The sequence below is a fragment of the Lolium rigidum genome, chromosome 6 (genome assembly GCF_022539505.1).
Source record: "Lolium rigidum isolate FL_2022 chromosome 6, APGP_CSIRO_Lrig_0.1, whole genome shotgun sequence".
In the NCBI taxonomy this organism is placed as follows: domain Eukaryota; kingdom Viridiplantae; phylum Streptophyta; class Magnoliopsida; order Poales; family Poaceae; genus Lolium; species Lolium rigidum.
This window is the reverse complement of record NC_061513.1, coordinates 105,973,488-106,034,435: the sequence shown is the minus strand read 5'-3', so window position 1 is coordinate 106,034,435 and position 60,948 is coordinate 105,973,488. Positions and strand designations below refer to the sequence as shown.

At 45.6% G+C, this 60,948-nt stretch overlaps 3 protein-coding genes, 1 long non-coding RNA gene and 1 pseudogene across 7 annotated transcripts; 3 read left to right on the top strand and 2 right to left on the bottom strand.

Annotated features, from left to right (window-relative positions):
• Positions 1-2,250: 2,250 nt before the first annotated feature.
• LOC124668220 lies at positions 2,251-4,473 on the top strand. Its single transcript, XR_006991602.1, has 3 exons — positions 2,251-2,313; positions 3,993-4,198; positions 4,298-4,473. It is a non-coding gene; the product is annotated as an uncharacterized LOC124668220 (long non-coding RNA).
• A 1,067-nt stretch (positions 4,474-5,540) lies between these two features.
• LOC124660271 (phosphatidylglycerophosphate phosphatase PTPMT1-like) lies at positions 5,541-10,126 on the bottom strand. Of its 4 annotated transcripts, none has more exons than XM_047198087.1 (7): positions 9,673-10,126; positions 8,849-8,971; positions 8,656-8,749; positions 7,634-7,716; positions 7,452-7,541; positions 6,515-6,653; positions 5,541-6,085 (listed from the first exon to the last, which is right to left on the bottom strand). In XM_047198087.1, the coding sequence occupies exons 1-7, from the start codon at positions 9,886-9,888 to the stop codon at positions 5,859-5,861; spliced, it is 972 nt and encodes a 323-aa protein (XP_047054043.1). In that variant the 5' UTR covers positions 9,889-10,126; the 3' UTR covers positions 5,541-5,858. The 4 variants fall into 4 exon arrangements, with proteins under 4 accessions (XP_047054043.1, XP_047054041.1, XP_047054042.1 ...); XM_047198085.1 differs by lacking the exon at positions 5,541-6,085 and adding an exon at positions 6,093-6,230 and having other exon boundaries at positions 6,269-6,653; positions 9,673-10,125; XM_047198086.1 differs by lacking the exon at positions 5,541-6,085 and having other exon boundaries at positions 6,118-6,653; positions 9,673-10,124.
• Positions 10,127-14,230: 4,104 nt separating this feature from the next.
• Positions 14,231-20,958, top strand: LOC124662100 (mitochondrial-processing peptidase subunit alpha-like). The gene is made up of 13 exons (XM_047199989.1): positions 14,231-14,345; positions 16,011-16,232; positions 16,319-16,615; positions 16,685-16,852; positions 16,936-17,103; positions 17,203-17,283; positions 17,482-17,548; positions 17,630-17,727; positions 18,456-18,528; positions 18,630-18,700; positions 19,011-19,060; positions 20,558-20,670; positions 20,779-20,958. The coding sequence occupies exons 1-13, from the start codon at positions 14,304-14,306 to the stop codon at positions 20,829-20,831; spliced, it is 1,503 nt and encodes a 500-aa protein (XP_047055945.1). The 5' UTR covers positions 14,231-14,303; the 3' UTR covers positions 20,832-20,958.
• Positions 20,959-26,082: 5,124 nt separating this feature from the next.
• LOC124665871 (ATP-dependent 6-phosphofructokinase 6-like) lies at positions 26,083-31,620 on the top strand. Its single transcript, XM_047203233.1, has 14 exons — positions 26,083-26,500; positions 27,120-27,166; positions 27,278-27,317; positions 27,405-27,467; positions 27,554-27,691; positions 28,191-28,349; positions 28,439-28,492; positions 28,717-28,785; positions 28,889-29,018; positions 29,383-29,423; positions 29,618-29,842; positions 30,362-30,407; positions 30,501-30,652; positions 31,282-31,620. The coding sequence occupies exons 1-14, from the start codon at positions 26,180-26,182 to the stop codon at positions 31,492-31,494; spliced, it is 1,698 nt and encodes a 565-aa protein (XP_047059189.1). The 5' UTR covers positions 26,083-26,179; the 3' UTR covers positions 31,495-31,620.
• Positions 31,621-33,331: 1,711 nt separating this feature from the next.
• Positions 33,332-42,110, bottom strand: LOC124663078 (annotated as a pseudogene).
• Positions 42,111-60,948: the final 18,838 nt, after the last annotated feature.

Below are 60,948 nucleotides of genomic sequence, written 5' to 3'. Positions count from 1 at the left end.
CGCCCGGCGCAGATTCGCTCGCCTGGCCCCGGCCCCCTCTCCCTCGCGCGCCCCTGCCACCAGCTGCCTCGCGCGGCCCCCGCCCCAGCTTCGCTCGCGCATCCCCGCCCCCGGCTCCCTCGCACGGCCGCCGGCTCCCTCGCGACGGACCGGTCCTCCCCTGCGCCTGCAGGGATGAGCCAGGGTTCACCGCTGGCGCGGTGCCGTTGAAGATCCCAGGGTTCCGAAAGGATTTGAGGGAGCGCGGGTGGTGTTGTTTGGCCTCAATTCATACCTGGTTGTCGATAATGATTCGTGATATCGTGGTGATGTTGGATTGATGCCGCTCGGGAAGATTGATCAGCGTGGAGAATAATAGGTAATGCCTATTTATATTGGTACATGATTGGTATTTGGTAGGCGATCGCAAATATTTCCTGTTTATATTGCCACATGATTGGTATTTGGTAGGCGATCGCAAATATTTCCCGCACATATACTTTTTGTCAGGAAATTTTGAGACTTTATTGTGAACTTTTTTGTTAAGGAAATAAGGAAATTCGCATGCCAAGTTTAAGCATTCCCCAATGTATCTCTGCCCCCATCTTCAAATTGGGGGAATATGCTCCATTTTGTAAGAAATCTCCTTATTCGTCTACTGGCTATGTCGTTTCTATCTAGCATAAGTTCAATACCAATCACATAGCTATAAGGCATAAATTCTAGCATTTTTAATCATAGATGTATTTTCTGCATTGGTTCAATGGCACCCAAAGAAGACATTATTACAAGACCAAGTACTCACATGCTTAGGACAGACATTAAAAATGATGGTAATAAACGCGCAACAGTTAGAAACCACATTAGTTACAAGATAGGAAATATACCTTCATAAGACACAACCAGAGATCAGTTGGGCAAACTCCCTCACCAATGCACACCATAGCAAATTGTGAATAGTGACAAAGAACATCTATAGCGGCTTGCTTCTTATGTGGAGTCTGCAAAACATAGGAACATAGCTGATAACAAGAGAAAACTTTCGAACATTTATAGGGATTTTAAATCGTTATGGACAATTTGATTTAAAAATACCAATTCTCATCGAATTCTGGTTTGTGAGCATAAATCAAGATGAATTGGTCCAACAATTAGAACACACTCGAATCACTGAAACAAATGAAAGATTATAGTTCTTGAAGATGGGATATGTACTTGTAACAATGGTAAACAACACAGCCACTCTCGCATGTGCTTAAGATGGTATGCAACTACATGTATCTAGATTTGGAAAGAAATAAAGCGGTGGTGTATGTATATCATTAGGCTATTATTTCATAATTGCAGCTGGTCGTCGGCGCGACTGAGGCGGTCAATGGCGTCATCGCGCTAGGCAAGCTGAGAGCGCATCCCGTGGCCTCAGGTCTCCAGCCACCCGATGTGGGATGCGCAACGTGGGAAGCTAGCGTGTAGGAGGTGATCTTCCGCGCCACGTCGAGCTGCTCAAACCGGTCCACCGGAAGCATCGCCGCCAGCTTTTATGAAGGTATTAATGAAATCACAGCCAGGTGTGGGTCAAAACTGATACATGCAATTTTAATTTTCAGCAGAGATTCATATCGCAGTACAGATATGAAACTAAAACTGATTTGCAACCACTTCTTGCTACAGGTGCGACCTGATGTTAATAGTTCATCTTAAAACTGATTTGTAGTCACTCTAAAAAAGGGAAGTCAAAATTAATTTCAAGCATTGCTCATCACCTACTTAATATTGATTTGTAGCTACTGTACTAACCTACTGAGACATGTAAACTTGTAAAGCATGCATACCTGAAAGTAGACATCACCTACTTCCTACTGCTGTCATGAGTCCTTAATACATCCTGAATGGAGGCCGCTTTGCAGATCCACAGTATCCAAATTATTGCGAAATCTCAAGAAAAAGTATCTCGAGGAGTTTTTATTTAGTATTGTTATCACTGGACAGTAAACTGTAGCTCCAGGAGTTCTTATTTACATACCAAAGATGACACAACTCACATATATTATTGTTTTTCATACCAAAGATGCAATTGCTCAATAAAAGTGAATTATTTTCAAATGTCAAAATTGACCATAAGTTGACAAGTATTCTGCAGCTGTGTTGCTCAAGAGACTCAGCCTCGGTGTTTTGTATAGGACATGACTAACATTGCTTTTATCATGGTGCAGGTTAATACTTCGTCGAGACGTGCCAGAAGTTTGTCGTCGGGACTGCCTCCTAATTCCCGCCGTTGAAAGCCAATGACAGTGGCTGGAGCAATGACAAAAGCTACTCAAGTTCTGTAACAAGGTATAGCCAATCTTGTTTATCTTCTGGGCTCTGATGCCATAGTTTGTATGAATAGACTGAAGTTGTGAACTCTAGGTACTTGTTCCTATTTGAAATAATCTCGTGAGTCTTGCATCTGTGCAGTGGGGGAGCTTCAAATAAATACTTGGGCGGGCCAAATTAAAGAAGAGCAAAAAAGAATCACATCTTAGCTAGTACACCCTTCGTTTCAAAGTAAGTGTTGCGGTATTGTATAGATTTGCATGTATCTAGATGTATTTTAGTGTGTAGAACTGTAGATACAAGCGAATTATACAAATCTGCCAGGATTATTTCAGAACCGGGGACAGTATGTTGCTGGTGCGTAGGGTAATTCAGAGTTAGGGATTTTCTTTTCAGATAATCCATGAGTAGCTAAGAATTTGGGAAAGAAATAAAATACAGGTGTTGGTTCTTTGTCTTGACGCAATTAAAGGAAAATTTTAAGTGAACTGCTCGATTAATTCTGCACCTGACGCTGCCTGGCACCTAGACCTTGGGCTAGTGCTTACATCACAACCCTTGAACAGTTGGGCATACGATGTGAGATTACGGCGACCGGCAGCCGCTGGTCCAATCCTTTCCCTGAATCCATGTCTGCTTGGGTCTCTGTATTTCCAAACCTTGTGGCTCAATGGCTAGCGCAACACAACCATGATATATGGAGAATGGCTGAATCGATGATGGTCCTAGTCTCGTGGATGCAGTACTACCGACCTGGGCGTGTGCAGCTGATTAACTGGGTTTTAACTGTTAGGCTACCAATGGATTGGTATAGTATTTTTTTTTTTTTGAAAAATCCAGGGCGGGCCATGGCCTGGTTTAGCCCCTACAAAGATCCGCCAGTGCATCTGTGTGCAATACCGCAAATTTAGGGCTTCAGGTAATTCTTGGTTGGCCCCAGGTAATTCTTGTTCCCTCCATCCTTAATTATACTGTCTTTTATACACGGGCAGTAGATGTTAATAAGCATTGTTGGACATTAGCTAGAAATCAGAAGCTACAATGATAGTTTTTTATATATTGTTCAGTCTGCGGAAATCTGAAACGCAACATAAATAGTTCATACACTTGATAGAAAACTGTAATCACACCTAAGAATGGAAAAAATGTAAGTGGTAAGACGAAAATTCTGTCACTTCACACGACCTCAAACAAAAAGGACAATGAGAATGGATAAATAGTGTGTTGCTTCTCCCCTCATGGCATTATATATCCTTTTCTTGCCCCCACATCAATATTGCTACGACAATCCACCTGGGGGAGTTTGCTTTTCGCCTACAAGAAGTTTGTTGATGTGGTTTTGGCAGTGAAATACCCAACATTCAGTATTTTTATCCTTCACTGGTCCTTGGAACCAGTTTATTTGGATCTATTTTTTGGCACTTGGGTACTATTATTCACCTACACCACATCGTCAATAGTTTTTATCGCAGATAAATATATCATTAATGATTTTTGATCACATTCCTCAGTTGATGCCGGTTATTCGGAGCAGCAACATGATTAGCCTGTGGCAGCACCATCATGAGCGGGATTTGTGATTTATGTTTCCTAACTTATATGGAAGGCATGAGCGGGATCTGGGGATGATGCCGTGTTCACCGGTTGTTGGCCTATAGTAGCTCTCTTTCCCAATTTAATCATATTACAATTTCCAGGTGGTGAATCCCAAACTGAATACCGCTCTGTACATGAAGAAGGGCCTCATGATGAGCTTTAGGAAGATGGAGCAATAACACATGCTGAGTTGGAAAAATAAGGGTAACAATGCAGTCCATTTGAAGTTGGAAAAAGATCATCCATAGTTGAAGAACATGACAAAGAACATAGGAGTTTCATTCTCTGAATAAGGGAAATCAAAATGGTAGGATATCGTTCTACTGATACTTTTACCATTGCAAAATCTATGTATCTCTGATACTCGTGGTAATGCTAAGGCAGTTTAATTTTTATTGTAATCCAGAAAAAAGCATGCCTGATTCGAGAGGGGGAGAGGGTGTTACATACCTGAACTCTCTAAACTTCTCTGATGATCCGCCTTGTGACTCAATGAAATTCGGGAGGGACAGGTTGAACTCCAGATACACGAGATCTCTAGCCCGAGCCATGGTTCAGTGTACCTTTTATATGACTGCTTCCTTCTCGCAATTACGGGGCATTTATGGGAAATGTTTTAATTACCATAGCGTAATATATGGGTTGAGTTAATTTGTGGGAAGGTGATATTACATACCTGAGGAAGGTAATTTCTGAGATTACCATAGCGTGATTCCTGGGCTGATGATTCCTGAAGTGGCCCGGGCTGATGAAAGTGATGGATTGCAGCATGAGTTATATTCTGGGAAGGTTAGGACGACCAAAAGGACGACGAAATAGGAGGAGAAGGGGGAACACGTTCGTTCTTTTAAGTAGTAGAGATAGAGATAGAGACTAAAAAGATTATGAGTGAGGGCGCTGGAAACCGAGATGATGCTCGAAGATGTGGATGGCGGGACAAATTACTGAACAAGGTGGATTCAGACTGTTTGGACTTCAAGTGGAATGAATGCCGGTGCATCCTAAAAGATGACATACCTTTTACCAAGATTAATACATAGAGGTATAGCTTGTTTGGAAATCCTCTTCGTGGGACTAAAGCCTCATTAGGTATTTAGGTCTTGACCGGGGGTTCATTGTTTTGTTCTACTTATTTGTCGTCCAACGAGTGAAAGACTCGGTGGGGACTGGCCGATCTTTTTTGGGGTAGGTGACTGAAGACATTAAGCTCTTCGCTTCCACATTTTCTTCTTGTAGTTTCCAACATGTTTTTAGAGGTGCAAATGTTGTTGCACACTCTCTAGCTAGGTTTTGCAAGAACTCTAGTTTGGTGACTGAGTTGTGAAAGTAACTACAACAAGTCGAGAATTAGTTGCTTGTGAAAGTAACACACCTAACTGGGGATTGGTATTACATCTTTCTCATCGTTCATATAGATATTAAATCATTTGATTTGATATAAACAAAAATTCTTGAAGACAAATAGCACAACTAATTAGTGTAACATCTTCAGGGCCCATTAAGTAAGAAACATGAGTATGAGAACAGATTCCATGTTCTCAAAGAGATTAGTAAGTTCTAGTGTACTAGTAGAGTACTACTTTTAACAAAGAGTCGCATGGTAAATGAAGATCTTTTTATCCCAAAGAAATAAATTATAGTAGAAATACTGACCCAAACATGAACAGCCTTTTATTCCAAAGAAATAATGGTGAAACGAAACCACGCATCCTCAAGTAAAACAACTAACAATTGGCACATTTCACATCTCTCTACACTCAGCTATACACACAAAGCTTCTTCCCGAGGGGGGCATTTGCCATGGCTACAGAAAAATCCTTGTTTGATGTTTCTATGGTGCCAGATTTGGCTGACTGCCCATCTACTACTGTATCATGTACCTTGGCTCACAACATGGGATAAAATTGCAGAAATAGATCAGGCCTACCTAGCAAGCCCAAACCTCAGTAAACCAGCTTGGTGCTTGTTCACAGTTGCTGGTAAGTTGCAAAGACCCAACGAGACAGGATAGTCTCCTCATGATGGGCTTTCGGCTGGCTACTACTCCCACGAGACAACATCCTTGGCAGTATCAATGTGCATATCATAGATTCATAGTCCCCCAGATCTTCTTCTGTTATGAAGACTGCATCAATACACCCAGTCGGACTGCTTGGCATGGGTAGCATAACTTGACAAAGGGGTAAACCGCCATCTTCATAATCAAACTCGTAGAATAATCATCTATTTCATTTCCCATGGCTATAGAAACATCCTTGTTTGATGTTTCTATGGTGCCAGATTTGGCTGACTGCCCATCTACTACTGTATCATGTATCTTGGCTCACAACATGGAGAAAATTGCGGAAAGATAGCAGGCCTATCTAGCAAGCCCGAACCTCAGTAAACCGGCTTGGTGCTGGTTCACAGTTGCTGGTAAGTTTCAAAGACCCAAAGAGACAGGATAGTCTCCTCATGATGGGCTTTCGGCTGGCTACTACTTCCCACGAGACAACATCCTTCGCAGTATCAATGTGCATATCATAGCCCTCCAGATCTTCTTCTGTTATGAAGACTGCATCAATACACCCAGTCGGACTGCTTGGCATGGGTAGCATAACTTGACAAAGGGGTAAACCGCCATCTTCATAATCAAACTCGATAGAATAATCATCTATTTCTCTATCAGGGATGGAGGCTTTGCTGTCTTCTATATAATAGGACAGGTTTGTACTCTGTACAGGAAGACGTCCAGTGGAGAGAGTGCTAAATACGATAACAGCCTGCAAAATCATGTTATTGGCATTAAGCAACTTAGCAGATGTATAGTCGAACAACAATAGTGTTCAATTGTAGAGAACTCATGGTTCAAAAAAGCGTTCCTGAGCGTACGCTTAAGCGTAGATTAGAGCTAAGCGGAGCCCTTCCGCTCAGCTTTCGGCCTGAGCGAGAGGAAAAGCGAGGAGGACCTGTGGAGGCGGGCTCTCAGGCAGAAGCAAGAGGGTTAGGGTTAGGAATCCCATACTCATCCCAATTCCACTCCCCTGTCGAGGCAGAAGCAAGAGGCGACACCATTGGAGCTCCTTTGCTCCGCTGGTTAAGCTCTTACGCGCGGCCCTCTAGATCCTCCTGAAGACCACCTAGATAGGGCCCCCTTCCTCCAGCAGCTCGTTCCCCTCGTCCCCTTTCAATCCAGATCGAGGGGATCAAAGTTAGAGAGGTGGGCGTGCGTGTGTGGCGGCTACGGCCTAGGACCTAGAGGCTGGGATGCAGGAGGGGATCGATTTTTGTGCAGTGCCTGAAGTTTTGGGCTTTTGGAGGGGATCAATGTGTTTGGCTACGACCTGAGAAGCAAGAGGCATTTTGTTGGGCCTTTTGTTGGACCAAAAACAACACATAACTACCTGAGGTTATTCAAATATTTCCTATTTTAGGCTTACATATGCCTGTTTTACCCTGCACGCTTAAGCGGCGCTTAAGCTCGCTTAAGCAGTAGTTCCTCTAGGCAGAGCCTCACCGCTCGCTTAGCGCTCAGCGCTTTTTTGAACCTTGAGAGAACTCAATGACAACAGTCCTTATACCTGCCACTGTGATGGTGCCAAAAGCACCCGGGGCCTAATGGATCGGACATGATCCAAAGCTGCTTCAGGAGTCATGTTCCTATATTTAATCTGAAGATGAAGAAGATAATAATCTGTCATCAGCAACTAATGGGGATATACAACGTTCAGTTTGAAATCTAATTATGTAGCATATATATTACCAAATAGCACAAAACAACAGTGGTGCTTCGTCCTCTTCCAGCTTTACAGTGAACATAAGTAGTTCCACCCTGTGATGCATTATCTGAAAAAGAAGGAAATTATGTATTTAATTCCACCCATTTGCGGCCTATTTTAAATTCTGAAAACCAAAAACAGATCTTTATTTGTTTGGTTGTTTCACATTAAGAACAAACCCATTGGATATTTTCTTGTCACTAATAGCAAGCCATGGGTGGGCCAAATCCTTGAGTTCCGTTAAAACTTCGAAAATGTGTAGTTTTCAAATTATGATACAGATATGCGGTTTGTGAAAGTACTTGTTAAATGTAGTAAATAGCTGCCAGATTCGCAATTCGATTGATTCACGATACCTTCTACAAATTAACTTGGATAGGGAGGGGTTATAAATCTCCGGTTTGCAAATCGAGAAAGTGCCACTAAATATTTGTGTGGAGACCCGCATGTGGGTAGAGCACAGCAGGTCAGACAGCAATCCTCCAATCCAATCAACACAACCATCGTCTGTCCAAAGAAGCCCAACAACAAGTCTCCTCCGAAACTCATCACAGCTCATGCTCTTCCAAATCCAAATCCCACAGATTCATAACAGTAGCCATGATTTTGGTAGGGCACTGTCCCCATCTACATAAATATAGGTCTCGTTTTCTTTTCCAATGACATTTATATTGCCATTTTCACTTATTATATCATGCATGATGTCATATATACAACGACATCAAGCAAATTCTTCATCATGCTGTTGGCAAGGGGGGGTTTGCATTAAAAGATAGTGTTGCAACTTGCATGAAGTTATACCTATACCTATTCCATCAAATACTACCGACCTAACAGAATACTTAATTCCGTATACAGTTGAGCGCGAGGTATCATCTGCGTCGCTTGTGATGCTGACTGCTACATGCTTTGCTTCCCTAAATATGAGCCAACAACTACTAGCTTTGCATCCTAAGAAAACTGATGTAGATTTATCACTTGTATCCAGGAAGTAACATGGACTTACGGTGAATAAATTCAATGGCTCGACAGATATCCTCAAGAGAAGGCGCAAAACAGTAGTCTCTTGTGGCAATCACAAGGTGATCAATCCCATGGGCCTAGAAAAAGGAAGGCACTCTACTCGTTAGCAATTGGAAATGTATAGTTAGCAGAATAATGGAGCATGGCTCTGAACCAGGAAATCAGACCAAATTTACCTGGTACAAGGACATTGGGACCAGAGTCTCATACGGCTCATTCAATGTCACAACTCCCTGGACTCCAAGCTGCTTCAAACGTGGAACGTCGCTTGGGAAAGGAACCGCCCCTAGCAAAATACACTGCAGATGGAGGTAGGACAAGTTAGACGGTGGGATCTCAGTAGCATTGGTCACTTCATGATATACACATCGAAATACTAAAACGTGCAAGGCAACACTGCAACAACCAACAACTGCAAACGAAGGCGCGCTATTCAGGAACACAATCGTCCTTTCAATCAATACCAGAATGCTTCTGTGGTCCTAAGCATGTACACACATTCACCCACGAGAGGAAAGACCACGAAACAGTCGTACAGAAGAACAAGCAAAGGAGACACAGATGATAGATATACCGACGAAAAGGTGTTCAAATTTTTAGCCTGAAATGAGCAGACACAGCAACAAATCGCTGGCCATCAGGGTCATAGCTCTCCCGACAGGTGAACAGCGCTTAAAAGGGGAAGAAAAACATGATGAGATCAAAGGTAATTCTGAACAAAACTAGCAGTACGGTGTCACTGATGTAACCCTTATACAGATGTTCCCAAACTAGATGGCACAGCAAAATCCCAGAGGTAAAACTGGTGCTCAAATCACACCCTACACCAGCAAAAAAATGGTACTAACCCTATTATCCAAGCTCATCAACGCCAGGTGAACTAATCGAACCCAAAAAAAGTCAATACTGTGGGAACAGGCAAACTACAAGCAAGCACATAGTCCTAGCTAGACAAACTAATCACGGAAGGAATCCGCGTGAGGGCAGGGTGAGCAACAACCTGGTCGACGCGATCCCACCACCGGAACTCGGCCTCGAACTGGTTGCGCAGCACGTTGTAGAGGAGCGTGGGGTAGAAGAGCACCCTGGCGCCGGCGCCGACGAGCGCGCGCTTGGCCCTCACCCGCGCGACCTCGCCGCTCACCGGGGCCTCCTCCTGCTGCTCCTCCGCATCTGCCGGCCTCCCGTCACCGTCTCCCAGCTCGCAGATCCTCATCCCCGCCTCCCGGCACCAACCCTAGACGACGGGACGCACCCTCGCAGATCGGCGGGGGCGCGGGGAGGGGAGAATCGCAGATCGAGAGGCGCGCGGCTTCGCTCGACCGTGGCGGCCGGGGTGGGGTGGGAGGGACGCGAGAAATGGGGACAGTGTGGGTTGGGCAAAACCTCAGGAGAAGAATGCGGTGGGGAAAACAGGTGGCGGAGTTTGCTGAATCAGATGGATCGAGAGGGCTGGCCGGTTTTTGGGTGGGTTGTTTGTTGGTTGGTGCGATTTATTATTGGTGGAGTCGTTTTTCTCCTGGGGTCCTTTGACAGTTGAGTAATTAGGCGATTTCGTGATCTTTATTTCCTTTTTGTGTCAGCTCCCTTTCATGGCTTTGGTAGTAGGTGCAACAAATCTTCAACGTTTAACACGACTTCATGCACTCTCAGAAACTAGCTAAAAGGTACTACAAAAAGAAAAGGAAAAGGGAATTTTCAAAAAAATGTTTCTTGCAAGGCTAATTAATGTACCACATATGAATGTTATCCAAAATGAGATCGTGCTTTGTAGTGATATGTAGGACTCCTTTGATTCATAGGATTTGCATAGGAACAGTGTAGGATTTTGATCTTATGGAAAATTTTCCTATGCTAGTTGTTTGATTCATAGGAACAAATCCATTGTGAACTAACCTTAATAGAAATCTGCTTGTAGTGCAAATTCTATGGAAAAAGCATTAGGTCATACATCATGAAAAATTCATTTGGTACAATCAAAGAAAACTTCTCTTTCCATAGGATACAACTAGGTATGACATCCCTAACCTATGCTTTTCCTGTCCTATGAATTAAAGGAGCATGTAGTATCAAACTCTACCTTAAGGTCGTACCCTAGCTCAAGTTGTCAAGATGGATCATGTTTGCCTCGGAAAAATAATATCATACAAGCACTAGCATGATGAACATATCAAGGTGAAATCATCCTGGATAATTATTGAGTCGGTAGCGAACTGAGCCACGGTCTCTTTACATAAGTCGATGTCACTAGCGAAAAATCTAGAAATGAAAATTTTAGTAAAGATAATCCAATGAAGTCGTATGTATGGACCAAGTGTTACGAAGAATGGTGCATTTAGAAGAGTGTTAGTATTTTCTACAGACACCAGGTATTCATGACACAATCTACTACTAGTAGTAGTATTTCCTAACATTGTTGCCTTAGCGCTGGCCGTGGATGCAATGCATCTTTCCGCAGAGTTATGTTATTCATCATATGCACGAAATTTAATAGAGATCGAAGGATCATATCGCGGATAGAATGATTATAAGCTAGCACGTCAACGAGACATTTAATGGCCACATCGGGTGGGCTGATACCGTCGTGGCATGTGCTTATTCTGCTTGGGAAAAGCACAAAGATAGAGTTGTTGGTGACAAAGACATGCATTTGACCTAGCTAGTGTCCATTCCTCATTAATCTAAACTATGTAGAACAACCTGGCAAGAGAAAAAGGAAAATATGAGAGCATCAAACCGACGCAGTAATTAAGCACCTAAAGAACTGCTAATTCTAAAACCTACTGATATTGGCGTGAACCGGTCATAGATGCACTAAAAACTTTTTTTGCATGGTCGTGTTATTTTAATTTTGAGCGGTTGATTAATTAAGCTAACATGTAAATTAGAAATTTCATGGCCACATCAGGTGGGCCAGTCCGTGGTGTCATGGCGGTATGCTAATTCTGCTTGGGCAAAGCACGAGGCAAAGTTGTTGACGAGAGAGACTTGTATATATTTGACCTAGTGTTTATTCCCCCAGTAGTCTAAACTATGTAAAACAACCTGGCAAGAGAAAAGGAACACTCCAAACTATGTAAAACAACCTGGAGTATATGAGAACATTCAAGAAGTTGTAAAGTTGACACCAAACAATACTTGTACCTGTTGAACAAATCGGTGACGCTGCCTCGCAACCAACCAACCCAGAGTGGGATTGTGCTTCAGTGACTTTGTCAGCCCACAAAGTCACTGACTTTGTGTCACTTACAAGTGGGGCCATGTGTAGTCCACATAATGAAGGGTTCCACTTGACCCCACTCGTAAGTGACACGAAGTCGATAGCATCTCGTGCTGACAAAGTCATCAAGACAATCCCCAGAGTGCCCATGAAGACTGCACCTGCTTCTAGCACGAACGGGCAGTAGCAAGAAAACCAAAGTTGGGTTTCGAAAGCTACCTTACCAGAAGAAAAGAAAACGGAGTAGGAGCACGTGGACAGCATTACGGGTAACCGAAAGGGTGCGGATGGAAAGGTGCCTAATCGCGCACCAGTTCCAGGCGAGCAGTCCCGAAGCGCCTGGATCGGCCTCTGTTCTGGGCCGCTCGCCAGATTTTCCCGCGTCCGGCGAGCGAAAGCTGCCGAGGAGTTCTCGAGCCCGCCCGCGTGGAACGTGTGGATGGCAGCGGTGGACCGCGGCGAGCTGGCGTCGTCAGCGGTGGCACGCCGCCCGTACGAACGCAGGCGACTGACCTGACCTGCCCCCTCGTCGCGGCGTCGGCCAGGCGGGCGGCTCTGTCGCGGGTGGACGCATCCGGCTGCTGGATGGTGTTTGTGGGGCCGTGGCGGCTGAGGTCCTCGGGAGAGATGATGCGGTATGTGGGCCCGGTGACTGTGCTGGGCCCGCTGCACTAGCGCACGCTCTTTGACTCGATCGGGCGGCAAAGGTGCTAGTAGTTGGATCGGGCGGCAAAGCTGTGACCTGTGAGCGATGGAGCATGGTATCTTTCTCCTGAGTATATTTCGACTCTTTGTGCCATCTAGTATTCAACTACGAAGCCACGTATTATTTCTCCTTACAAGAATCGGATCGGATTAGAATATTCGTGAACATTACCGCATAGCGTGGCACGTACAAGATGAATAAGATGAGCGCCCTTCAAACGCACGCCTCGCCATAGACTGGTTGGTTATAGTGGGGAGTAATTTAGACTTAGAGCATCTCTAGCAGAGTCCATAAACACGTGAACTGAAAAATGCGACTTTAGTCCACCGAACTCGTATTTATGGGCCAAAAAACCGTTTGTCACGGATTAGAAACCGTAAAAGTGAAACTGAAAAACGGAATTTGAAATGGCGCTGGTAAATTAGGCGATGATCATAGTTCGACATTAAATAGATGCTCCGATTGAGCATGAAACGTACATACTTCCACAAATTGAACTTCTTTTACGAGCCGGCCCATGTTTTCGCTCTGTTATGCGACTAATTCGGCCCGAACCCGTAAATCCACCGGAAAAGTTCTGTTTCAGCGGGATTTACGGGCTCTGTTATAGATGCTCTTACTAGTACAGATTACTACTTTCATAGTGAGTAGTAACTTATACGTGGTGTCATGCATTGTATCATTTATTATGTTGTAGACTCATCTTGCCTTGGGGTGTGTGATGTTATGGTAACATAGCTAGTTACCACCTCACTCTTTTTTTTTCATTTATTAATATGTCATGTCATCAAAATGCCTTCATATGTGTGATGTTACTATTTATGTTACTCCCACTATGAGCAGTCTAACTAGTTATCACATCACTTTCTTTCTTTATTTATTAACATGCCATGTCATCAAAACATATTAAGATGTGTGATGTTACTAGCTATGTTACTTCCACTATGACTAGTCTTATGTGATCGTAATCATATCTCTCGACACAAATCTGTTGTTTCAATGTCGTGCGTGTTCTCTCTTCACGAAATTTTGTTTTCACTCAGTCCACGTGTTCCTCTCCCTTCGTAAAATTCTATTTTGGTCCCCATTCGGTCCGCGTGTTCCCCGTGCATCACCACTGACCTTGGATACATGACAACCGCATAACCTGCCTTTCAAGAAAAATCACAGCTGAAACGGAAACTCCAGAGTCACTACGGCGTCTAGTTCTAGTAGCACAATGTTAACAACCGTGCCGTTAATCCTGAAATTATTTTGCTTGCATGAATGCCAATAGCCAAGTGCTTATCACGCTAAGACTGGCGGCGACATAGCCAAGTGCAGCCAGCAAAGGAGTTACTGTAGAAAATGTCAATTTAATTAATCTTCAGGCAGAAGCCAGAACATTGCAGATTGCAAATTTTGGCAGATAATTGCGGATCAACAGGCCCATATAACTGGCATAGCAGAATGGGCCGACCACACGCAGGCCTAAGATAGCCTGCCCATCCTCGTCTTATACAGCTTACGAAAAGTTTCATCAGAGAGCACAGAGCACTCGACCAATCCTGTAAAAAAAAAAGAAGCAACGCTTCTGGTCGGGCTCAACCCGCCGCCCAGCACACCGCACGGCGTCGTGAACAGCCTCCCACCTCCTCGGCGGCTCCCCCTGATCTCCCTCCCGATCGCCACTCCCCGCCCTCCGAGCTCGCGGGCCGCGGCAGCTATGCAACGCATCGCCGGCAGCCACCTCCGCCGCGCTCTCAAGGTACCCCGCGGCTAACCCTCAGCGTTCGCCAGACCAACAAGCTGGTTCGTCTAGATACCGAGTGTGCTTGTGGAGTCGCTGCCGATCCCTGTGTCGTTGCTTCTGTGTTCGATTGGTCTAGCTTTCGTCATTTAAAAACGGGCCCTAGAGTGTACGCATGGCGTGTTTCTTTTTTTGCGATGCACGCATGGTGTTTGATGTGGGTGTTCTACTGGTTGTTCCTCCATTAGATAAGAAAAGGATATTGGAGTAACTTCTACTATCAGCCTATCAGTTGATTTCAACATGGATTTAGACAACTTCGTGAGGTGATGTAAATACCCAGCTTATTTAATTCACAGCCGAATCAGAACAACAACCTTAAGGATGTGCTTTCTGGTGTTGGAGCTACGATTTGGTGTAGGGCTAGGTTGCCCTGGTACGTGCTATTGGTCCAGTCAAAATGCAAAAAAACGTGATTTTGTCTGTATGCTGTGAATATGTGATACACAAACACAAAAATAAAAATGGTGCATTCAATTTCACGAATCTGTGATACTATATAAAATGCCTAAAACACTCTCAATGATAAAACCACATATTATTTATTTGTATACAGCTGGGCTATTTTTTGGTAATTATATTTACTTCGTCATTGATAACCTAAGGTTAGTATGGTCAAGATATCTGACCATGAGCCGGCCATCGATCTATGGCTTGGTAGATGACTTCCTGGAGGAGGCAGCGCAGTGTGCTAGGGCTGGTGCTAAGGGTCTAAGGGTAGTGCTACCGACGACTTGGGATGTGCACTGATGTATCTTCTTTTGTTTCTCCTCCTAGGAGGATTGTAAAACTCTCTATCTTTTCAATGCAATGAAACGCAAAAGTCTTTTGTGTTTTCTCGAAAAAAGATATCTGACCAGTCCTCCCTCTTACATGAACCTCTGACTAATTTGGTGCGCGTCGCAGTTAATTGAGTCCAACAGATTAGCATAATTGACGCCTCCATCTGCCTCTCATAGAATCGCACATGTGCTTAACCATCTCACACAACCAAGTGTCAGAACTCAGAAGTCCTAACCATACATGAATGTGCGTAGACACTGACAAAGAATTTGCCACTCAGAGACATCATGATGGAATGGAATGACTGACAAGAAGGCAGTTGCTACCTGTGATTCAGCATGCATCTCTTCATGCAAGAAACTACACCCTCTTCAATGACTATATAATTAGTACCAGGAGATGAAAGACAATTCCCATCTCATCTCATTTCATATTCCATTCTGACATTACACAGCCGTCACATTGTTCGCTCCAGTTGGTGAACATCACCGTTTTGTAACACATCCAATATAAGAACACATGAGTAGGTTTATTCCTTTCTTAACAGGGCCCAACCCTGTCTAAACAACGTGGTCCTGTGTCTCTTCTTCTTTAGTGTACTTCCTCACACATCACAATTCACACTGTAAGGTCGATATTTAGAACATCGACGACTATACTTTAGTTGAGACTCAAGGGAAATATAGATGTTACTGGGCACATTTTGTTCTTGTAAATTTACATCTGGTGGATTTTGGTTTGCAATTTGGTCGTCTTCAGTTTCTAATGTATTTCGCACACAAGTTTGTTTCATGTTACCTGATGTTCATGTCACCACACATTTATTTTTTGTGTTTGCAGCAACATGGTTCTAGCAGGTTTGCTAGTACAAGTGTTGTGAAGCAGTCTTCTGGTGGTTTATTTGGTTGGCTTCTTGGGGGGAAGCCAACCCAGCTTCCAACTCTTGATGTCCCTCTCCCAGGCATCACCCTTCCTCCAGCACTTCCAGACTTTGTAGAGCCAGCTAAGACAAAAGTTACCACTCTCCCTAATGGCATCAAAATTGCTTCACAAACATCAATGGTATTACTATCTGCCTGCAGATGTTTCACCGTGTTCGCATTGTTTTTGCATTTGCATGGAAGTAACCTGTATGGACTTAAGTGCAGAGTCCAGCTGCAACAGTGGGATTGTATATTGATTGTGGTTCTATGTATGAAACACCTGAGTCATCTGGAGCATCACATTTACTTGAGAGGATGGCATTCAAGAGCACCACGAATAGGAGTCATTTGCGGCTAGTACGTGAGGTAGAATCCATTGGAGGGAATGTCTCCGCGTCAGCTTGTCGCGAACAAATGTCCTATACCTATGATGCATTCAAGGCCTATGTACCCGAAATGGTTGAAGTGCTTATCGATAGTGTGAGGAATCCAGTATTTTTTGATTGGGAGATTAAAGAGCAGGTATGCTGTCAGCTAAAGCTAGCGCTCCAGGTTTACCTTTCATTGTATTAATGTCTTGTTCTCTTACAGCTGCAGAAGATCAAAGCTGAAATAGCCGAAGTTTCTAATAATCCTCAAGGTTTACTTATAGAGGCACTCCATTCTGCTGCCTATTCTGGGGCACTGGCAAAGCCTCTGATGGCACCAGAATCTGCTATACATAGATTGGACAGTAGCATTCTTAAGGAATTCATTTTTGTAAGAATTATCAACCTGTCGTCTTATACTGTTATTTAGTTCAAAAGGCAATCCTTGACATTTGCATGCATTGAGTCATTTAGGAAAACTACACAGCGCCCAGGATGATCCTTGCGGCATCAGGAGTTGAACATGACGTGTTAGTATCAGTTGCTGAGCCACTTTTGTCCGACCTTCCTGGTGTGAAGCGTCCAGAAGAGCCAAAATCAGTTTATGTGGGAGGAGACTATCGATGTCAAGCGGACTCTCAAGTGAGCTATTGCTGTTTTTCTTCATTCCGTGCCATTTCTTAACGAGGATGTATATATGATTTACTTCAATAGTTCTAACTTCTTTTCTCTCGTGGATAGGACACACATGTTGCTCTTGCCTTTGAAGTGCCAGGTGGATGGTATGAAGAGAAAACAGCTGTAGTTGTTACTGTCCTTCAGGTATTGTTGCCGTTGGCAAACATTTAAGCGTTTTGTAATTTACGAACAAAACTCTAGAGTGGAGCAGTTTCCTTTCTTTATGGTTCTCTGGTTTACTGATTATTAGGATTGCATATTAGTTGCGAACTATGTCCAATTTCCATTGTAATAACAAGTTAATAACTACTGCACTATATGAACAATTTGATGCTTATCCAGATGCTCATGGGGGGAGGTGGTTCTTTCTCTGCTGGTGGTCCTGGGAAGGGCATGCATTCTCGACTATGTATGTTCTCCCTTCCAATTATGCATCCCTGCCAATGATTCGAAATTGAAATTGATTGTACTCATGCTGCTTTACCAACAGATCTCAGGATATTGAACCACTACCATCAGATTGAATCATTCTCTGCCTTCAACAGTATATACAACCATTCTGGTCTTTTTGGAATTCTTGCGACAACTGTAAGCATCTTCAGCCATAAAATCCTTTTAATTTTTATTTATGAAATTAAAGATGTTAAAAAAAACTCCATGCTGTCTTGTATCCTTTGGAAATAGTTATTTTTTGTGCATAGCTAAGTTGGTCTCTTTTACTGGGCTAACTGATATATCGGTAATTAGTCTTACGTGAAACAACACAAGGCAAAGAAACTTATTACTCATATCTCATATAGGAAAAATTGGTTCCAAGCAGCTAAAGCCCTTTCTAGCCAACATAGAGACAAAAGTAGCTTGAGTAGGGAAAGAGTGAAAACTCTTGATGCTTTTGTAGCAATAACCAAAGCAAACTCTTGATGGTTTGTAATATATTCTCTGCATAGCAAAGAGGCATGTAACCTGCCCTAATTTCAGCCGTTTGGCATGTCTGTGTCCATCTTACCTTCATTCCACCATATCACTATTTCATCTACCATTTTATACCGCTATTTTCACTTTCTACTTTCCCTAGGACACAAACCATGTAAAAAATGTGTAAATGTTCAGTAAAGACTTGCCTAGACTCCATTTTATATCTCTTCTTTAGTTTCTGTTCGCTGTTTGCTTGTCCTCACAGTGCTGCGAAATGGACAAATGGTTGGATGAATGCGATCTAGTTTCACACTTACGCACGGATTCCAGCATTTCATTACTTACATTTGCTGTTATATAGTTGTATCTAATATGCTTTTATGTCCTGCGATCATTGTCAGAGCCCAGATTTTGCCTCAAAGGCTGTGGATTTGGCAGTAGGAGAACTTCTTGAAATTGCTACTCCTGGAAACGGTTTGCATCTTATTTTGCATCATGAGCCGTAAGAAATCATCCATCTAGAACTATGAATTGTCCACTCATTGATCTTTCCACTTGGCTTTGTTTTTACTTAGTTACACAAGAAGAGCTTGATCGAGCTAAACAGGCGACGAAGTCTGCAGTTTTGATGAACTTGGAATCAAGAGTATGCATTCCTAACTCTTAACTGAATCTTTCAGGCATACTTTTAGTTCTGTATCCATCTTAGTCCCAAAAGAGGCCTTCAACTCTAGTACACCATTACTTTTTCTCTTCTTCTAATTATATATGTTTGGAAATTATATAAAATGTCATGTTAAGGTAATTCTGTTGTGATCTGCTAATATCATTTTCAGGTGACAAGTCTTAAAAGTTTTGTGTTTATTAAGTCTAAAATTTTGACTGCACATCTAAAATATGTCTAGTAGGGTTGGAAGAAGTATTATATTTTTGATAAGTAGTCTTATTCATCTCAGGCTGTAGCATGTGAAGACATCGGGAGACAGATTTTGACTTATGGTGAAAGGTATGGCTACACAAGCATTGGCAACTTCGCTATAGCTGTCATTCCCCACTGTTGATCTTCCTCATGCACTAGCCATGTATTCAGTATTGCTTCTGTTCTAAAATTTAAGACGATTTGGTAGCCTATTTTAGCCTACCAAAACATCTTATATTAAGGAACGGAGGTAGTTCATTTTTATCATATGGGTATAGTTTCTCTTGACCAAACTAGGTAACTACTACTTATTACTGTGACTTACCATTGCTTATGTGTGTTACCTTGTCTTCTGTTTTAGCCTTTAATACTCCCTCCGTCCCATAGTATTTCAGAACATCTTTGTGCTTGTGTAAAAATTGCAGTCTCATTTCGGGGGAATTTGTTTTCTAAATTATATGTTTTTTTCATGGGAAGAGTGAACATGCTTATAATTTTTGGAACTTGGATATATGTGCTTACTTTGGTACATGAAATATATGTGAATTTTGAAAGTTGAATTTATATTTTAATATATATAGGCTCAATAGTTGATTGATTAGGCTCTCGGCTGAAATGAAACAAAAAATTCATGTACTGCAGAATTGAGTTTGAATTAGTCTACAATAACCATGAATTGACACCAAAAATTTATTGCCAATTTGTTTGAATTAGTCCGGAATTGGGTGAATTGGCTTTGGTGTACCAAGTTTGAGGTGACCGTAGAGGCTGAATGAGCTGAAACAGTATGCAGTTTCCTTTGGCAGAGTTGGGATAAGTCTTATTGGACCATCTGGAACATTTTTAGATTTTCCATATTGTTAGTACCTTCATATCTTATCTTGTGAAGTTGCCCTGTAGTGTATACTGATCTAAATGAACCGCACATCACAATATTGAAATCATAATATCAGTCCTCGGGTTGTTGGTAAGTTAGTCTAGCTAAAAATCAAAATACATTAATGCAAGCTATAGATCATTTTTTTTTACAAATAAACATGTACCATATTCTAGTTGCTACATGCATGGTTTTGGGGTCGCTGTATAGTCGTCGAGTTGTTTTCCAAAAATCACGGCGACTCGTGACTCGGCGACTTATGGCGGCTATACAGTGACTCTCGTCGATTATACACTGAGGCGCAGTGTTAGCGACTCACTTTTGAGTCGTGACTCAGAAACCTTGGTTACATGTCAACTTTATTTGAGATATTTTTTTATTTGTTAACAATTTGAGACTTCCCATTTCACTAAGGAGAACATGGAGGCAGCAAATAAAATTAATAATTCTGATTAGAAAAAAATGAATATCAAGCGTTATAGTACGACTTTCAATACTAAGAAAGCAAGTCTGCGTTTACATATATGATTTAAATATCACCATCTTGCTATGGTAATCTTGATGCAAAAAACATTGCATGCGAGCATTGCCTGCAATTTTCTATTATCTAGCCAGCACTTGATCACTACTAGTGTGGCACTAAATTACAGTTTCAGCCTTTTCCCCTTGGTTTTGAATCCGGTGATTCTGCTTTCATGACATTACAGGAAACCCATCGAGCACTTCTTGAAGGATCTTGAAGCAATCACTTTGAATGACATTTCTTCAACCGCTAAGAACATTATTTCTTCACCCCTGACAATGGCATCGTGGGGCGATGGTATGTTGTGTTACTAAGCATACTGTTTTTTGAATTGTTTTTCCTATAAGTTTGTGCAATATTGTTTCAACTGTAATCCTGTGGCTTACTAAAATGTTTGTTTTGCAGTTATTCATGTCCCAAGCTACGAGTCTGTTAGTCGGAAATTTCACTCAAAGTGAGCAAAATTATATCGCGTAGTTTCCGCATGACATGTTCCGGCTGTATTAGATGTGTAGAAATGTACATGTGTAACTATTCTGGCAATAGCCCTAACTACAGAATCGACCGAATAAATTCTTTCACTTATTTTTTATTGGATATTTATTACGTGGATAGCATTTTCACCGCTTCAAGTTTTAGTACATGACAAATGACCCACACCATTCACCCAAGACAATATTCAGCACCCACCCGTTACTGGATTTATCTGGTTGGATGCACATGAAGCTGAAAGTACATACATCTACTAAAAGTTGGTACATCAGCTCTTTATCCTAGTTTTTTTGGTTGCCTTGAACAATATGTAACACCTTATATCAAATAGATAACAAGTTTTAGAATATATATAGACATGTGCGTCTATTTACTAAAATCCTATATTTGAAGACAATGTATTATTTCTTAAAGAAATCCTTATAAAATGGCTCGTCCGCTCATCTCAGTCTGGACGAGAAGAATATATCCCCCGCTTTCAGTACCCTGTACCAACGTCTAGAAGGATGATTCCGTGTCGTATCTGACTCTGTTCTCGACTTCTTCACACAGTAACTTCCTGATTCCAGAAGATGGACCCTCGTCCATACTTCTTTCCGTTTCTGCCCCATGAATTAGACTCTGCGGTGTGAGCTGTACCACCAGGTACAACGAATGGAGCCACACGACCGAATCTAGTCAAGCAATTTGCCATCGTCTGGCCACCTGTGCAACCTAAAGTCCAAATTACAAAATTTATGATCTGCTTGTTTCAGTCTACGGTCAGTTGGTCGCATAAAAGCATGCGTCATGAATCGTCTGTTTTTGAGAAAATAGAACCTTTTTTCTTCCATTTCAAAATATAAGCAATTTTGGAAACCTGGTACTCCCTTCGCCCACAAATAAGCAGACGTTTGAACGTGACTTAAATCAAATTGTATTAAGTTTGACCAACTCCTTAGAAAAACTAACCTTCCCGGTTCAACATAGTTGCACAAAAGAAAGATGTGGTACGCGAGCGTATATTTGTTTGTTTAGGTTGCTCACCACATACACCATGTGGTACGCGAGCGTATATTTGACGCTTGCCCTTGATCTGTCTAATTAAGTGTCGTGCAGGATCACATCAAGGGAAAAAGAAAGATGTGCAGCAGCATCACTTCAATGCTTGAACAACAACAACAACAACAAATTATCCAACTGATCATTTATCGAAAGAATCGATTGAAAATGCTCAACTAGGAATAAAAGAGGTGGGCGGTGCTCGCTTTATTCCAGGAGCAAACGGAAAGGAACTTCTTTACAGATGCCAGATATTATTGGGTTAAGTTAAACCCACTGTCAACCAGTGGTTGAACACAACCCTCAACTTGTAAAATAAAAAAGGAAAAGGAAATGATTCATTGACCGAAAATATATACATCTATGTATACAGCTATATACATAGACTACACATTTATAGGGATATAAAACCCAACATAAATCTAACGAGTTTAGCTACACTCCCTCCGTCTCGGTTTAACGGGCGCACGTAGTTTAAGAAATTAGTTTGACCATTATTTTGGTCAAAAAGTATGAAATATATGTCACAAAAATTATATCATTGAAAATGTTTTTTTATACGTATCTAATGATATAGATTTTGTAGACAAAAAATTTATATTTTTTTGACCAAATCAATGGTCAAAGTTTATCTTAAACTGCGTGCATGCCTATTAAACTGATAGGGAGAGAGTACAAAACTTTGCAACAATGTAATACACACCTTGGAGATCATGGATCTCTTATCACTCCCCATACCCATTTAGCTAAGGCCCTCAAAGTTCCTACTTAGGAAAGATTATTTTCAAAAATCTAGACACTCAAGAGCCATCACACAATGCAAGGTCAAAAGTGGACACAACACCTTCTTCTCGACAGATGGATCCTACCTGAACCACTAGCTAAGACACACCCTGCCTTATTATCTCACTACACCACTCCAAATGCCCTAGTCTGTGATGTTTTTCAAGTTGGGGTCCAAAACAGACTGAGGAATCGACTAACCGGGGCGGCTACTGTCGAGCTTGCCTCTCTGTTGTCCCTCTTGAAGGTCATTCAACTATCCCAGGAAAATGACGATAGAACCATGATCAATGGGAAGAAGTTCACAACAAAAGCAACATATCTAGCGCTTCAAGACAATCATAGTGAGGACACCACCGCAACAATATGGAACTCCAGGGTACAGGGGCGTGTCAAGATCTTCGGCTGGCTTGTTCAGCTGGACAAAATCAATACCCGGAAGAATCTACACCGCAAGAGCATCCTGGACACACCATTCTGCCCTAGATGCTCACGGATTATTGAGGATAGACATCATCTCTTCTTTGGCTGTCCAGCAGCACTGACAATCTAGCACATAATTGGGATTCCACCCATCAGCAAGTTTGGCAAGACATATGGCGATCACCACACACGCCGAATCTACCACACTCTGACATGACCAACAGTCGTCCTCACCATTCTCTGGAAAACTTGGATGCAAGGAACGATCCCATCTTTCGAGACCAAGTAATTCCGGCGCAAACCGCAATCTCCAATGTAATATCTGACCTATCTCTGGCTATACCATTTCAAAAAACCCTCCCTCAAAGAGGACGCCATGTCATGGCGAGACCACCTCTCCGCATGTAATTTATGTGACCTAAAACATATTTGAGTGCAATGAAATTCAGGTAGGGATCCTCTCTCCCCGGTGATTTTTTTTAAAAGGCCATCCCGGTTAAACATAGGGACTATTTCCTAAAGGATGTGTCCACACTTGACGCATGACACCCCATCACTCGGGCGGGGCCCAACCACATGCTTCCCCATTATACCATCGTTCCCATCATCTCTCTCATTCTCCTCTCCACCTGTCTAGAGGCTACCATTAGAGAGATGGTGCATAGCCCCGCCCCACCTGATGCAACCACTTACAACAACAAAAAATGGTGCTAGGGAGACACGGTGGAAAAGACACCGCCTCAGATGGAGCGATATAGTCAAATAAAAATGGCTACTCTAGGGATTAAAATCATTAAATTCAACATGCAATGCATTAATAGTTATCTCTCACTATTTTAATATCTCGTATTAAACATGCTAATAAACTACCCTTCTGTTAGAGATATATTTGGTATACGTACGGTTAGAGATAGATTTGTTTCTTGTCCTCTACTCCAAGTCGGTCCCTTGTATTCCTATATATACTCGCCCATGAGGCTCAATAATGCATCCATCATATTCCACATATCCCTCTCTATTCTTCTACATGGTATCAGAGCAGCACGCTCTTTGACCTAGCTGCCGCCCGCGCTTCCGCCCGCGCCGCCCCCGGGGAGGTCAATCTCCATGGCCTACTCCGGGGGCCGCGCAACCCGTATGAGGGTTCGTCCGCCGATCCGTTGATCCGCTGCCCTCGAGTCCTTTTTTTTTTCCAATCCGTAGATTGGTTTTCTTTTTGCTCCGCCGGTCGCTCGACCGGCGTTTTCTTTTTGGTTTTACCGATCATAGATCGGATTGAGTCGCCCATCGCCGTCGTCCTCTTGCGCCTCTACTCCGACAACGGTATCGATCTGCACCGGTCATCAACCGCACGGTACAGCCGCACGCGCCGCACACGGGGCGCCCCTACGTGCAACGCCGCAGGCTGTCTCGCCCGCGCGGTCTCCATCGCTGGTCCGTCTTCGCCGTCATCGCCCGGGACTACATCGACAACGCCGCCATCGACTCCGATCTGCGCGTCGTCCACGCCATGGCACATGTAGCGCCGCCGTCGGTCTGATCAACTGACCCCGCGCACATCTACGCCAAGCAAGTCCCCGAGCACGCGCCTACCACCGATCGAGCAAAGGGTTGCCGCTGCGTAGCCCCTTCGGGCCGCAGCGTCGCTGCCTTTGGTCCACGCCCCTAGCCGCTACCGCGCCGGCCGCCTCGGTCACTAGGCCGGCTGCACCGACTGCCGCGCCGGCTGCCCCGGTCGCTCGGCCGGCTGCACCGGCTGCCGCGCCGGCCGCCCCGGTCGCTAGGCCGGCTGCACCGGCTGTCGCGCCGGCTGCCCCGGTCGCTAGGCCGGCTGCCACCTCGCCTGCGCCTCACCAGCTTCCTCTACAGTCCAAGCATCCGCGACGCAACTCCGTCCACGACGCTCCCGCTGTGACTGCGGGGGAGTGTCAGCCTTCTGGGGTCCACTTCGGTTTATCTCCAGTCTGACCGTCCGCGACGCTACTGTTGTTCACGTCACTACCGCTACGACTGCGGGGGAGTGTTAGAGATATATTTGGTATACGTACGGTTAGGGATAGATTTGTTTCTTGTCCTCTACTCCAAGTCGGTCCCTTGTATTCCTATATATACTCGCCCATGAGGCTCAATAATGCATCCATCATATTCCACATATCCCTCTATCCTTCTACACCTTCCGTTCCATAATTCTTGTCTTAGAGTTAGATGTATCTATTCATAAAATACGTCTAGATACATACAACTTTGCGATATACTGACATACAAGAATTATGAAACAAAAGGAGTACCGTCAAAGTTAAATTTCTTAATGTTTGACAAACTATATAGTAAAAAATATCAACACTTATGATCTCAAACCAATATTGTTAGAATGATCGTGAAACATACTTTTAAATTGTGTGCATTTGGTATCCTAGATGTTTACTTTCTCCATTTTAATGAATAAGGTTTATATTTTTTGAAAAAAGTCAAGACAAATAAAGTTTGACCAAACTTTTAAAAAGATATGTCGACAGATATGATATTCTATAGATATCATATGAAAAAACACATTTTATAATGTATCTAATGTTATTGATTTTGCATTTTGCATGTTAATGTTTTTTTGTAAAAACTTAGTCAAACTTTACATATTTTGACTTTTTGAAAATAATCTAAGCCTTATTTATTGAAGTAGAGGTAGTTTATTTTTTCTATATAATTAGCCAAATTTTAAATACTTAACTTTGATCAAAAACTATATGCATCATAAAGGAGGGAGTAATAAATTGTGAAAAAATAAATTTCGACCGTCCCCACAGATAGTAGCTGCAAAATAGCACCACCGACATAAATAATTGCCGCATAAGCTAAAAACAAAACAATTTTTATTTTACCTTCTCGGAGTTCACAGCCTCCGTAGCCGGAGCCTTCTTCTTTTCCTTGCCAGCCCAGTCTCTTTCCCCTTCTCCACGCTTCGCTTCCCTTCGCTCCTCTCCTCGCCCAATTTTTTTTAAACCCCCATCCGACCACCTCCCTCGTCGGCTTCCGACTTCCGATCAGAGACCCACACCTGGGAGTTTCTGTAATGGCGTCTCACATCATTCTGCCCAAGGAGGAGGAGGAGGAGCAGCGGGAGGCGGGGCGGGGCGCGGCGGCGGAGGCGGACCACGGCCCGCCGGAGACGCGCGGGTACCGGCACATGGAGACGGCCCCGAAGCCGCTCCCGTTCTCGGCCACGTGCGTGCGGATCTCCCGCGACTCCTACCCCAACCTCCGCGCGCTCCGCAACGCCTCCGCCATGAACCTCCCCGACGACGACGCCGCCTACATCAAGCTCGACGAGGGCGACTACGGCTACGTCCTCGACGACGTCCAGCACCTCACCGACTACCTCCCCGAACTCCCCGTGAGCGCCCACACCCACTCACTAGTCCCTCCCCCTGCTCTCTCGTTTGCTCCGGTGCCGGATTCCGCCGAAATTTCTAGAAAATGCGTTGTTGCTTGTGCTGGGTAGGGGGTGATTTTCGTTTTGGATGCGCGAATCTCGAATCTCGGTTGCCCTTTTTCTTTGGTTCTGCCATTTACGCTGAGTTTTTTTTTTATTGATTATGCTGAGCTTCACATTGACTAGTTACGGATTTAGGTGCTTCCTTTGATTTTTTCGAGTTTTTGGGTAATATTTTGTCGATTGCTTATGCTGTCAGCTGTGACTGCGTGAGATCCATTTTGTCGATTGCGTATGCGTGAGTTGTTGCTGCGTGAGATCCATTCCCGGACACTTGCAAATTGGAGTATAGCTTTATTTTTTTTAGGGGCAAATGGGGTAAATCTTCACTTCAGAAATATTCGATTGCCCTTTCCCCTCCTCCTGTACCTGTAGAACAGCTGCATATGCAAATTTTGGGCATCCAGCAATTTATTCATCTATTATTGGCTTCAATGGCGTGTTGAAATGAAGTCTCTGGTTTTTCAAGGTGAGATCATGAGGATCATCCTGACGGTTTCCTTGTTTAATCTTCCTGCAGACTTTTCCTAACCCATTGCAAGATCACCCTGCCTATTCAACCGTCAAGTAAGGATTTCCCATCAGTTTTCCGTTGTTATCATGTATGCTGAACCTCTTTGTCATGCTCATTGAAAACTCTGTTAACCTGAATAAATGCTCCGTTCACCTATTTCCCAGGCAGTATTTCGTCAATGCGGATGATACTGTACCTGAAAAGGTAAGAAAAGTCAGAATTGCTGGTTCGGTACATTTATGTATTTACGGTGGCAATTGGTGAAATGACATGTTATTTGTGCCGCACCAGGTGGTTATTCAGAAGAACAGCCAACGTGGGGTTCATTTCCGTCGTGCTGGGCCTCGTCAGAGGGTATGATGCCTTAGATATGCGCCTATATCATTTGCTTGCAATTCATAATCTACATATGTCTTGACATACATTCCGTACCTTTTCAGGTCTACTTCGAGCCAGAAGATGTGAAAGCATGCATTGTAACGTGTGGAGGCCTTTGCCCTGGGCTTAATACTGTCATTAGAGAGTTGGTTTGTGGCTTATCACATATGTACAATGTCAGTGATATCTTCGCAATTCAGGTTTGTGCTGTTCTATGTGATGTAAAGTTGTAAACTGCAAATGTATGTTGACTTCTTTTCACTTCATCTGGTCCATGTCGTATTTTGTGTGTTCAAATTGTCACTTGCTCTTGATCCTTGACCTTTTAAACTCTTCCTGGAACTTAATAGACATTTTTATTTGAATTTCATGCCACTGTAGAAGCAAAGAAATCCCTGTAATTTTACTTTGCATTTGCTAAGAAATCATTTCTACTGTATTACACGTATAATAACTGCATGTTTTGCGATTTGTGAATTTCATCATATGATACGAGTACAGATTTTGTACGATTGCACTCGTAACTAGTGGGAACTTTGTGAGTAGTTTTCTCATGAAGATAAGTAAAGCATTATAGTGCATTGGTAAAACCAAATTTTGAATTGTAACTATCAAACCTATGCATGCTTCTTTAAATTCAAAACAATTCTATGCATGGTTCATTTCTATTATTTATAACATGTTTAACCGATCTCTTAGAATGGATACAAAGGCTTCTATTCGAGCAATTATCTTCCCATGACACCAAAAAGTGTTAATGATATCCACAAAAGGGGTGGTACAGTTCTTGGAAGTTCACGTGGTGGTCATGATACCAACAAGATTGTAGACAACATTCAAGATCGTGGAATTAATCAGGTATTTAATTGGTGTAAACTGTAAAGTGTTTTTATGTGACCCCCTTATTTTTCGAAGTTAAGAAAAATACCCGTGTTTAACTTATCTAGGTTTACATTATTGGAGGAGATGGAACTCAGAAGGGAGCATATGAGATATTCAAGGTAATCACTATCATGAGAATGTCCGCTACAATACTCTGCATCGGCACATACTACTTCAGCACCCTCTGTTCAAGTGTATTCTACAGGGACTCAGCAATACTGCTTCTTTTTATTTAATGACCAAATATATATAATTATAATTTTTTTGGGAAAATATCGTCAGATTTGTTGCTGGGATGTTTAAAATTTTGATTCAGTTTTGTAACTTCTGGAATTGTTGACAGGAAATTCGGAGACGTGGTCTAAAAGTTGCTGTTGCTGGTATCCCCAAGACAATTGATAATGATATAGCGGTAATATATGATTACTTGCTTTTCTACAGCAAAGATGCTTTTACTGTATATTGTTTATTTGGGAGATGAATTGATACTGATTATTGCCATACATTAATTTTAGGTTATAGACAAGTCCTTCGGTTTTGATACCGCTGTGGAAGAGGCCCAACGCGCCATTGATGCCGCTCATGTGGAAGCATCAAGTGCTGAGAACGGCATAGGCTTGGTGAAGCTGATGGGTCGCTATAGTGGTAAGTTCCTAGCTCATCCAATATGGATAGTTGCTGCTACTGACTACTGAGTTCTTGAATGATTTGCCCCCTTGTCCTTGGTGCTTATTCTTTGGGGGGTAAAATGCACGCCAAAAAGGAGTCACCTTATCTTTCACTTATCTGCTCTGATTAATTGAAATAACTTCTACAAATTGTTCATTTCTTGTGTACTGACTGAAAATCACTTATCCTTTCTTTCAAATCATAATGAATTTGTCCTATCGCAAAGAAAAAGCATAATGAATTTTTCCTGTTTTTTTTTGCGGGAGATTTTTATTTTTATTTTTTAGCTATTGCCTTGTGCAGTCCTTAGTCCTCACTGTGGTGATTCCTTGCTATGCAGGGTTTATTGCAATGTATGCTACTCTGGCAAGCAGAGATGTGGTAAGTTACTGCCTTCTATGCGTGTCTGAACTATTTGAATCAGCATTCAGTAGTTTCTTTTCTTTAATCTTTATATTCTTCATTATTTCCTACTTCTTAGTTACATGCATCACCAATGTTCGGATTTTTCACTCTTGTCCATAATTATTGTGATTATTTGTTGGATAATGATGATTTCTTTATATGTTCTGCAGGACTGCTGCTTAATTCCAGAATCCCCATTTTATTTGGAAGGCAAGGGTGGACTTTTCGAGTATATAGAGAAGAGGCTGAAGGAGAACAACCACATGGTCATTGTTGTGGCTGAGGGAGCAGGACAGGATCTCATTGCCAAAAGTATACCTGTAGCAGATCAGCTAGATGCATCTGGAAATAAGCTGCTTCTTGATGTTGGTCTTTGGTTAACTCACAAGATTAAGGTGCCCATCAATTCTTTGCTAACACGAGTTTACATGAGATCGTTATTAATCTTCGGTTTCACCTTTCGTTGATATGCTACTTTGCCTGTACTCTTTGCATTCATATTTTCGAATGACACTGGAACTGCTAGAATGTGCACTAATGGATGTGTCGTTCAAAGATGGCTATGTGAAATATGAAGTATTTTTTGAGGTTACGCAACACCCGCACTTTCTAAAAGCAGTGTTGTATGTTTGTACTTCACTACTAGTTAAGTAACATAAATTAGTGCATCTAAATATATACGTCTAATTTCAATTTAATATGGTCTTAATATCTCGGCGAACCTTCATGTTTACCATTGTTGTTCCCATTCATATGATTACTAGGATGCTGATAGCAAAGTATCTCGGTGAACTTTTATATTTGTCATTGTTGGTCTCAGTCTATAGATTACTAGGATAGTGATATCAATATAGTCATTTTTTTCAGGATCTCACTTGGTAATTCTGTAATACATCATTCATTATTTTGTGTAGGATTATTGCAAGAGCAAAAAGATGGAGATGACTATTAAATACATAGGTAACAATCTTATGTCCTTCTCTTCATGGAATTGTACTCTGGTATATTGTTTTGTGCAATGTGACAACGGCAGCCTGTTATTTCTACTGACAGATCCAACCTACATGATCCGTGCCATTCCAAGCAATGCTTCCGACAATGTCTACTGCACTCTGCTGGCACACAGTGCTATTCATGGTGCAATGGCAGGATATAGCTTCACAGTGGGAATGGTCAACGGCAGGCATGCCTACATACCATTTCATGTAAGTGTAACTTTTGTATGCCTTTTTTTTAGAGCAATCAGCAGGAGCACTGCCTTCTCGGGGGATATGCCCTTACACCCTTACTTTGAGAATGGGAGTAGTATGAGACTTCCGCTTCGCGGTGGAAAATTGGGGTATTTGCTTTCAGGCCACCAGCATTTGCCATGGAAGTCGTATTTTGCGTCACGTTTTTCTTTTGACATACCCAGATTGTCAACTTGAGCGAGAGCTAGGCAGCAGAAGTGACCTTGAACCATGCAATTGTCATAGTTGGTAGCGTAGTCCAAACGAATAGTATAATTTAGTCGCAGTGCCTTCCATTTAGCTGAGATCTGCAACTCAAAAAGGACTAGTCAAAACTCACAATGCCTTGCCATTGTTTCAACTTTGCTTGCACGTAGCTGCATTAAGTTGGCAGACCTTGGATTGAAGCTCACTTCAGAATTCCTCATCTTTGTTCTCTCTAAGAGCGTCAGGGTGGATGATACAAGTGGAAAGAATTTTTTGGGAGATTCTCAATTTAAGATTATTTTGCCAGGAACATAATGTTCAGATGATTCTTCACCTCTGATGCACACTGAATATTTCCTTTTAACATTAGAGTGACTTTGAGTTTCTTTGGACAACAGAGGGTAACATCAACGCGGAACAAGGTTAAGATAACCGACAGGATGTGGGCAAGGCTGCTGTCTTCAACAAACCAGCCAAGCTTCCTGAGCGAGGAGGATATCGAGGAGGCCAGAGAGGCCGATAGGCTGGCCAACAGGCCACCTTTGCCGGCGGGCACCAGCGAGCATACGAAGAAGCACTCCACGTCACTATTGGCAAATGGTGAGAAATAGTACGATCATAATTTGGGCATTTTTCCGATGATTCTTGTTGTGTACAGTGGTAACTGTGGTCTGAGCCCGTCATTTACTGAGTTTTGTTCTCCTTAGCATCTCCATGTTGACACGAATATTGTTGATGTAGAAGTAATAAACATACGGTACTATGGTATTTGCATCAGACGTGTGTAGGGTGAAGTTGCTTGTGGTGGACATCAATCTGCCACAGTTGTCACTTTCTTAAAGCAACGTTTTTCCCAATTCTTCAAATACAGTCGTTTTGAGAGATGGTGCCGCGGAAACGCCTGCATGTTGTGCGGCAGCTACAAGTCTTTGCATATATATTCCTGCTTCTATGATTTAATAAAGCTGGCTGTTTCCCTCAAAAAAAGAAAAGAAAAAGAGAAGCAACCATCGACGTACATTACGTTTATGCATCTCTGACCTGTGATGGCGATGTCACGGGACGTAGCTCGATCGTGTGGACATGCTATTTTTTCTCTTTCAAACTCAGGCGCGGGAGTGTGAGATCAGCCTCGAGTTTGAGACACCAAACTGCAATCTCCTAGTAGTATCTTTTTTATTCTGTTGAAGATCGGGCGCTTCGCGAGTTCACTGTCATTGTTGGCTGCCAACTGTTTCTACAATCTCATACCTGTACGTTTTCATGCAAGAAGGCTCCGGCGACGCCCGTCACGCCCCCGCGTTTCTGCTGCTACACCAGCCTGTCACCGTCTTCACCGCCGTTACGCTTCCTGCACCACCGTCATCCTTGACAAATGGCATGGAGAGCGTGATAACACTCGACTCCGACGACGATAGTGACGCAACTGGACCTCCGGAAGAAACGCCGGAACGGGAGACCGAATCACGGCAGGAGGCCGACGAAACCGAGCTAACACGGCAGGAGGCCGACAGGGCTGACCTAACGCGGCAGGAGGAGAAGCCTGAGCAGCCGGAGACGCCAGAGCACGGCGCACATGCAGACGAGACGGCGACACAGGCGGCGCAGGATGTCGACGCGTTCAAGCCTGACGACGGCTGCGCTACGCCGCCGCCGCCGCCGGCGCACGACTCAGAGGTCTCCGACGATAACAGGAGCAGCCCACACAGGGAGAAACCGAAGCCGCCGGCGGGCGCGAGCGACAAGCGGCCGGACGTGGCAGCTGCCAAGTCGATGCTGCTCGCGTTCCGGTCGTTCTCTCGGGACAAGAAGGGCAAGAGGTCTGGGGACGCCGGCGCGCCGTCGCCAGGCGAGCACCGGCCGGCGGACGGCAAGACGTGGGAGGAGGCTGCCGCGGAGCACAAGGACAAGGGCAAGGCGAGGTGGAAAAGTTTATGGAAGTGATCAAGTGAACGTGCCGTGCTGTCCGCCGTTGTGCCGTGCGACTGGCGCGGTTCCATTGATTTTTCTCCCATGCAAATAATGGTTTGTGGCACGTATTCTTGGTTCATTCTTTCATGAACCACATACACCTTGCAAACCTTTTCAGTTGGCGACGTGGTTCGTGTAATAAACAAATGCCACTATTTTGCTTTGGCCCTTCGGGCTCAATGGGTGTCTTAAGGGTCATGAATGACGTTTTTGAGGTTAGTTATCTCCGACATTGCATACGTCCATCCGATTTGTTACAGACGCAGAAACGATATGCTGTGAAAGTAGACACAAGATGTTGCAAGATTTATGGACATTTGCTACAAGTTTATGTTTTCCCCGGTGTTTTCGATATTGTATACATGTTCCCAAATTGTAACAAACACTATATGAGGCTATGAAGGGAACATTCCTCCAGCAACCCCACGCAACATATTAGTTTCTAACAATCAGGCCTTGCACGGTTCTGATTATCACGTCAGTTTATTCACTCACTCACACAATATATACTTAATAATATACACAAAACTGCAGCACGTTGTTGTGACATCATCGCATAGGACCAAGTGTTCACATGTTAGGGCAGGTGCTACCAGCATCGCAGGAACCATGGATCACAAGACATGCCCACTCAAGGTAAGGTAGGGGATAATGTATCCTGAACAAGGATCACCTGAAGTTTCCGAGATCCTGCTGCTGCTGCTGCTGCCAGAAAAAGCTGGTTCCACCAGCTGTTCCTATCGATGATGGGAAATCAGGCCTGCCAAGGTCGGGTCCGGTGCCCGTTGCCGCCTCCATGTACCACGGAACAGCTGGGCCTTTCTCCTCAGAACCGCCGCTCAGCCTCCCAACAGCCCCAGCATCTGAAAGATCAACCTTCTTCGCTGCACGTAACAATAGTAGAGTAATCATAATCTACAATAAAAAAAAGCATGAACATTCCTTTTGCACATCTAGAGTATGTCGCACATGATTCCAGCAGGCACCTTTCCTACATGATGTAAAAGCAGAAGACACGGTGCTCTTGTCTTGAACTATCTTACATTGTTTTTCTACAACAGGCTAAGAAATCATGGGTTGTGGGTAACTGGAATTACAACCCATTTTCTATTAAATTGTAACCAGGGCACAAGTTATGGTATTATTAATAATTTTGCAACAGGGATGCAGAAATTTGAACGGCAACCACGTGGTCATGGAAAATTTTAAAAAGACAAATAAATCAATATTGGCAGAGTGATGAAAAATTTGAAAATACAAATAAATCAATATTGGCAGAGTGAAGATACTTACGTGCAGCTATATTCAAATCAATCAACCCACGGCTCAAAGAGTCAGCCCATATGCCAGATTTGACCTGAAAACTTTCTTTCTTCACAGCTGGTTTTGATGCTGACATGGAGGCCTGCTTCAGATTTGCGAGTGACTTGTTCATGGATTCAGTGGCACTTGTGTGTAATTCCTTGTGTGACGTAAAGGCACCAAAATCTAGTTTCTCCAAAGGACTATAATCAGAACTCTTTTTGATCCCAGGAGAGTCATGTGTTGGCTCAGCAACAGATGATCCTGTACTTGAAGAGAATGCACCAAAAGAGTCTGATGCACCAGAATTCCTCAGTGCAATTGCAGCAAAGGGATCGAAAGCTGTGTTACTTGCATTTTCAGGTGTGGGAGGCTTTCCTTGTGAAGATTTGCTTGGGGAGTCTGAAGGAAATAATGTGGCAAAGGATGGCTGGAAGGGATCAAAAGCAGATGCAGAAGGATGTGCAAGGGAAGATGGTTTTTGCTCTGGATGTTTTCCAGGTGTACCACGCACTGAGAACTCAGTGTCTGATGTAGCGGAGCCACCAAAAGATGGCCTGCCAGCAAATAGATCGACCTTGTCCTGCAATGACATTTGAATAGAGATAATGTGTTAGAAAAAATATAAATTATGAACTTGTTGAAATTTACCCAGTGTTTTGTCATAAAATTTATGTACATAAATACAGAACAAATGAAGTGTGAGTGTCAGCTATACAGCCCAACAGTCCAGTCAGAATTGTTGCATTCTTTTTTGAGAAACACAAAAGCTTTGCGTTTCATTGTATAGATAGATAGAGTTGATAAAAGCCAAGAATGGGTACACCCTGATACAACAGAACACCGTACAGCTCAGCCGAAGGAAGGATATTAAATCACATATTATGAGAAGATAGTATATCACTTTTTATGAAATTAGTATATCATATTTGTGCAGGATCATATCACAAACTACTGTAAGAAATGGAAAATGACTTGTGGTAAAAATATATTGCTAGGTCAGGAAAACAAACCTGAGCATGAGAACCACTTGCTGTTGCTGCCTCCGATGGAACATTAGCTGACTGGAAATCTGCATCCGCAAATAAATCAATTTCTGGCACAGCAACACTGCCAACATTTAGCATTGCTGTTGAAGGAGATTCAGCTGTGTCAACAAGGTCATCCATTAAGTTTGGCCCAAAGAGATCCAAATGATTAGAGCTCACGTTAGCTGTTCCAGCTGCATCCCAAGAATAAAGCTAAGTGAGGAAAATAGCGGACAATACTATGATGATTGGTGAGAGTATGTCAAATGAAAGAAAATACATAGAAGAACGATGTGTCCTAGCAAACTAGTCTGGTAGGTGCTACAGTGTGTATGTATGATATGTCTAAGTAAGAAAAACATCCGAAAACACTACGGTGAGTATGCCAAATAAACAAAAATCTATCGAAGGCTCTTAGCTATCTTCTCTGATAAGCAGAATTATAGTGATGCCAGCATAATAAGTGCATTGGATATTAAACAAACCTATCTTGTCCGGTAAGCAGAATGATAGAGATGCCAGCATAATAAGTGTATAGCATGTTAAACACAGTGTATAACAATGGCTACTGAGACAGGGAAACCATGGTTATCATATAATGTAACCAAATTGTTAAGTGATGTAGTGAGGAAATACTGACCAGATGTGGAAGATCCTCGTGGATTGAAGTCATCCCCCTCATCCTCATTCTTTCCTTTCTGTGAACTTGGGACTCCAGATGTGGCAGGTGGATTTGATAATGATTTGGAGCCTCCTATTTCCGATTTAGAGCGACTTGTTCTCTTAGTAGTTTCTTTCGACCGGTGCCTCGTGCTTCTGTGAGTTGACATTGCGTCTTTACTGCTCTTGCTCCTTTCTGTGCCAGCGTAGCTATCCCTGAATGAGGCAGTTTCCCTTGAACCACCCGTGCGACTACCAGAGGAGTAGCTGCGGTTGCCAAACGATGCTGCGCTTGACTTGTATGACATTCCAGTTGATGACACACCCAAGTACCTAAACAAACATACGAACCATGTAAGTAGCTAAGCATCAAATGTACAAACAGTGGAAATAGTTCTGTTCACGGAACGCACGATAATTAAGTCAGGCCAGGGGTGGCTTACTTGTCCCTGGTAGCAGCAGCCTTCTCCCTGGCCTGCTGAAGCTTCTCCCTGTCATCCACAATTGCTAAAACAGTTTCGGCCTTCTTGCGCACATTGAGCCCGACATCTTTTCCATTCGGCTCCACAAACTCGAATTTTGTGAGTGTCTTATACACCAAATAAAATCAGCATCAGGCAATGAAAAATCATATAGACAAGGAAACATCTACTAAAATGAGAGATAAAGGCGCGTACCGCGATTTGTGAGCTGTTTTCGATAAGTTCCTCGGCTGCGCGCTCAGTGCCATTCGCCAGAAGATATTCGACCACGGCCAGCGCCTGTTATGTGAAATAAACAACCCGTCACTGAGAAACAATCCAGACAGACAAACAGTGTACTCTTCCAATTCGAGCCTACTGTCACCTTATACAGGTGACGCCAGTTCGCGTCAGTGTTCCCCAGTCGTTGCCATAGCACATTCATGATTATTTGGCATTCCCCACTGCAAGCAAGCAAGCAAGCAGAAGGATGGGGATCAAAATGTGCACCCAAGTCAATATGTACGTTCAATTTACAGAAGAAAAAGAGCGAGGAAAAAAAAGTGAGGTTGCGTACTCACAGTTTGCTGGTTGCCCGGGCGATGTCCGCCAAGTCTGAACCGTGAGGCCCCCACGGCTCATCGCTGGTCGCGTCAAGAACCTGCCGTACATAGAAAAGGAAGCTGGTAAACACGGATACACCATGGACAGAAGTAAAAATAAAAACATGATCAAACCTTCTGCTCGATTTCTGGGACCTTGAGCACCCTGAGATTGACCTCTCTCTTTCTGCACAGGAAGATTTTCGAGGTCAGCGCGCGCAAGGGGGGAAATTGAAACCGAAACGGGAATGGGAATGGGGAATTTGAGTTCTTACATCTCCCGGACGGTGTGATCGAGCACCTTCATGATTTCGTCCATGGCTGGTACTGGGAGGGACAAGGAGGGGCGGAGCCGAAACCGGATGAAAATGGAGCTGCGGCGGTCTGCAGACTTGTATTGGGGTGGAGTTTTCTTCTCTCCCCGCTAGGGTTCCGTGGAGGAGGATGACGAGAGCGGAGTGGGTGTTGAAAACTTCCGATTCTGGTTTCTGGAGAGACTACGAGATGAGCGCCGCGGAACGGAACAAGTCTCGGCTCGTCTCATCGGCCTAGGGTTGGCAATGGGTGCCCATGACCCGCGTACCCGCCGGGTAAAAACCCAATAGGAGTACGGGTATGGGATAAAATATTACCCATGGGTTTGTAGATGCGAAACATATCATACCCATCGGGTACAGTGAGTACGGGTATGGGATCATGGAACCCATACCCACGTACCCATGTACCCATCACAATTTAACAAGTGGGCCATCGTAATATTCTAAATTACTCAACTTCCCCCTAGTCATGCCTTCATGTTGCTAGGCTGAACCTCACGCTTTTTGGTCTTACAATCGCTGCTAGGTTAGTGAGAATTAGACCTCTATTTACAAGTTCTTCACGTCTTGTCGTATTTTTTAGATCAATTTGATGTGTTGTAAGCGCGGGTATTTTTACCGCTGAGTGCTCATTACCTGCCGGGTGATGGGTATGGGAAAAATTTATACCCATTGACGGGTATGGGTACGGGTAATGGGTAAGAATGAAAGTGATGGGTACGGGTATGGGATGGCTCTACCCGTACCCATACCCTGCGGGTGCCATCCCTACATCGGCCTTCGCTCGCTCACGGGGAGTCAGCTTCTCCTACTGGGCTGTGGGCACTCGTCGTCTCCTCAACCACGTCTTGGGCCTTTTCAGATGTGCGGCCTGAAAGCCCAGTAAAAAAGTTAATCCGGTAACGCCGGGAATCTGACTGCGTTGCTGCTGACTGAGATTGCTGACAGCACCATCTCGGCCTCGCCGTCGCCAGCTACCGCCGGGAGAACATAATGTACTCAGCATGGAGCAGAGGTGGAGCTCTATGTACAGTACAGGGCCGACCACATGCAAGCTGGAGCCGGGGTGCTGTTTCTGCAAGACCTGCTGCAACTGCAAGATGACATGGTTCATCAAAGCAAGTCCGCAACGCTGTGCCGAAACAGTAATAAGTAGAAACAAGCAAACATCATCACCACAAGCTGTTACTCCAACGTGCAACAACCTTCAATTTTTCCTCTACACACTAGTGGAATCAACCTGAGACGCTATTTGCTAGCAAAGGGATATGCAGAGGCTGCTACATGCTTATTAACAACTACAACTAACTAGTAGTACTAATAACACCAAGGTGTCGACTGGAATAGATAATCATGGCACCAACCCACCACGAGTCAGGCTTCGCATAACGAACCCAACTTCTGCAAAAGTAAATCACGCCGAACCTACCAAAAAAAAATAAGGCATCTAATAAGTCCAGATCACTACATACGCGACACTGAAGTTGATCAGTGCCTCGGCGGGGACGGAATCGGTGCCATCTGGCCTCCTTTGCATATGGACGAACTAAGGGTCAGACGAAGAAACACCATTACAGCCGTTGCTGTCGTTCGCATCTGTGTGTTTCGCCATTGCTACATCTTTATCTTCCAGTTTGACATCGTCGCTCTGTTGTGCACCTTGCCTGTCCAAGCCGCCATCTTCCATTGCCGAGTCGCACATTGCTGCCAGTGCTGGAGACGAAGGCCCAGGAGAAGGTGCAGCGTCGAAACCACTGTTTTCCTCACAGGCAGCCATATGTTCCAACAGCACTGAACTATGCTCCATATCGGCAGGATGTCCAGCTTGGTCGGCATCCTCATTGTGCTGTGGAATGACATACTCTTCTGCCGCACAGTTCTCGATGCCTAACGAAGCCGAGACATAATTCTCCTCCACACCAAGTAGCAAATTGTCGGAACAGTGGTTTTCCTCATCCATAGGTTCGAGGGACAGTGTATCCTGCTCAACTGTGTGAAGGTCCTCATTTTCCTGGTACTGAACTTCTTGATCATCACTTATGATGTTCTGTTCAGCTTCAACCAAATGTAGGGGCTCATCATGGGTGGCAGCTGAGTCAACATATGAGCCAGTGGCTGAACCGAAAGGTGGAGCCTCTGGGCCAATCTTTTCCTTCATCTCACCAAGATCATGGAGGACATCTTCAAAACCGTGCAGGAATTCATAAACTAAGGCTTGCGTGGCCGTATCAGCTGTGGATGACATTGCCGTCTTGGCCTTCTTCATCATACCATGCAGCTTATCAACCTACAGGAAAGAATTCATGTTCAGTACCAATTCAGTATGCATGAACTACTTCGATAAGCTTCAATTCAAACTTTATCATCATATCTAGAGATAAATAGTAGTTCAGTTAATTGCAAAATATAATCGTATGAACGTAATGCATAATTTTGGTTTACCGCTTTGCGAATCATGGGAGACTTGGCTTTGTATTGAAGATCAGATGAATCATCAGGTGGAGATAAAAGTCCTGCTTCAGCATCATCACTGGTTGATGGCACAAGATACCGCCGTGTAGCTCCGGAGTACCACTGTAGATACTCGTCATAAGATGACAAATCATATTGTTCAGCCTCCCGAAATATGCGATGTCGCCGTGCTTCCCATTCCTGAATATACTCATGATGTGTCTCTTCCCAGTCTTCACGCTCTCTACCACGCCGACTAATACGATGTAATGTCTGTAGTGTAGGTCGAAAAGGTGGTGGAATGCATTGGCGGAGTCCAAATTGCCTCATCACTCGCTCAGGCAGATACATCTCAACTATAGGAAAATTTATTAACGGTGCTTGAGTAATCCACAGGTCGGCATCTTTTGTGCAGAGTGGTGGTAAGCTCGATGACTCAATGAGCATGTATGGTTCCCATTTCAACTGATCTGCTCGCTGCAGGTTTAGCTCATCTCTGTACTGCTTAAGACAGCGAGTAGCATTCTCGCTTTGTGCACGAGCACCCACCCAACGAAAGCCAATTGGGGGCAGGTCTTGTGGGATGTCCGTCTCCATGCATAGAGGAGACCGAGCCAATGGTCTGCCAACATGGGAGTGCTCCCAGCTCCAAAGCTGCAAGAGAAGCAACGAACCACCGATGTTCTTGATATTGTGGGAGGAGGCAACAGAGCAAAGAGCTCGGTATAGGAAGGCGACAGCTGCAGAGCCCCAGCTGTATGTTCCAACAAGGGAAAGATCAGCAATCAGTGGAAGATATATCAGACTCATCCTTCCTGTCCCGTCTGGAAAGAGCACCCCACATAAGAGGCTCAGGATATATGCTCGAACATGCCTCTGTACTGTCTGCTCATCAGCCTCTTCTGGTAACTCATAGAAGTGCTTCTTCAGCCATTTGTAATGCAAGAAGGACTTTCCAGGCATTGATGGACCTCTTGGATCATGACCCAGACAATCAACGACCATCTGCCCATAATCATGATCCGTTGTAGAACAAACCGGGCGGCCGTCAATAGGAAGAGCAAACAACATTGCAACATCTTGAAGTGTAACTGTCATCTCCCCTGAAGCCAAGTGGAAGCTGTGGGTCTCTGGCCTCCAACGCTCAACAAGAGCAGTAATCAAGGCTTTGTCCAACTGAGGCATTTTCTGGCAAATTTGTGAGAGCCCAAGAAGTCCAGCATCCCTCAAATAGGGACGATATCTCTCATGAAATTTTAGTGGTTTGTGGTGACGCAGCTTCAACTGATCCACAGCCTGCGACAATATAGAATTCCGTATTATACTTCTACTGCAAAATTTTATTCTCCTTCTACTAACTTGTTATCCATGAAATAAGACAAAATTTATGTGCTTAGATTAACCTGATCACCAAAAATTGCATCGGAACGGTGGTTAATCTTAGGATTGAGTAGTGTGCTGGATGCAGATTCCACATGTCCTGCATAACAAGGCACAGGGTCTTGTTCCGGAGTGAACTCAACATTGTCCTCTCTATCAGAAATGGTACTCGGTGAAGAAGGTACAGATGTTTCATGGTGATCCATGTAATTTTCTGCCACAGCAGCTCTCCCTCGGCCTTGGCCTCGGCCACGGCGAACACCTCCCCTAGCCCTTGAAGACATGATTTACTCTTCCCTGTGCCGACAGAACTTGTGAAATTAGTTGAGAAAGTGCCATAGATGATCGCATAAAAAAAAAGTGGATGCAAGGCAGGAACGCTTCCCAGTTTATTAGAACTTCCATGAGAAAGGAACTGTAAAAAATGAACCGATGCATAGTACATATTATCAAACAAGATATCTTTATGCTTACTCTTTATCGAAGAAAAAATCTTTAAGATAGGACATTCGTCTCTTTTTAGTTTTTTTTTTTTTTGACAAAGAATAATCTGTCAGTTGTGAATCATTTTCTTCTCCAAGTGAAGAGCCTCCCAAATGAACTACTAGCTATTTGTGCTTGTTAATTGCTACGACCAACTGAAACACTGAACCCTTGCTTAATTAAATGTATCTACTATGGAAAGAGTAATCCTTAAACAGGTATCTCGTCTGACTAAGAACAATTGCCTACACCCTTTTACAGGGAATGAGCAAATAATTGAACGCTGAGCAGTGTCGCATTGGTAGCAATTTCAGAACTAAACCACCATCCCTTTCTATAATTTTGCACAATAACCAATAAGGCACACACAAGGCACAACAGTGTACACCAAGATCCAAGCGGGACGAGATAAATCCACCCATGATCTGCAAGAGCCGGCTTACCAAATCGAGCTGGCGGAGAGTATGGCGCCGGAAGAGGTAGGCTTGATCCCCCGAAGATTTTTGCTTCCCGTGAGAGGAGAAGGGAACCCTAGAAATTTGCTTTCCAGGGGTGGAGGCGGCGACGAGGAAACCGTGACCAGACGTGGAGGTACGCACGCACAGACGCAACCCGTAACCTATCCGGGTTCCACTTTTGTGCTTTGCCAACTTTACCCCTGCCTCGTCTCTCCAGTCTCTGTCAAAGCACCCCTAAAACGCGCCGGATTTAGCCATTTGGGAGAGACACTGTTGCTTCATACCGCGTTTGGGGCGCGTCACTCCCCAGTCCCGTCTCCCAAATAAAAATGTAATTTTTTTTAATTTAACCGAAAATAGTCAAATTCATGCAAATTTATTACTCCCTCCATTCCTTTTTATAATGCCTATAGATTTTTGGCATTTGTTTCAGAATATAAGGTTGTAGCTTGGCCTTTTTTTTCAATTACCCCCTCTACCGGTCAGCTCCCACACGACATGTATGAAAAAAAATCCATACAAAAGGGACATAATTAATTAAAATTCCTAATGCATGACCCCGATTCCTTAGATTTAGGACGCATTGTTTTTCTTTCCTTAATAGTAGAACCTGGCTGCACATATATGGAGAGTTAACCAGAGAGATTTGTGGGATTTGTTATGTTAATTTAGGAAGTTATCGATTTCGCTCATTTTACTCTGATCTCAAATCGTTAAGCCAGGGGGTCTTATGTAAAGAATACTCTTGCATTAATTTCCGTGCCAAAAAACTATAGGCACTATAGAATGGAACGGAGGGAGTATATATATTACATCCATTTGAACAAAATTTGATAGAATTTAAACCTAAAACTAAACTAGTAGTACTTGCGGCGCCCGGAGAGATCATAGTACTGAGGAAAGTTGTATACGCTGTCGTCGACGACGTCCTGCTTGCCGTGCTTGACGACGAGCTCGTCCTTCACCGAGCCGTTGGCGTCCTCGTCAATGGGCTCGTCCTTCACCGCGCCGCTGGCTTCCTCGTCGACGGGCTCGTCCTTCACCGCACCGCTGGGTCTAGCTTCGTCGTCGTGGGTGAGATCGACGAGCGGCATGTCGGTGTCGCAGATGGACATGGCGATCGCCTCGTCGATGTCGCCCCTCTAGGCGTCTGTGTCGTTCAGCGACGTCATGAACGTCGTGTTGTACCCCGGGTAGTCCTCGGGGTCGTCGTTGCTGGCGATGAGGCGCTGCTGTTGTTGGTATACTTCATGGGTGTACCATCGACAGTGCCTAGATCCGGCAAGCCCGGGTGGCCCATAGATGGTGGTGTGGCATGTGGCCCATCGGGCGGCCCGGTTCTGTCGTTGATCCCGAAGGATGAAGTCCAGCCCGGAGAGGGAAGCCGGATCCCAACCGACCTTCGGAGGAAGTCGGATCCATTGAGGCCCATATGGAACCCGGATCCAGTACGATGTATAAGGGAAGGCGGATCCTTGACGTACACGGCAAGACGTTGTACCGTAGTTAGGCAACCTGTAATCCGGCTAGGACTCTCCGTGTAAACCCTAGATCCGTGCGCCTTTATAAGCCAGATCCCCGGAGCCCTAGAGGCACAATCACAACTCATTGTAACAACGCGAAAGCGCCCAGATAATTCCAGACAAGCAGCAGTAGGCCCTGTCCTCGTGCAGGTGTTCCGAAGCTGGGTAAATCGCGTACCACCGTCCCGTGTGCACTCCGCCCAGTGGCCCCTACTTTTTCTCCCCTCCATGAGGATCCCTCCTCTGGAGTACCGTCGAATAGGCAACGACAGTTGGCGCCCACCGTGGGGCCAGCGGCGTCTGGAGGCCAGAACCGGGAGGGTTCCGCCATGGGAAGCTACGACGACACCATCGCTGTGGGGCGCGTCCTTTACGCTGGAAACCTTCCGGTCGTCCCTCCGGATGAGTGCTGGATTCCGGCTAAGATTGACCCCGTCAAGCTCTCCATCGTCCCAGTTGGCTGCATACACATCTTCATCGGCGAGACCGTCGATTCCGACGGGAACGCGCTGGTAAGTAACGCTGACGCGACCGCCGCTGAGCGGGACGCAGTCGCGAAGATCCGATCTGAGACGCAGGAACTTCCCAAGGAAGATTCCGCCTTAGATCTGAAAAAATCAAAACCCACCCAATCCGCCCCTGAGCAGGAAATAAAGGTGGAAGACCAATGCAGATCCGCCTGGGTCTCCCAGGTGTTAGAGAAGCAAAGGTGTCACTTCGTGCACTTCTTAGCCCATACCGCAGGAGCCGCCCCCCAAGAAGTCACAGCAGGCCCCATGCAGGTTGAGGAACCGGAAAATAATGCTGCTCCGGATCAGCAGGAGGCTGTCGGAGAAAGTAGCGCTCCGGGTGAAGAGTCGATCCTGGGTAACTTAAGCCCAATTTCCGGGGATACCCCCTCCATGGATACTGAAGAGTTCGATCGCAAGGTGAAGGAATATGGATACGGTGATCAGCCTGAAGTTGAATCTGCCCAGCCTAAGCAGGTTCTTGCAACCTTGGCGGCGCTGGATCAACGGGAATCAGAGGATGAAAACACCCACTCCGATCTACAGCCATCCCATGCAGGATCTCCGCTTTCGCGGGAACGACCACGTAAGGAAGTCTTGTCCCCAGAAGAACTGGTTGAGCAAGCAGGCATGGATGCAATCACGCACTCGGATATCCTCAACAAACCCATTACTCCCGAAGACGCAGAAGCGCTAGAAGCTAAGAGGATAGAGATGCTAGCCACAACCCAAAAATTCGCTCAAACCGCAGCCGCAATGATTGACGAGAGGAAGGAGGCCGCGAATTTCGTGGACAACTTTCTCAAGCGCGAGCAGGAGGTGGACGAATCACTGGTAAAAGTCAAGCAACTCCGGAAGCATTGGGAGGACAAGATCACCGAGGCTCAATAGGAGGTCGATAAGATCCGGCGAGAAACTATAGCTCCCCGTAAGATCACATTCGCAACTCCGACCGAGCAACAACCACTCGCAACTCCGAAGGATAACATGAAGAAGGCTGCGGAGATCTTGAAGAAAAAGGACGAGGAGATCGACATCAACTACGTCTGTACGCTCGTTGCTTCAGCAATGAAGCAACAAAGCAAGGCAGACACTTCGCGCAGGTTGGAATCCAACCCGGATCGCTGTATCTCTACCGCGCAGAAGGACGCCCACGAAAATCGTCATCGCGATGATGAATCATGGACCGGATCCTCGGATCGCAGAAGGAAAACCAGAGAACACCCAAATCCAATCCCTGTGCCATCAAAGACACCACCGTCAGATCCGAAGAAGGGAAAGGACGCGATGTACACTGGTAGGGACAAGTACCAGAATCCCTCACCTCCGCCCAACGGATACCCGCGTCCTCCACCTCCTCGCCGTCGTAGTCCAGTCGGAAACACCAGGCCTCATGGTCCAGGTGGAATCAACATCCGCGACAACGTGCCACCTCCGAGGAACAAAGAGCGTACGCCGGAACCCCGCCGAAGCCGGAACAATGATCGAGAACCCGAGCCCAGGAGGAGTCGGAATGAGGACCGGGAGCCGGAGCCGCGCCGAAGCCGGAACGACGAGGGCAGCCAGCACCATGGTGAAGGCAGCCACCGAAGCCGGAGTCATTACCGCGAAGGGCGAGGAGAGTCGGATGGCGGAAGCAAGAGGTCACACCGGCCCCCTCGCAGATCTCCCTCACCACCACCTAGCGGTGGAGGCGGAGGTGGAGGCGGCGTCCCGAGATCTCGCTCTCGCTCAAAATCCCCCCGCCACGGCTCGCGTGACGCGCGGGAACGTCTCAATGAATACAGAACTGACTACATAGGCCCAAAGTGCTTTGGCAGGATGATTCGAGAGGAACCAACGCCAAGGATGAACCTCAAGCTACCCGGAAACCTGAAGACATATGATGGCACGGAAAGGCCGGATACCTGGATTGAGGATTACTATAATGCAGTAACCTTTGCCGGAGGAACCCCTAACATTGCCTGCCGCATGCTTCATCTGTACCTTGTAGGTCCAGCCCGGATCTGGCTCAGCGACCTCGAGAAGAATTCCATCTTTTGCTGGTTTGACCTGAAGATCGCCTTTGAAAAGCACTTCAGGGGCACCTACAAGAGACCTGCCACTACAAGCGACTTACATGCATGTATCCAGAAGAAGGGTGAAACATCAAGGAACTTCCTCACCCGATGGCTAGCAACAAGGAACGAGTGTGAAAATGTCGATCACACCACGGCAATGCACGGCTTTATAGGAGGACTGCAGAGGGGAGGATTGCTACGGCACAAGCTCACCTGCTTGGCTAACGCAAACAAACTGACTTTGGATGACATGATCTCCATTGCCAGTGATCATACTACCGCCGATGACGACGCAGGCGGAGATCTCGCAGCCACAGCAATCCCCCTGCATCAACAAAAGAAGAACCGTGATAACGGTAACACCAGCGGCACTAAGCGGAAGAATCCGCCTGATGACCAGAAGAGTGGCGGATCCGAGATGGTCGCCATGGCTTTCCAGCGCGGAGGTCAAGGAGGCGGAAGAGGCCGCGGCCGCGGAGGCGGAGCCGGCAGGGGCCAGCAGCGCGGTGACGAGGTCACCGCTGCCGGAACTCGCGCCCCGCAAACATACGAGCAATACAGAGACATGTCCTGCCTGGCCCACCTGGATCCGGCTACGGGGAAGTCCACTCACACTGACCGCAACTGCAAGTGGGTCAATGATCTTAAAGCTGACCCGGAAGCAGGATACAAGCGAGCCCGGAAGCACCGCCCACGCGGCAAAGGAGGCAAGGGCAAGAACAAGGACAAAGAGGAAGACAGTTCCGAGGCAATGGATGAGGATGACGCTTCGCCGGACCTCAAAGACGGATCCGCAGCTAAATCCAACCCCTTTGGCAAAAAGAGTGTAGGCACGTACCACACCTTCCTCGGAACCCCAACAGTCCGCGCAAGCAAGTCAGCTTTCTGGATCCTGAACGCCACAGTTCCAGCTGTGCCGCAGTATGTCAGGTGGTCGGAAGTCACGTGCACATTTGATAGGCAGGATCATTCTACCATTGTGCCGAAAGAGTGCTACGCATTGGTTGTAAGTCCCCGCATCGACGGCTACGACTTCTCCAAGTGCCTCATGGATGGCGGTGCCAGCTTGAACATCATGTACCTGGAGACTCTGGAGCGGATGAACCTTACCAAGGAGCAGCTTAAACATAGCACCACTGAATTTCATGGTGTGGTTCCGGGTAAAAAGGCGAATTCCCTCGGCAGCATCAGACTTCCCGTGGCCTTCGGCGACATTAATAATTTCCGCGGAGAGATGATCACGTTTGAGGTCGTGCCCTTCAAGAGCTCCTACCATGTCATCTTCGGCAGGCCCACCTACCACAAGTTCCATGCAAGAGTGTGCTACATCTACAAAAAGCTCAAGATTCCGGGTCCCAACGGTATGATTACCATATCCGGAGACTACAAAAAGGCTCATGAATGCGAGTTGGGCGAAGCCACCTTTGCAGAGTCTGTGATATCTGGAGAGGAGCTGAAAGGCTACAGAGCCGCGGTGGATCCGACTGAAATGCAGACCACCAAGAAACAGATCTCCGAACAGAAAAACTCCTTCAAGGCCACGATAGAGACCAAGAAAGTCAACTTCAAGGAAGGGGACGCAACCAAGCAGGTCTCGGTCGGAGCCAACATGGACCCCAAATAGGAAGATGCGCTCGTCGAGTTCCTCCGCGCTAACATGGATATCTTCGCATGGCAGCCTTCTGACATGTCCGGAGTACCAAGGGAACTCACCGAGCACTACCTCAACATAAACCCGGGGGCTAAACCGGTGAAGCAAGCTATGCGACGCTTTGGGGATAAGAAGCGCCGCGCCATAGGAATGGAATTAGCAAAGTTACTAGAGGCAAGTTTTGTAATAGAAGTTATCCATACTGATTGGGTCGCAAATCCCGTCCTTGTACCCAAAAAGAATTTTGAAATACTAAGAATGTGCATCGATTACTCCGGCTTGAACAAGCATTGTCCGAAGGATCCGTTCCCCCTGCCGCGCATTGACCAGGTCATTGATTCGACGGCAGGGGCGGAACTTCTGTGTTTTCTTGACGCATATTCCGGGTATCACCAGATCCGGACGAAGAAGTCCGACCAAAAGGCTACCTCGTTCATCACCCCATTTGGCACTTACTGCTATGTTACCATGCCCTTTGGTTTGAAAAACGCAGGTGCCACCTACCAACGTACGATGCAGTGGTGCCTGAAGGACCAAATTGGCCGGAACGTACACGCCTACGTCGGCGACATCGCGGTCATGACCCGAAAAAGATCCAACTTGATCAGTGACCTCACAGAAACCTTTGAGAATCTCCGACGGTACAAGATGATGTTGAATCCGCTGAAATGCGTCTTTGGCGTTCCAGCTGGAAAACTCCTTGGCTTCATCGTCTCTAATAGGGGCATTGAAATTAACCCGGAGAAAATCAAGGCAATCCTGTGCATCAAAAGGCCAACTTGTCTCAAAGATGTGCAACGACTAACTGGTTGTGTTGCAGCAATCAGCAGGTTTGTTAGCCGTCTTGGCGAGAAGGCACTACCCCTGTACAAGCTATTGAAGAAGACAAACAAATTTGTCTGGGACGAGGCAGCAGATGCAGCACTTCAAGGGTTGAAGGAAATACTCACCTCCCCACCTATTCTAGCAGCGCCATGAGAGTCAGAGCCAATGCTCCTTTACCTGGCGGCTACCAACAGAGTCATCAGCCTCATCATCGTGGTGGAGCGACAGGAAGAAGGACACGAGTATGGAGTCCAAAGGCCAGTCTACTACATTAGCGAAGTGCTTACGGAATCCAAACAAAGATACCCTCACTTTCAAAAGCTAGCCTATGGAGTATTCCTGGGTAGCAGGAAGCTGAGACACAACTTCCAGGAGCATCCAGTAAAAGTCGTGAGCAAAGCTCCGCTGTCAACGATTCTCAACAACACTGACGCAACAGGAGGCACAACAAAATGGGGCATTGAATTATCCGCCTTCGACATCAACTACAAAGCCAGGACTGCGGTGAAATCCCAGGTCTTTGTGGATTTTGTTGCAGATTGGACAGAAGCTCCGAATACAAATCTGGAGCCGGAACCAGAGACATGGGTTATGCACTTCGATGGATCCAAGCAGCATCAAGGCTCAGGAGCCGGAGTCACCCTGAAGTCCCCCACCGGAGAAGAACTGCAGTACGTTCTGCAGATCCACTTCGAAGCTACAAACAACATGGCGGAATACGAGGCTCTACTACACGGTCTGCGCATCGCTAAGGAGATAGGGATCAAGCACATTATTTGCTCGCGGAGATTCCGACCTCGGTGGCACGACAAGTAGCCGGAACCCGGAACGCCGAAACTCCGTCATGGCGGCTTACGGAGATGAAGTTGACGAGATCGCCAAGTGCTTCCTCGGATACGAAGTCAAGTACGTCAGGAGAGACGACAACGCAGCGGCAGACATGCTATCCAAGCTCGGATCCGGCAGGAAACCAATTCCGCCTGGAATTTTCCTAGAGCATCTACGGATACCCTCGGTGAAGGGCGCTAACCCGGAAAACCCAGATGTGGCAGTATCTCCGGCTAGAGAAGTGATGGCTATCATTCCAGCCTGGACGCAGCCTTTCCTGGACTACCTTATCGATCGGAAGTTGCCGGAGGACGAGGTCCTCGCACTTCAGATCATCAGACGAGCAAGATCCTACACAATCGTTGACGGAAAGCTCTACAAACGAAGCGCGATAGGAGTATTTCTCAAATGCGTCTCTAACCAAGATGGTATTGAGATACTCAGAGAGATCCATGCAGGGGACTGCGGGCATCATGCCGCCCCCAGGTCACTCGTTGCAAAAGCTTTTCGGCTTGGGTTTTACTGGCTCACATCTAAAGAAGACGCTGACAAGCTGGTAAAGACCTGCCGAGGTTGCCAGTACTACGCTACTCAACCAAACGCTCCAGCCCAAGAGCTGAAGACCATCCCTATCACCTGGCCATTCGCGGTCTGGGGGCTCGATATGGTTGGTAAATTAAAGAAATCATCTCCTGGCAGTTTTGAGTACCTCTTGGTCGCTGTTGACAAGTTCAGTAAGTGGATCGAGGCGAAGCCAGTGAGAAAAGCCAATGGTGCTACGGCACTAAAATTTGTCTGCAGCCTCGTGACGAGATTCGGCATCCCACACAGCATAATCACAGATAATGGCACAAACTTCGCACAAGGAGAATTAAAGGATTATTGCCACGACGTAGGGATCCGGCTTGACCTAGCATCAGTGGCTCACCCACAATCCAATGGTCAGGTCGAAAGAGCCAACGGCCTCATACTATCCGGAATTAAACCACGCCTTGAAGAACCGCTGCGACGCGCAGCTGGAGCTTGGGCGGAGGAATTAGACTCTGTTATGTGGAGTTTGCGAACTACCCCTAACAGATCAACCAGATTTACCCCGTTCTTCCTGGTATACAGATCCGAAGCCGTGCTCCCCTCCGACAGCATCCACGATTCACCGCGAGTCTCCGCCTATAATGAAGAAACTGCTGACGAGGCCAGACAACTATCTGTGGACCTGATAGAAGAAGCTCGGAACCTAGCTGACCAACGCTCCACCATATACCAGCAGAAACTCCGACGCTATCACAGCCGTCGAGTTCGGAATCGCTCTTTCATGGCCGGAGACTTGGTCCTCCGCCTTCGACAGGTGAAAGACCATAAGCTGCAATCTCCATGGGAAAGACCCTTTGTCGTTAGCAAAGTACTTCACAACGGATCATACTACCTTGTCGATTTCCGGGAGTTAGAGGATAGACCTGCTAACTGGTACCGGAAACGCAAGCGAGAGGATCCGGATGACATCTACGATGAAACAGATCGCCCTTGGAACATTGCACAGCTACGTCCTTTCCACACTTAGTACAATTTTCCGAGTTATATACTCTGTAATAGTTATACATGATCAATGAAATAAAGCTTTTGGTTCACTCTTTGAGTCTTTTACCTCCTTTACTTGTTCATTTTTAGATCGTGTATGTTTTCCGACTAAAACCGTCAGAGCTGGATATTTCCGCCTAGGCGTGTATGAAAGTTGTGATTTTCAAAAATCGTCCTTTAGACGTAAGCTTAAAGTTTTCTAGTGAAAATGTTTTCTGTTGCGAACTCATGGATTCCTAGTAGCGATTTCCGGCACCTTAGCTGGGGGCTTGTTTCCGCGGTTATTGACGGATTGCCATTGGGCTTCGTCACCGCTGGCGAGCGTTTCCGGCTAAAGGTCTTCCGGCTTGCGGAAGGTCAAATGAGCAAGCCAGAGAACATCGAAATCAGCACTTGCTTTCTGACAAAACAAACATGCAAATAATATTACAGGATAGCAGGATAAGTTGTTTCCGCCCATGCATAACTGTTTCGTTCCTAGCTACTTAAGAATTTAAGTTATCTTACAAACCCACTCCGGGGCCAAAATGATACAGCAGTTTGATTGTTTCACGGGATTTTTATTCAGAGGACTGATCCTCATCAGACGCTACATAGGCGGATCCGTCGCCAGAGTCGTCGCCGGAGCCAATGCCGGAGTTGCCATCGGAGTATTCTTCGGATTGATCAGCGCTCGATCCGGAGCCCTCTGCGTCGCCTTCCTCGGCATCTTCCTCTTCGTCTTCCGCGTCCGAGAAGCCCTTGGGGAGATCGTACTTGTTATACCAGAACGAGTGATTAACTCGCCCAACAAAGAGCCGATCAAACCCTTGGGTTTCCGCGAGGATAGAGCGCATGTTGGCACCCTTAGGAGTGTCGCGCCCAACGTCCGCGAACTTCATGGTGGGGAAGTGCGCTTTGCAGGTGGCTAAGACGAGTGAGGCGACTCCGCGAGCAGAAGATTCTTGCCAATCTTTGATAAGCTCCGGCACCTGCTTCATAAGCCTGGACATAGTGTCAATCACTGTGGTCTTGGCTCTCTTTAAGGACAGGGATTTGGCAATTCCGTGACACGCCTCGACCAGCTCGTCAATGGAACTCCGCGCTTCATCATATGCTTCCGTCCTCTTGAGGGTTGAATCCTTGGTCCATTCAAAGCCAAGACTCGCTGCGAAAATGACGATCAGTTCTTCCGCGGACATAGCAAAAAATGTGAGGAAGTCGGAATTAAACAAGGAAGTTTCTCACGGAAGATCATCTTGTCGATAGCCTCCGCCTCCGCCTCTTGACTCTTGTTTTTAGCCGCTAAAGTTGATACCCTTTGCTGGCTCTTCTTGAGTTTCTCCGCAAGATCCGCCATGTCACGGGCGTGCTTTTCCGAGAGCTCCTTCCTCGCCAAAGTCTCCTTCTCAGAGGATTCTTTAATGAAGGTCTTGAGGGATTCGTTCTCCGCCTCGAGCACTTGGACTTTGGCGGACAGGTCGTCGATGGCAGGGCGCTTGGCAGTGTCGGGGGGAAGACCCCGGGTAGGGCAATGGACGCGGAGCAGCCGGCTAGAGGTCGGCCGGCTCGCGGCAAAGGCCGGCTGAGGAGCAGCCGGCTGGAGCCGTGGCCGGCTGCCTCGGAAGCCGGCTGGCTCTAAGTCCTAGTCGGCCTGGCCGCGGCCATCTGCGCTATGGCTGGGCCGGCTTCTACAAGCCATATCCGACTGGGGTCTGTACCTCAGACCGACTCGAGGCTGGCGAGTCTTGCACGAGAAGGAACTGGGTAGGTGGTCCGGGTTCAAAGGTCCACGCTGACCACCCTTACCGTAAAGCACGGGGCACTGTAGAGCAACAGTGCCCCGCGGCGGACAGGCCATCATCGCCTACGACAGTCCGTACCGGCTACAGGGCATGATGGCGACAGGGACATCTCCTCGCCATGCCGCTGACCTCCTCTGGCGGACGGGACAGGCCACTACACCTCAACGGCTCCGTGACGTCAACGCCTCGGGAAGGAGCGGAAGCCGGAGCCGGCCAAGCCGGCCAGTAGACTATAGGGACTTCTATGTAAAGTGCCAGCGCCTATATAAGCTGGGCTACCCCCCTCGTGCGGGGGACGATGGATCATTTACTTACTTCATTCTAGACCTAGCGCTGCCCTGTGAGAGAGACCTTCGTCTACCTTAGCCTCCCAGGAGCAGCCGGATACAGCTCTAGGAGCACCATTGTACTGTGATATCATCATATACACACATAGCAGGAGTAGAGGTGTTACCTCCGTCGGAGGGCCTCGAACCTGGGTACGTCGCCGTGTCGCTCGAGCCCATACCCGCATCCGGATACCGCCGTGAGTCCACTAGGAACCACCTCGATTAGCCACCCTATGGCATATGCCGTGACGATACCACGACAGGCAGTTTCTTCTGTAGGCGGAAAATCACACATGTTATGCATCATGAAGGTTCATAGAAAGATTCAAAATCTAACCCGGAGTTCTCACCGTTTAGGCGGGTCTCCAGGTGCTTTATAGCCTTTTGGCTATTTTCAGCATTCTGGCGCAGCCCCTCTATCTCCGTCATTTGCTCCAGCACATGGACGCGCAGGTCTTCGTGCAGCTTCCGCGTGTTCTGAGAAGCAGACAGGAGTTAGCCGGAAATTCAAAATTCTGGGGGCTGGCGAGGAGTTCAAAGTCTTGGACTGAGAAAATTTTAAATTTCCGCCTAAGGTGCATATCGAAAAAAGCATCGACTAACACATGTTACACGGAAAAAATGTCTAACCCAATGCTTGGGGGCTAGTGTTACCTGGCGCACGTCCTTGTGCTTAGCAAAGAAGACCTTGAGATCACTCTCGAGGTCGGAGAGCTCCTGCATTTCCGTATTCGCAGGCCCCCACACCTTGTCCATCATGGCATAAACTTCCGCGTGGCGTTGTGAGAGGGGTAGCTTTTGCAGAGACGGAGAAAGGTGAGGGTGAGTTTGAGGCATGCCAGTCGCACGAATTAGCTGCACCTTTTGCTCGTATTGCTCAGCCGTAGGCTCAGCTGAGGTGGCGGTGGGCTGCTCAGGCGGAGGTGCAGACGAGGATGCGCCCTTGCCGGAATCACCGTGGCCGGTACCGGCAGTTGGGTCTTCGGGGAGGTCATCGATGTTGATGACGTCCTTAGGATCCGGCTTGGCGGTTGAGGAGGTCTTGGGCGGAACCTCGACTTCCGGTGTGACTGGTATGGAAGCCGGAGATGGCTTGGTTCTCTTCTTGGGGGCCTTAGGGGCCTTGGGGGGCTGGCTTCCGGAACTTCTGCTGCGCAAAGGGAAAAGCATAATGACTAAGTATGTGCTGATTCATGATGACAGAGAGAATTTAATTCGGAAATCGAGCATTTACCCGGAAGGCTTGAAAAAATGGTGAATGTCAGGTTGGGCTCTATTGCTGGTGTCGATAAGCTTGAGGCGTTTCTTCTCCGCCTCCGCCTTGCGGGTAGCCGCGGTGCTAGGCACCTCGCGGGCACGTTTGGCTGCAGGGCTGGAGGGAGCAGCCCTTTTTCTCTTGGAGGGGCGCGGAACCTCGGGAGCTTCCGCCTCCGATGCGGCTTCCGGATCAGTGTTGCCCGCTTGAGGGACCCGGAGGAGAGTTCCGAGATCGCTTTCCTCGAGGGCTTCAAGCTATGTTACCGAGCCAATACTTAGACAAAATTCAGATTACGAAGGAATCAGCGGTTGAGACAAGACAACGTACAGCGCTCCCGGAGCCGTTGGTGTGGATGTCCTTGTTACACACGTGAATATGAAGATCACGCGGAATCTTGATGAGGAGTCGGATCCGCTTGTCGATGGCGTCGGCGGAGAGGTTCTCCTTAGAAGCGCGCATAGGATCGTCGCGCCCCGTGTATTGGAACATCAGGAGGTCCCGATGTTGAAGTGGCTGGATCCGCTTGGTGAACCAGGACATGGTGAGGTCCTTCCCCGACAGACCTTCCTCCGTTAGCTTGCAGATCCGCCTAACTGCGCGAGTCAGCTGAGGCGATTCGGAAAGATGAGGACATTGCGTCCAGACTGGATTCTCGCTGGCGGGGATATTCTTGAAGGGCGGCAGCACCCTCTCGCTCCCTGGGTCGGAAACGTCCTTCAAATAGAAGAAGCCTCCCGACCAATATCGTGCGGATTCGTGGCGGTCGGTTGGAGGGTAGACGCGGCCGGGGCGGAGCATAAAGGTGATTGACCCGCAGGTGGCCAACTCGGAAGCTTTAGGAATTTTCTCCTTCTTGACGGCTGGAATAGAGGAAGTTCTGGAGGTACCCGGAGATGGCCCTCGCAAAGGGTAACGTGATTGCTGATCTCCAAGACGCTGTTTGGGGATATGTTGTGGGGCTGGAGCCCATATGTCTTCAAGATTTCCGAGAAGAAATCGGATGGCGGAAATGAGAATCCACGCTCCACCAGCGCCTTGGTCACCACCATCTCTCCGTCCTCGTGGGCTGGAGCCAGAGAACCCGGAACTGTTCGCCAGGATCCGGGCTTTAGGAAGCCTTCCACCTCGAGGTTCTTGAGTTCTGTCTCGGTGGTGCACTACAAGAAATGTGATTAGCCCCAAGAGTAATCTCCGTTGCTAAAACTATGCCTTGCAGTTAGTACCTATCTGCTACCACCACTAAATTCGTTGCTATTAATTGTCATTTGCTAGGACACAGGAGGTACCCTTGCTGAAAAGTACTATTAGCAAGGTGATAAATGCGCCCCTTGCAAAAGTGTAGCATCTCCAAGGAAAACTAACCAGCCGTTGGGGCAGCTGGTGCTATAGTCTACTTAAGTGCAAATAAATTATTCAGCTTTTATTTGTGCGGAAGGAATCAATACCACGCATCATTTTTTCTCAAAGTTTTCGGTAATATGTATGTTTAGAGATGCACATAAATTTATTTATACTAAAGTTAATGGGTCAAGTGAAATAGAAAAACTATCAAAAATTATCACGACCATTTTGGATTGAAGTATAAAATAATAGGCTATTGATTACTGAATTTCTAGCTAGCAGATTACCCCTGTTTGACCAGGCAAACGTTATCTTCCCACTCCCAGCAAACTCGGTGAGTTATTCAGAAAAAAAAACTGGGTGAAATACAGAGCTTCTTCCACCATCCGAGAGAAAAGGAGACTGAAATTTTCTTTATTCCCTCCGATCTCCAAAATTTCTGGTTAATCTCCCTCTTCCCCGTTCCCGCGAATTTCTAATTATCCCTCCACGCCACTCCCCCACAATCCCATCTCCCCCACTCGCGGGTTCTTCTCCGCTGCTGCCATTTTTCGCATCCCATATTGGGGATTTCTTCATCCACGCCATAGCTCCTCCCCCTCCATACTTAACCACGACCAGTTTGGAGTCCAGCGCCTCAGTCGCGGTAGAACGTCCACCAGCCGCCGTCGGATCCAAGCGCGTCGGCTACATCGCTTCCCCTGCTCGTGCACGACTTGTTGCATGAATGAAAATCACTTATACATATGGTGTATAAAATCCTAAAGTGAAGAACGTATCATACTGAACTACTTCCTTGTACAGTAAAGGGATTATGAAAAGGAGTGTTAGTATCATACTGAACTACTTTCTTGTACAGTACATATCAGTGGTTGTATCCTCTCCTTTTACTTGCATTTTTCTTGGCATGCCAGTTAATGATCTTCTGCCTTATCAGATAAATGCTTTCATTTGTCTATGGTTCAGTAATAACTCTGAACTAAAAGATGTGCTAGCACGTGGATATAGATCATTACTACCATCTAAATTCCACCAACGTTCAGCAGAACCAAGTTGCATAATATGTCAGACAGTCAGAGCATGTTAAATTATCACATTCAGTTCCTCCTGGTACTCTCTAGTACATAAGGAAAGAATAACACTTCGATTATAACATGTAAAAACTACCGAATCACCCACATCATGTATGCATACAATACAATCATTGGGAGTTCGTACAGAACGCCCACTGAGGTGAACAACAAAACAACTAGAAGCATGTATATTACTATAGACCAAGGGGAAGATATTGTCTGCAATATACGAGATAATGTCTAACCTAGAATTTCTTTGCTTGCGGTCGGCCGGCCGGCGACGGGCATAGTGGTGCATCCTTTCGACTGAGATACCATGTGCAGGCTTGTATTTTCAGAGAGTGAGTAGCATAATAAGTACTTAGACATTCCTACTGTGATCTTTGCAATAATTGTAATTAGAATTTATATAGAGAATCTCCCTATGTTGATATGCTCATATTTTCGAAATTCGTATTTATATTATTATTTGATCAAATTAGTAATGATAAAATATTATATCTCGAGCAGTAGATTAGGATATGATGTCTTATGATGATGGAAGAAATAGATCAACCATACATCTAGTTGTTTAAAGAATCTGCTCGATGTTAGTTTTAATTTTGATATTCTCATCATTTGTTGGGGGAATCTCTTTGATCATCTAAGGCCAAGTATAGAGGCAACCAAAACTTGCATGTTGGCTCAACTTGCCAGTTGGTAATCCATGTCTGAAGACCGTAGTTGGATGTACAAAAGGGTGGTGAATGGATACATCTCAGATGAGTATCTGCAGGGTGTTAAAAGGTTTATGTCACATGCTTTGTCAAGTTTGGAAGGTCAGGCTGAAAAAAGGATCCGATGCCCTTTTACAAAATGTAATAATGGATAACTGCATGACAGACGTGTAGTCCAAATGCACCTCTGCAACAAAGGTTTCACTGAGAATTACCATGTATGGAATAGACATGGTGAGAGTGAAGCGCGTGACGACGAGACCCATGATGTTGGCACAAACAGTGAAACAGATGGAAGTGGTAATACCTATGAAGATTTTGATCATATGGATGAGATGGTGTTGGATGCTGCTGGGCCTAATTTTGATCATAACATGCCAGAGCAACCAAATGCTGATGCATCATCATTTTATCATATGTTAGATGCAGCAGACAAGCCACTATGGGAGAATTGTGTGAAACACACTCAATTGTCAGCTGTAACTCGGTTGTTGACAGTAAAATCTGAACATAATGTATCTGTTTCTTGCTTTGATGATTTTATCAAGGCAATTAACGAAATGCTACCTCAAGATGCAAATCTCGTAGTGAAGGGGTAGTGTTAAGTCATCCTGATGACAATGTAGCAGATGACTTTGATGGTGATGATCCTCAACTTTGGAAGGAATTTCCTCCGTCTTGGATAGAGAAAAAATGGTGGGGCAAGTTGTGTGACTTGTGGTCCGATGAAAATGTCAAGAAGGTGTCAGCTCAAAATAGTAAAAATCGGAAGGAAGGAGGAGGTGTCCATCACACATGCGGGTCGCGGAGCGTTGCAGTGCACAAACAAGCTATGGTAAATAAAATCATTGAGTTATTTGTTACTGTACACTCAACAAAACTAACAATGCTTATTCATGGTTTTGTGTAGAAAATTGAGAATGGTGGAGAGGATGTGGATGATCTAGAAGTATTTGCACGCACACATCGACATGAGAAGGGCAAGGGAAAATATGCAAACAAGAAAGCTGAAAAGCTAGTGGTGTGTATTTTACTCAAGCATTAAGTAGTTTCAGCATTTCATTCATAATACGAGAAGTCATCACTGACTATATAATTGCATTCTTGTGTATTTCGAATTTCAGGATGAATTTAATAATTGTGTTAAGGAAAGTGGTAACACCCAGGTTGACAAGCAGCAAGTTTGGTTACAGCTCACACGAGGTCGTAAACGTGGGAGGTACTATGGGCTTCCTGATATAATTGACAAAGATCATGCCCATCGTTCATCCACTCCAGTGTTGACAAATGGGACACAACCGATGTACACCCAACAGCAAGTGCAAGATATTGTTAGCCAGGCTGTAACTAGTGTGGTTCGTGAGGTTCGTGAAGAACTTGGCACAAGGATACAATCGCTGGAGCGGATAGTTGACAAGCCGAATACGGAATCTCACTCTCATGTAAGTAAACAAATGCTAGTATGATTGGCTACAAACAATAGAATGCTAACAGTTCATTTTTTTCTAATTAAAGGTTCTTGAAGAACCACAGTCTTCTGCAGTCCCGAAATTCCTTCAAGCACTTACAATGGTATGTGAATGAACCTATTCAATGCTTCAACACATGTACAAGTGCTAACATTCAAGAGAAAATGTCAAGTCACAAATTGTATGAGTCCTTGGCATATAAGTTCTTGAGTTATAGATCCAGTTTTGTTTGATCAAATCGAAAGGTCTCATTATTCATAAGTTTTGGAATCATTTATAATGAAGTTTATTTTGAAAGTGGAAGTTGACATCTCGTATCCCTTTTTGTAAGTCTAAAGTACATCATGTTATTCTGCTACAGGATGGATTCAATACACATGAAGACCAACGACCACAATCTGAAAGATCTCAGGAGAATGATGATCCTTGGGATTTCTAGGATGTGCTATCAATCTGGAGCATCATAGTGATGTGATGATCAAGAAACCCCAGATATATGTAGTATAGTTACTAGATTAGCCAGTATGGACCTATTTACCATGTTAAATTATCATTTCTTCTCTTGTGTAATCCATCAATGACCAAAGTGTGTTGACATGGCCAAGGAAAAAAATGCTAAAAGTGATATTATTTATTGGTTAAATGATTGTTTACATACACTTTGCCTACATGATACGTGAAGCTGAATCCTAGTGCGTGCTAAATAAAAGTAGATTAAAATATTCAGTTATCCATAATTAAATAATATGGAACCTCGATAAATTAATAATAAAAATAATAAATAAATGCATTCCCAGTCCTTCCTATAGGAAATATGATTAATATTTAATTAATTAGTCAAATTAATATGTAAAGGGGTCCTTGAGAATAGTAGCATTCTATGTGGCAACCGAGACAATTCATCCCCAAGAACAACCCTTGCAATTATGTCCTTGCAGAACTTGTCCCCAACGAGATCGTTGTAGATAGTAGCATCTGCTACGCTATTAACTCCAAGGCAGCAATTGCAAGAGTACCCCTTTGCTATTAGCATCCCCAAGGATTTTCCTAGCACCCCCAACGCATACATTCTCTTGGGAATTCTTACGTTTGTTGTAGTGGTGGTGCAGGGCCACCATTTCCCCTTGGCTTCGCTATCTCGCTGGCGAGCCTTAGATTTTTTGGCGGCCACTTCTTCTGCCTTCTGCTCTGTTTGGTGTTCTCCGGAGGCTTTCTCCGGGTTAGTGGATGTTCCCTCGACGTTCTTGCCGGAATCCTTGGAACGTTCCAGCTGAACTGGGACAAAAGGGGGAGGAGCGGAGGAGAGGGGTGTTGCCATGATTGGCTCGGATGTAGGAGGCGGAGTCGAAGAAGACATCTGAAGAAGAAAAAATGGCAGAAAAGCTGGCTTAGTCGGATCCAGTGTTGAAACCCTAAGCTCATCCCTACCAACTACGGCGCGAAGACGAAGCTCGAGAACTTACCGGAATGGTTTCCGCGGTGGTCGGAGCCGCCGGCGACGAGGTTTTTGCGCGGTGGCTCACTGAAGTTAAGAACAGGAAGAACACTGCACGGTGGCGAAGTGACTCCGGCGAAACTCCGGCGAGATTCCGGCAGACTCCGGTGCGGCGGAGGAAGAGCTCGGAGGCGGCGCTGCGCTGAGAGGTGAATGGGGTGCGAATGAGGTGATTAGGGTTAGACGGTGGATATTTATAGGCCGAGGGAAGAGATTCGTGCTCCGCATCCTGTGGTCGGAACGCAAGCGTCGCACCGTTGGATGAGCGACACGTGTCGAAAACCCTAGGCAGTAAAAACGGCTAAGGTTGATTTACCGCTCAAATCGCGCGAAAATGGCGCCAAGATTGGCGGAACCGTTTGAACCTTTTAAGGTTCCGGGTTGCAACGTGAGGATAAGCAAGCTCTCGTCCGCAGCAGGGTAGTAACCCGGAGACATGCCGTATGATGTCGATGGATGAAGTCCCGCAGGATGGGGGAGTTTTCCGACCAAGGGTTGGGAAAAGAAGGAAATGTA

Bases quoted from the DNA above. Each gene is read 5' to 3' on its own strand.
- LOC124665871 (XM_047203233.1), top strand. From the start codon at position 26,180: ATGGCGTCTCACATCATTCTGCCCAAGGAGGAGGAGGAGGAGCAGCGG. The intron at 27,692-28,190 runs GTTTGTGCTGTT...CCGATCTCTTAG, and splicing joins GTGATATCTTCGCAATTCAG to AATGGATACAAAGGCTTCTA. The intron at 29,843-30,361 runs GTGCCCATCAAT...TATTTTGTGTAG, and splicing joins GGTTAACTCACAAGATTAAG to GATTATTGCAAGAGCAAAAA.
- LOC124660271 (XM_047198085.1), bottom strand. From the start codon at position 9,888: ATGAGGATCTGCGAGCTGGGAGACGGTGACGGGAGGCCGGCAGATGCG. The intron at 8,972-9,672 runs GTTGTTGCTCAC...CTCCATCTGCAG, and splicing joins GGTGGGATCGCGTCGACCAG to TGTATTTTGCTAGGGGCGGT. The intron at 8,750-8,848 runs GTAAATTTGGTC...TCCTTTTTCTAG, and splicing joins TCCCAATGTCCTTGTACCAG to GCCCATGGGATTGATCACCT.
- LOC124662100 (XM_047199989.1), top strand. From the start codon at position 14,304: ATGCAACGCATCGCCGGCAGCCACCTCCGCCGCGCTCTCAAG. The intron at 16,616-16,684 runs GTATGCTGTCAG...GTTCTCTTACAG, and splicing joins ATTGGGAGATTAAAGAGCAG to CTGCAGAAGATCAAAGCTGA. The intron at 17,284-17,481 runs GTATTGTTGCCG...ATGCTTATCCAG, and splicing joins TAGTTGTTACTGTCCTTCAG to ATGCTCATGGGGGGAGGTGG.